The sequence below is a fragment of the Lepeophtheirus salmonis genome, chromosome 7 (genome assembly GCF_016086655.4).
Source record: "Lepeophtheirus salmonis chromosome 7, UVic_Lsal_1.4, whole genome shotgun sequence".
Classification (NCBI taxonomy): Eukaryota; Metazoa; Arthropoda; class Copepoda; order Siphonostomatoida; family Caligidae; genus Lepeophtheirus; species Lepeophtheirus salmonis.
This window is the reverse complement of record NC_052137.2, coordinates 33708036-33780124: the sequence shown is the minus strand read 5'-3', so window position 1 is coordinate 33780124 and position 72089 is coordinate 33708036. Positions and strand designations below refer to the sequence as shown.

Sequence of the window (72089 nt, the reverse complement as noted above, 5' to 3'; positions counted from 1 at the left end):
CGTTGCTTTGTTTAATCGCACCATTAGTTGGAAAATAAGTTACTTCAAGATAGTCTTCAAAACCACAAATAAAGTGTATTGGATCAATTAAAAAGCATAATGCATCTTAAAAAATGTATTTATCTAGTATATCGTTACGTTTACAATCAATTTGTTAATGCGAAGTAAATAAATGTTAACCCGACATTACCACCTTCAATCTTTATTACTGGGCAATATGAAATTACTTTGTCTTTATATTATTGTTTTTTTTAGGTATTTAAAGGTAACATCTTTTTTTAAATACTGTAATCTATAATTCCTGAAAATTTCATTCGATTTTCTTCATGCTTAAGAAAGTTGTGTTGCTTTATTGAAATATCATATTTTATTAGATAACAGATTTTTGTGTAGGTTATATCATAAACAGTACGGGGAAAAAGCATAAAATTTCGATGCTAGAAGTAGGTATTTGTTGAATTAAAATGTTACTTTTTTTATTTTGTTTTTATTCATTTTTATTTTTACTTTGCGGATTTATTGGTAGAAAATAAGGATAATTATATTACAAAAAACTATAAAAAGATCAATTATTCAAAACAAATGAGCTCCAAAAAAAATATTAGGAATAGGATATACAATCTCAGCCTTTAGTCTTATAAGGCTCTTAATCCATGATCGTGGTTATTTATCATAAAAACAATAATAAAATACTTCACTGGAAGTGTGCTGGAGGGGCTGTAGCCCCACTCCCAAAAAAAAGGGTATTTTGTCTTTTTACTAGAAAATATAATATTTTAATTTTACTTTAATTTTTCAAATTTTTTTTTTTAATTTAATTTTCTGTAAATAGTTATGAAATTTTCAAATTTTTCTCAAAAATTAAATTTTAAAAACATTTTATATTAAAAATATAATTTTTGAAATTTTTGTTCAAAAAATTTAATTTCTTTGTGAACAGCTGTGAATTTGTGAAATTTTTTACAAAAATTTATTTTGTAGTAAATACTTGGGGTTTTTTTATATTTTTCCCCAAAAATTTAATATTTAAAATTTTTTTCCAAAATTATTAATTTTTCAAATTTTTTTTCCAAAAACTTTAATTTTCCAAGAACCAAGCTCCCCCAACCCTGCAGACACCCCTGTCTACACTTTTATTCCAAACCCACGTCATGGACTACTTCAAGTTCAATTCAGTGTGTCTATGGCAATTATAAATTTTGAAAATATGTAGGATGATTAATTTCAAGAATGTGGCAAGAAAAAAAAGCAATTTTAATACACTTAGGATCATAACATTCAAAAATATTATGAAACTTCAGTGTGTCACATAAATATTGAACATCAAAAGAAACTTAAAATTTCTATGATATGTTTGTTATATTTGCAAGTGTTATTCTGCAACATCTCTGCAAAAAGTAAAGACAACTAACGACAACATTCATGCAGATTATAAGATAGATTTAAACCTAACGTAGTTCAGACACGTGTAGTTTTGCGATGATAATATGGAATAGTTTATAGCATGTATTATTTTGCAAAAAAAAAATCAAAGTTTGCCAACAAAATGTGTAATGTATAAATATATATGTAATCCGGGTCAATCTATTTTAAATCGACCAAAATAAATAAAATACGTCACCTTACCCTCTCAGATTTCCCTGATTCTTGGCACAAATGCTCAAATTCATGAGTAGATTAAGTGTGCCGAATTTCAGCTATAATTCTGAGTCGTTTCTGGGACATGGATACTCGTTTAAGACGTTGTAGGACGCTACATTTTCTTGTACATCTTTTTATCCAAAGGAGCTAACCACTTGAAATTTAGCACTTAACTATTTTGAAGTATAAGAATTCCAATAATGAAGTCAAAAGTAGAATATTTACATTTCTTATGACCTCAATTTGGATTTTTTTTAAATATGAAATACACTAGGAAGTACTTGATCAACAAGAAAAAATGTTCTAAAAGTTTATTTTAATAATAAAAATTTGTTTAATAATTTGTTTACCAAAAACAATAAAAATCAATCGCTAAAAATTTCTAGAATGATTGAAATATAGAAGATTATCATTTTTATAGCAGAATCACGTGATATTTTATCCTCCAAAACCATAACATCATAGGCAGCTGATTTTTAAATAAATTATAAATAATTTTACCCTATGTCTGTTGCAAGCCCCTTTCTTTACTTAATGTAAACTTTTTTCTTTTTTTTTTTTTGGGGGCTTGGATTTTATATTTAAATAATATTTTAAGTCTATTTTTGCGTAAAAATTTTTAATCCTGGTGAAATTTATAGTGGTTGCAAAAGTCCCTTCCCTACCCCCTGGTGGGCGCCCCAGTTAAGGGAAAGTGTTTTACTGAAACAGCTATCAATGTAATAGGCTGATTTTTCCCCTTCGGATTTTAACATAATAGCTAAGATTAAACACAACGGTTGCATTAAACTTATCCATGTCAGAATATACATTATTTGTCTTCCTAACTAAGTCAAGTAGCCACGTAAAAATCTTTGTCGCCTCTGTATTTTTCTTTTGCTGGTTATGTAGTAGAGAAAAATACATTATTGGTCATGAGACAGAAAATTATCTGATCGTGATAAAAGTAATAACTTATAGGGGCTGTATAGTGTATGGTGAAATAATTTCAAAAATTTAATTTCAATTATTAACTTTTATGGAAAAAATTTCAAAAATCCATACCCATTCTGAAAATATAAAATTTTTTTGTAAAAACATTCAAAAATTCTCGGCTATTCACAAAAAATTATTTTTTTGGACAACAATTTCAAATATTAAATTTTTCGGATTAAAATTTCAAAAATGCACGCTATTGACAAAATATTAAATTTTTGGAAAAAAATTTAAAAAACCTAAATTTTAAATATAAAATTTTCCGAAAAAAAAATTTAAATATTAAATTTCTTGAGAAAAATTTCTAAAAATTCAATAGCCGTTAACAGAAAATTAATATATATTTTTTTTTAATTGAAAAATGTAATTTAAAAATTTCAAATATTAAAAATTCCTTCATTTGCGGGTGGGGGGTGCTACACCCGCTCCAGCCCACCCCCTACAGACGCCCCTTTAGGTATAATATGTAGTTAACTTACAAACAACCTCAAATTGAATCTCCATTTATCTCACTTAAACAAAGAGGACACAGTAATGCAAAATAATAATTACATACATATGTACAATGTACATAATAGAAGAAAGGTTACTCACACTTGGTGTGTAGGTTGAGTCTAATGACGCTGCCCCTACATAATTATAGGACTGCATGAAAACTCTGTAATCAATCATTTATGAAGGCACGTTACTTTAGTCAGTGTCTATCATTCTAGACACCAATCCACATTTTAAAAAACTATAAACCTGAATATTTACTTTAATACTGTTTTTAAAATGATTTTAAATCTGCATTTTTGAGATTTCCCTCGAAAAAATAGAGGTTCATGTTATTTAAGTTAAACTAATAAAATTGTTGCATATAGAACATAATTCATATCCTTCCATAACTTGAATACATTTAGTGTATCACGCAACCTCTCTTCCGAAGAAAATAGTACAGTAAAGCCCAAAATCAGGCCGTTGTTCAGTTCTTCATCCCAACTAAGGAACTATTATTCTATATTTGTTAAGAATTGTTCACATCTAATTCAATTCAATTCGATCAATCAACGCTCTGAGCCCTGCACGTCGTTATCTTTATTGTATTACTCAACCTTTTATCCAAAATAAAACCATTGATTTCAAGTCTTTTTTGTTTCTTTTTGGACATATGGTTGCGTGATACACTAAAGGTAACGGCGTGAGCTATGTTAAAAACATAGATGGCGCTTCAAATATTTATGGTTTTTTAATTGTTCATTGTATAATAATACTTATAGACCTTATTAATAATAAATAAGTATAGACCATGTATAGTTAGGTATATTAATTTAAATATGTCCATAGTTTAATGAGGGTATTTTTAAACAGATTATTTTATGAAGTATATAAATATTTATTCCAATTTCTAAATTTAAATATAATTTTATTTATATTTTCATTATTATTAATGATAGATTTGCAAGATTATTCTGACTATAAATCAATCCAAGGATCAAATTATTTATTCTTAAATTGAATAAGATTTTTAAGAATCTTCCGAACTTTGGTCCCTTGAGTTCTCTCACTTTCACATTTTCCCAAATGATAAAATTTTATGCTTGCATTTGAATAATATATGGCTTGATTCAAGAGATCAAAGACATGATCATTAATAGATTGAAATTGAAAATGGTCAAATTAATTAAGAAAATTAAAAAAAATATTCAGAAAATACTTACATATACTAATTTTTCTCAAAAAAGTGTGGGATGTATTTGTATTCTTAAACTAATTATCTTCTATTCCTTTTTATAAAATATTTTGATTAGCCCAACAGAGGCTCCGTTATTCCTACTTAAAGATTGCAAAAATTTACGGTCAAAATAAAATAAAATAAACATATTGTGTCCCAGATTTAATTTTATTTTGGCATATGTGGTGCGTCAACATACAAGGAATATTGAACAAAAATCAGGATAACGAAAAAATTCTAAATTATTTTTTACTTTATTTGACGATAATTTTTGATAACGTAATTATACTATCTTCTCGAGTGGATACTAGGATTTATTAATGAAGAGAGTTTTTGAGCCGTTAATCCTCAATGAAACACCTAATTTGGAAATTTTTATTGAAGGAACTCATCCTCTTTATATCATTTGAGGTTCGTAGTCGATGTTAAAGAGTGAAAAGCTCCTTTGACTATTGTATACTTCGACTCACAACTTGAAATACAAATAATAATACAAAAGTCTAAGACTGTTCTTGCCTCTTTGCCCAATGCCTTCTAATATTTCCAATGAATCCCTTCACTTCAAATTTTGCTTTAGCCTCTGACAAATATAATTGTATTATCATTCAGAGGAATATCAAATAGAGTTAGAATTTAAGCCATAATTTGCTCTTTGGAGTATGAGGAGGACAGTGATTCCTTAATTATAATCATATAATAAGTGTTTTTGAGCAACTGAGAGGATGTTTCTGCATTCCTAATTTCCTTGATGTCATCAATATTTGATTATTTTGTATTCATTATATTACATTTTTATTATCGATGGAAGGTTTTTTTTTTTTTTGCACTCCTGTATGATATACATAATACATAACTCTCAAAATTAAAGACGGAATGAAGTAAAAATACTAGATGAAGAGAGGAAAAATTGGATGGGACGTACAGAAGTTGACTTTTGAGTCCATTTTATTTTAAGAAATTTTAAGAATCGAATGACAATACTTTGGATCTTGTTGAGTAATACTTCTTCTTTGTCATCCCTTTCAATTTATGCGGTTTTTATTATAAACTCTATTATATATATATATTACTAGTGAGCCATCGATCTTTGCTAAATCAAAGAGAAAAATTAATATGGAATATAATTTATGATTATTGAGCATTGGATTTCCTTATGTATGTAAAATCTTGAAAGTGATTCGATAAATCTGTACAATAGGATAAATTATTTGGATATTTCGGTTTGTGTATATAACTTTCATCTCAATGTGTTATACTCATTACACAGGTTTGAATTTTTGAACATAAAATAACTTTTTTTGAAATAAAGAACATCAGGAACAGTGATTCAACTATTTATTAATGTTTTTACAAATGAACTTTTTACACAACACTTCTAAATTTTTGTTAATGCAAAATATACACCATCTACATTTTCGGTCTTTTTTATTTAAATATCGTTTATATTAGGAACACTCAATACAATTGAAGCACCATTCTTTAACTCTTAATGATGATGAGGTAGGAAGAGGACTTGAGGAAGGAAGCTGATTAAATATAGGAGGGGGCTCGACGTAAGAAACGTATTCAAGTTTGAAGGAGAGTATGGTGTTGAAAACGAATTCGAGACTTGAAAGGTAGACGAGACTTGAGATAGACGAGATTGATATAGGTAGTAGACTCGAACAGTGCTCCATAAGTTCTTATATAAATTTTTTCCTCTTTTTCTCACAATTGATCAGAGGAGCTACATTTTTTTCTAGATATTATTTCCTTTCTTCTTTTAAAAAAGCACCTTCAAATAAATAATCTTCAGGAATCAAAATTGTTAATTCCTTGGATGAAATCCTATTCTTTAATAGCCTTAACGATTTTATTTCTTTACTATTGGATCCCTCATTCATTCTTACAATTCCAGGATGATCAGAGGAGAACATAAATACGTGATATGCTTTTATTCCTTTAGTCTTACTAAAGTATTAATTGAACCATTTAATAATCTTTTTTCAGACAATTTTGAACCATTTAACTCCATCTTACTTTTTAAATTTCTAAAAGGTTTAGAAATCATTCCAAAGATTAGCAGAAAATTTGGAAAAACTCTCTACTAGAAAATGAACATAGATTTTATCCACTTTTCCCAGGATTACAATGTATGCTAAGACCCATAGTAATGAAATTCTTATTCTGACCTCTGAAAAGCAGAAAAAAAAAAAATAGTTGACAAATACAAATATTATGGATAGAAATCTCCCACCTACTGTTGTCGCATTGAATTTCAGGTCGAGGGACAAAAATATAATGCATTATTTCATGGTATAAAAGGGATGCAATACATTTAGAACCTTTCTTGCAATTTTCCTGTAATAAGTATAAAGAAAGTAAGAATTTTTTAAAATTACAATATATAAATTTACTTGTTCCGCTTCATCAAACATGTATGGTATATGTGAGATGTCCCTGCTCCTTCATGTTCAACAGCATATCAATTGTTTTTTGAAGTAAATCTTTAAATAGATGAACATGGAATGGACTTAGCCTCCGAAAATTCCATTGTCAGCAATTGAACTTCATTTTTATTATATTTAGCATAACTGACTCGTGTGCTGTAGTCTTTTCTTTCCATTTGAATACAATCCAAATGTTTTTTATGGAACTGTCAATTTTTAATGTCCAATCGTCTAAAGGATTTTTTTTATGATGGACTCCCTATACAAGGAAGCTAATGTTTCCAAATGATCTTAACATATATGGAAAACGTCACTCCACCTTCCCATAGTTCCTATTTGAGGACATGCTTTCTTCCACTACATTATAAATGTATTTTTTCAACAATATCTTTCATAACCAAAGTCCAGACATGATTGAACATATTTCTGGCATAAGATGTATTTAGTACAATGACTTGAAAACCAACAGCTTTGAAGTCTGAATAAGAAGGTAATTTCGAGGGACAAAAACGCTATGCTCATCGTCAGGTTTTCAAGAAATATCTTGATACCTTCCCATGAATCTCATATTGTAAGGGTTGTTTGATGGATTCTCAATAGATCTGTGTCCTCAAAGTAAGACCATTTTCCAGATATTAAGTATGTAAACGACCAAGCGTACTTTTGTAAATTGTCGCCATTTTCAAGGAATAATCCCTACGAGAAAGAAAACCACTTAGAGAATGGATCTCTCTTTCAACAGGATTCTTCAAGCCCTATTTTACAATTGCATCCTATTTTGCAAAAGCTACGAACCATCCCGTTCTCTTCCTCATCCACACAACGAAGTGTCACGTCATGATGCAAAGGTCGAATATCGACATAGGAGGCAGAGAAAATGTTGTCGAACATGATTTATAGCCTTTTGGAAAATTAATAACAATGGCGCATAATCATATAATTAATAGTGTATAACACAGTTATATTTATTAAGAACATTCCAAGAGATAATATTGTTCATCGTCGAGTAAAGATAAAGCGGATCAACTCGTTTTATTTTAATAACAGCTCCGTTATAAAATATATTAACAAATATCGGAGGCTATGAATATGACCAATTATATTCAAAAGGTCATAACATGGCCCAATTAGTGTCGCATTATTTACATTAATTAATGGAAGACTTTAAATTATAGCTGATATTCTTGAGTATCTCATCAGATCCCTCAAATTTGAACATAAATCCTATAATGGAAAACAAATATGTCTATAAACTATTTGGCCGTTAATATTTATTAAGTAAATAAATAAAAGTGTAATGTCTCATAACTTGATTTTTACTCAAGCGTCAACTATTGTGTGGACAGATGACGAAGTTGAGCTACTACTCCGTGTTACGTTGGAGTACAAATCATCCACTTAGTACTGCACTCTTATCTAATTATAATTATATTGACGGTATGACAATGTCGTCATTGACCATTTCTGACGTGACTATTTAAAAAAAAATAAGAGCGTTTTACGATTTTTCAACTCTAGTACCAGTTTTTCCAAAAATATCGTTTTCAATATGATAAAACGCCGTCTTTGTCTGGATTAAAGCAGTGTGGATACACGCCCAAAACGGAAAAATATTTTGCGTTTTCATCAAGAAACGTTTCCGTGTGGACGTCCCCTTATTGGAATTGTAAAAGAAACAAAACTACCAATATTTTTTTTGTACTTGCAAAAAACCAAAAAGTTATGAAGAATAATGTTGTCGAAAAAAGAACACTCGTTGACTGTTTTATTTATGCAGATATTGCAAAAATTATGTAATAAAATGTTCCGGAAATTGAAAATATTACTGAATGCCTTCAACATTTTTTTTCGCCAAAAGCATCGTCTTGTGTCATTTATTTTTTTTAAACTGATAATTGACGTTTGATGAAAAAAGGAAAAAAAAAGAGAGAAACAAATTGTTCAGATAATCGCAGATATTTCAGTTAAAAATCAATTTTTATTTGGCAATTTATATGCAAAAGAATCTCCGGTCAAATGTCTACAAACTAAATTCCATTTACTAATCCCATAATCCATTGGAAGTTCATTTTTTTTGCACTTGAAATAAATGAAATTGCAATATTCACCGATTTCTTTTTAGCCCAGCCCTTTTTTGATTTTGATTAAATTTAGATGACGTTGTTGTTATTTTGAAACGCCAATCACTGATTGATAAATAACTCAAACTCCTATCTAGTCTCATTGAGCTTCAAAAAACGGTTTTTGGGTTTAGGGTATAACATAAGCCCCCTTATATGACCTCCACAAAAATCGACACCCCAGTCTTAGCCTGTTCGAGCTCAAAAGAGGGACCCATGAAAAATTTCAGTCTCCTAGGTTCAACGGTGTGGGAACGTATAAAGGGACATCTATACTCACACACACACAACCTCTCTTTTATATATATATATATACAGTCACAGATGATTACTTCAACCAAGGAAGGCTAACCTTCCTTGATTTCAGCTATCAGTCTTAAAATTTGTTGTAGTGCCACCGATTATATTGTCGGTGAAAGTATTTACTCATATTTTTAAAAGTTAATTTATAAAATTATAAGTGTTTTCTTTAATCTTTTGAACTCCAATATTCAATAGTTTTTTCGACTGTATCGTCATGTGCATAGATAGGGAGTCTAAATTAATCATTTATTTTCATTCAGTTGCAAAAATAACAAAACAATATACCTGCAAATATGACAATTTTTATTTTTATATTGCATAGAGCACATCGTATCTTAACTTTTCAACAATAACTCAAGACCTCATTGGTTCTGTGTACTCTTAGTAACATTCAATATAACAATTTCTAATAAAATGTATATTACCAAGCTTACTGGCGGTCGAAATGCGTGACTCTATTTCACCTCTCTTTTGTTACTTTTAAGTTATAATAACTTATACATATATTTTAACTGCATGAGTAAGCAAAAATTGTTTAGTGCAATAGCCAACTGGAATAGCCAACTTTATATGGTTTTTCCACATTTAGGGAAAAATTAAATGATTATCCAATCATTCTTTAAATTATCTGATATAAATAGTTTAAGAAGCCTTTTATTAATTCTTCTTCACCACCCCATTCATTTTTACAGGTTTAGCTATTTTTTTGAGGATGTACGGCCACACATATATTCAATTAGGGAGAAATAACCGGCAGGAGGGTTTTTGTGATAGACAAGGGATTTTGATGTTATTAATGCAAAATAATTAATTTATGTTTTGAAGAGGACATGAATGGTTTCATGAATAGGGAGGAAATAATGAAACTTTTTAAGTATAAACTAGTTACAAGAGGTTTTTGTAATGGCCAAAAAGGAGAGTACAGAGGAGAGAGAGAAAGAGGAGATAGAGAGAAAGAGAGGAAGGAGGTATTATTTGAGGCAAAGAGGAAAGAAGAAGTAGTGGGACATAGAAAAACAGATGAAAATATATACGGAGAGAGAGAGAGAGAGGACTATAGTCGTAGAGAAGGGAGGGAGGGTGAGGTAAAGCTTTAAAACAATGCATTGAAACGCGCCTATTAGCTTGATGAGATACATGGTTGTTTAGTGATCTTTTTCCACACTAGATGTCGTTTATGTTTATACCATAGACTAAGTCACATAATTATTTTAGTTAGTGAGCAATAATTTTCAGTTCTCACTTAAAAATCACTAGGATAATGGATGAATTTATTGGGACCCCTCCAAAATACACCGATAGATTAATTAATAGCGTTAATAAATAAGGAATCAATGGAAAAAACAAATTTAAATTACTACATCTTTATCTTTTAATGACGTATTACAATTTACATTTACTCAAAGAAATGCACCCAATGACGTCACCATAATCAAAAGGATTTACTAAATAAATCTGCTATATTTATTCGGCCCACAATTTTCTTGTAGCCTAACCTTGTTTATAACATTCTTTGTGATTTTCGATTATAGCCTAAGCAACTTTTTTTACTCCTTTCGCAGAGTTTACCTTGTACATTGAGTTACATGTGGAAATGCATAGAGCCTCCGTAGTTAGTTATGACATCTGAAGTAATATTCAACGCTCCTAGCGGGGAAGAAAGTGTGAACACGACGAGTGCTTTAGTGAAATATTGATCACGTGGTGCTTGGTTTGGCTACTTTATTTTTCTGCTCAGCTTGAGGAAAGACAAAGAAGAAAAGAAAGAAAGAAAGAAAGTCGGGTTCCTCATCTCATTTCTTCTCTTTTCTTCTCATTTCTTCTGTTTTCTATTGGATTCTTTTCTTTTTCATTTGTTTCTAAACTGAAGTGAGGGATTACTTAGTTGCTACTGATTAAGAGTCATTTTGGAATTAAGGCCAACTTCGTTTCGTGGATCTGGATGAGAGTTCTCTAATAGGATTTATTTAGTAAGGATGTGGAGCGAGTGAAGTTTGATGAGAGGTAGTTTGTGTTTTTAGATGTCAAGTGGCTGTGGCGAAAATTTGATGGTCGTTCCCCCATCCAAGAAGCGTAAAAGAGGAAATTCTTCGTGTTATTCGTCTTGTGATCAAACTCAAAATATGTTGGAAGTGGATTGTGAAATCGATGAGTCTTTGTACTCGCGTCAGTTGTACGTCTTGGGGCATGATGCCATGCGGAAAATGGCTTCAAGCGATGTGTTGCTCGTAGGCTGCGGCGGGTTGGGAGTGGAGATTGTGAAGAATGTGATCCTGGGAGGCGTGAAGAGCGTGTCCCTCTACGACCCCGCCTCTATTGGCAAGAGCGAGCAGTCCTGCAACTTCAGTGCGACCGACGCGTATGTGGGCACACGCCGCGACAAGGCATGCCTGTCCGGATTGAGGGAATTGAACGCCTATGTGAATGTGGTGGCCCTGGAGTCCATTGAGGACTTGTCGCCCTTTAGTGTCATTGTGGTCACAGAGGCGACCCTGAGCCAACAAATGGAGCTAGCCAAGAAAGCACGCTCCTTGGGCATCAAATTGATTGTCGCAGACACCAGAGGCTTGTTCTCTCAAATCTTTTGCGATTTTGGGCCCCAATTCATGGTCTCTGATAGCAATGGGGAAGCCGCACTGAGTGTGATGATTTCCTCCATTGCGGAGGACGGCACTGTCACTTGCCAGGATGAGACACGGCACGGCTTCGAGGATGGAGATACAGTCACCTTCTCGGAGGTACAAGGTCTGGAGGGCATCAATGATTTTGGAAATGTACAAATCAAAGTAACGGGTCCATATACCTTCACAGTGCCCACAGATACGCTAAAAACTTTCAGTGGAAATTACAAAAGCGGCGGTATTGCGACACAAGTCAAGGTACCCGTCAAAGTGTCTTTCAAGACCTTAGAAGAGGCCATGGAAAATCCTGAGGAATTGATGCTATTAACGGATTTCGGAAAGATGGATTCTCCCATTAGAATTCATAATTGCTTCAAAACGATGCATGAGTTTGTTCGAGTCAACAATAGACTCCCCAAACCTTGGCATGGAGAAGATGCTGACAAATTTGTCAAAATAGCTCAAAGCCTATTGCCCAAGTTTAATGCTGATGATGATGAAGAATACTTTCGACAATTTTCAAAGGTTTGTTCAGGAAATTTATGCCCCATGGCTGCTGCCCTTGGGGGAATTGTGGCTCAGGAAGTCATGAAAGCCTGTTCTGGTAAATTTATGCCCATCCGTCAGTACCTCTACTTTGATGCCCTTGAATGTTTACCTGAGGATACGTCTAATTTAACTTATGAAAATTGTGCTCCTCAGGGAAATAGATACGATGGACAAGTAGCTGTTTTTGGCAAGGAGTTTCAGGAAAAAATGCTTGCCCAGAAGTACTTTGTCGTTGGAGCAGGTGCTATTGGCTGTGAATTACTAAAGAATTTTGCAATGGTTGGTTTGGGTTGTTCCCCTGAAGGCAAGATATTTGTTACCGACATGGATCACATTGAAAGGTCAAATCTGAATCGTCAGTTTTTGTTTAGGCCTTGGGATGTTCAGAAACCTAAGAGTCTTGTGGCAGCCGCAGCAGTCAAAGCTATGAATCCTGATGTTAACATCGTTGCTCATGAAAATCGTGTTGGTCAAGATACAGACCATGTTTATAATGACGATTTTTTTGAGAATTTGGATGGTGTTGCGAATGCATTGGATAACGTTGAAGCACGAGTTTATATTGACAGACGTTGCGTCTATTATAGACTTCCTCTCTTAGAGAGTGGCACCCTTGGATCAAAAGGAAATACTCAAGTGGTGGTACCGGATTTAACCGAGTCTTATTCTTCATCTCAGGATCCTCCTGAGAAAACCATACCCATGTGCACATTGACTCATTTCCCCAACAAGATTGAGCATACTCTTCAATGGGCAAGGGATCTTTTTGAAGGAACCTTTGCTCAAGGTCCACTTAATGGCAAACAATTTTTAAGTGAACCTGATAGTTTTATATCATCAACAATGAAGCTTCCCGGTGTCCAACCTTTCAAAACGTTTGAAATGCTTAAGAAGTTGCTGGTAGATGAACGACCCAGATCATTCAAGGATTGTGTTCTTTGGGCAAGACTATTGTGGCAAGATCTTTTCTTCAATCAGATTGCTCAACTTCTTCATAGCTTTCCTCCAGATCGTGTTAACAACTCTGGCTTACCCTTTTGGTCTGGACCAAAGAGGTGTCCAAAGCCACTTAAATTTGATACTGAGGATGACTTACATATAAGCTTTTTACTTAATGCGGCCAATCTATACGCTGACGTTTATAGTATTCCCCAGTGTCGTGACGCATCTGCAGTACGTGCTGCTGTTGAGGGATTTGAGGTTCCCATATTTGTACCTAAGTCAAATGTTGAAATACCTGAAAATGACTCTCAAGCGCAGGAACTAGCAAACTCCAAAGTTGTTTCCGACATGGATGATTTGGGTAAGCTCGTGGACTCAATCCCAAAGAAGATTGACAGTTTAACTGTTCGTAGCTTAGATTTTGAGAAGGATGATGATACAAATTTCCACATGGATTTTATAGTTGCGGCTTCGAATCTTCGTGCTGATAATTATTCAATAGGACGTGCAGATAAACACATTTCCAAATTAATTGCTGGACGGATTATCCCTGCAATTGCCACGACTACATCTCTTGTAGCTGGGCTAATTAGCCTCGAGCTATATAAATTGGTTCAAGGGCATAAAAAGGTAGAGCAATTCAAGAATGGATTTGTCAACCTTGCCTTACCTTTTGTTACATTCTCTGAGCCCATCAGAGCGCCTATTTCTAAGTATTATGATAATGAATGGACCCTTTGGGATCGATTTGTGATTGATAATTCTGATGGCGAGGAAATGACTTTGAAGCAGTTCGTGGAGTTCTTTAAAAATAAACATGGATTAGAAATTTCAATGATCACACAGGGAGTTAGTATGCTATATTCATTTTTCATGTCTGGAACTTCTCGGGAAGAACGTTTAAAGATGCCTATGTCCAAAGTGGTCTCGGTTGTGTCTAAGAAGTGTATACCTCCTCACGTCAAAGCACTCGTTTTCGAAATTATATGTAATGACAGGGATGGGGAAGATGTCGAAATACCTTTTGTACAGTATAACTTGCCTAAGAAGATTAACTGATGGAATTTTTTTGGTTTTGTTGATTGGAGATATGGTAACGAATTGATCGTTAGGATTAACGGATTTTTAAAATATTTCTTCAGTACTTCTTATTTAATTTGTAAATTACATTAATATATGATACCATGTTTGTGATATTTGAGTCTTATTCACTATTCCGGCTGTATCTTGCAATTTTATGTAGATCAGATAAATTCTTAAACTTCATTCTACCTCATTCAAATATTGATTATTCGTTAGTTATAGGTTTTTTTAACCTTCACTATCATTAATGTTAAAAGTATCATATTTATTTCGTCATTTTACACAAACTGACATTAACATTTTCCAAATTAATTATTAATGACCCAATGTAGTAATTATCTAAATTTTCTTGCTTTGTGATGCAACTAATCGACTTTTTTCTTGATTCAATTGTTATCAGCTTATACACGTATGAATCTTTCATAACTGATACTCCTTTGGAATAAGTATCAAATTTGTGACTAACATCATTAGTATATCTAGTAATAATCTATTATACTTTCCAACAATTATACGCAATGGTCACGTTTTATGGGAAAGCACATAATCCAAAATCCAATATTCACTTTAATTCATAGAAATCCATTGAATGTTAGTCATCTGGGGTTGATAATTTCAATCAAAGGAATTCTATATAAAGTAAGACATGAATGGCAAGTTGGTATACTGCAAGATGCGATCATTTTATCCGAAACCTTGAGGAGCAACTGTTTTCTTTTTATTATGATAATGATGTGATTTAAATCTTACTCCAACCGAAGATATAAATTTATTAGTGAAAACAAACTTCCTTTTTAATAAACAACAGAGGGGAGAGAGTCCAAAATCTTTGACATTGAGTGTCTGGTCTTGGTTCAAAATAATTATTTTAAAGAACATAATAATTTATTTGTTGACTATAGTATAAGGCTTTTCTTGAATCCAGTATTATTTAGTTTTATTATAGTAAGTCAAAATTATTGTCAACAATCAACTTTTAATTGTTATGTTGCTGATTGTTAATATATTACTACTTATTCTGACTACAATAGAAGTTTTTACATAAAAAAGATACCATGAGGAGTGAAAAGCTGAAAGGATCTGACTCAAGTTTCTAGGACTTTGAGTTCAAGCCTTATAAGAACCTAGATTTGGTTGTAAATAGGAGGTGGGATTGTTGATTATACCTAATACCTTTACAAAAAGTTTTAACTTTATACTTAGTGATAAATATAAGGGAGGGGAGCATAATATTAAGGGGCTTAGTTTTTAGGAAATTTGGCTATTATGTGTTTAGGGAGGTTACACAAAAGTATATTAAAAGAATTAATATTTTATTCCTCCTTATTCAATAAAAGCCTACTGGTTTTACTGGCTAATTCTTACCCTTTAATAATAGTCTTCTTTTTTTTCTATTCAGAAGTTACTATTATTGCCTTGTTGAGGCTTGCTAAACAATTTGGGGGCGAATTATTTGCAGCAGATACGTCTAAGGGGGGCTACTGGCTTTTTTATCCTTAGGAGGGTTTCTTTCTAGATAGCCTTAGTTGATAGGGGGCGGATTTTTACTAAAGCAGGCGGGGGAGGTTATAATATTGTACTCCTGAGACAAAGAGTAATAATAGTTGGGGTTATACTGGTGACCCGAGTCCTAGTCCTCATCTCTGCCTGATTAAATATATTTATAAGGAGACACCATCTTAGGGGATCAAAGTTGTTATTTTTACTACATAAAATGAACAAACTTCCAAGAAATCTTGATTAAACTCCATCAAATGGCTTAGGAATAAATAAAAACTTAATACTTGAATTGAATTCTACTTCCTTCCTATGATAAACATTGATATTTGAAGATAATCAAATTAATATGTACTGAAAATCCATAAAAATGAGTAGATTTGTAAAATTAATTTTTTGTTTGGATCAATTAGGGATGGGAAAAGTAGGGTAATTAGGTAAAAATATCTTATTATTTCCATTGTCTACTACACGAAAATAAGATTATCTAACTAAGTAATCACATATTTTTAATTCATTTTATAATCAGATATATAATAAAACTATGCAAAAGGGGGATAAAAATTTTATGGACAGGAAGATTTAAGTCCTTCTATTTCTTGGTCGTATTTTAACATCCAATAGTTTACTATTTTCCTTAATATTAATGAAAAAAAGGTTTTCATTGTTTTAAAACATGTTTGTTTAGACTCCAAAATGGACGGCATCCAAATTGTGACGTTATCTTATATACGCACTATAGCCTCTATCGGCAAATATAATAAAAATCATTGGATGCCCTCTTTTTCGTTTTATCTTCTTCTTTTTTCCTATACGTTGCTTACAATTTTACGTTCGTCTCAGTCTTCTCTTGTTAAAGTATTGTGATTCGTATTGTATAATTCGCTGTAGACTATAGTAATCACTCCATCCTCGAAAATGTCAATATACCCATCATTAGAGGACATGGTCGTCGACCATATGATGACAGTAAGCAACATTATATTTTTGTTATATATTAGAGACATTTACTCATTTAGTTCCTCCTTTGTTTAGGCTCAGTCGGCTAACGCCCCTGTATGGCAAAATCCGGCCATGAACAATCAAAGTGCCCCGGCTTCCTCCTCTGCAGGAACAATTTTGTATCCAGGACTAGGCCCATATATGGGTCTTGAACTTACTGAAGGAGAAATTCGGTACAATATGCCTCACTATCTGCCCTATAGCGGTGTTGCCGGCCCTGCATCTGTGAGTCATTTCTTCATATTTTTGTAATCATGTACACTACATTTTTTTAGTATAAACTATTTTATAATGGGAAATCCTGGTGTTCCGGTTTCTTACTTAATTTTCATAGAGAGCTCTTTCATCTCTAAAGGCTGGAACAGATCGGTTGATTTATTTTTTGAAAAGGTTTTACTTTTTTTAATGTTCTAATAGTTGTTTCATTAGTTATTATTTTTACCCTTTGAATTTTGAAGAATTAATAATTATTTGTCTTGTTCTATCGTTTCGATTACGCAAATCCATTGAATATATTGAAAGTGGAAGATGATTTAATTTTTAAAATATGAATATTTAATTTATTATCCAATTAATTGATGGAATTTCCAATCAAATATTCTTTTTTTCAAATGAAGAAAATATATTTTAATAACTTCACATTCTCTGAAGTTCGATAACTTACAATTTAAATTATCTTTAATTACACTTTGTTCTTGATGTTGAATTGTTTATTTCATAGTAATGCATATAATAACGTAAATGATGTGACAATTGTCTCTTTTTATATAACATTTATCATCATTTGACTGTACTAAGGAACTTTATTACAGCTACTTGGATATGTTTTCATTATTTTAACTAATTATTTTGTATCAAAATCCTTCAAGAATTATTAAAAAGTCTATTTTTGTTATTCTTTTGAACATATTTAAATATTCATCTATTATGACTGAGTGATTAGAACGTTCATATTGTGTTTTTTATTATTTAATTAAATCAGTAAATTTATGTTAACTTATCAATTTCTTGAACAATTGTATGTAAATTATTGTATCATACTTCAAAGATACTTGCTCACTATTTAAGAAAATTCTTATATCCGATTGTAACAAGCTTAATTACGAAGAATTATCTATTTTCCTTAATAATTTAATAAATTACAAAATAAGGAGAAGTCACTTCATTGCGATATTTGCATTGTAGGTAATAAAATTCTTAAAAATCAGTTAAATAATAAATATTACACATATTTAACTATGAAATATCCTAATTTTCTATTGTATAGCATAAATTAAATCAACAATTGTCGGTAATTGAACTATATCTTTATAAATAATCAATTCATGTTTATATAAACTGTATTTTAAAAATTACTTATATATTATATCACTTTAGTCTCGACTTTGCCATCGATATTTTAGACTCTTTAACTTAATTCGGACTTGAACCTTTCGACCGGCAAACACTTTCTTGATAACAAAATATAGGAAAACATTTTTTTGTTCATAATTTTTATAGCTAATTGGATAGGTTATTTTTAAATCTTAGAAATGAAGAACCGTTTTTTATTGACACGAGGACTATTGACTCTGACTTGATACTTTTCTTTATTGGCTTTAGATACTACCAGACTAGTAATTTTTGATATACATAAATGTATTAAAAGAACATTTGTCTAATGTTAGGGTATATATATATATTTTTTAAATCAGCATGATTGAGGATTCAGGTTATATGTGAATCAGCGGATGTATAACTTAAATTCTTTAAGTGATAAAACTACAATAGTAATCTAATTAATCAAAATATAACTTGCAATATTGTAAAATAATTTTTTCCCATATTTTCAAATGAGGCTATAAATAAGTATTCAATTGTGCCTATTACGTAATTCAAATCCTTGCTTAAAAGAAAACTTGTTTTTACGAAAAGAGACTTAAATATATTTCTATAAACGTAGAAGTGGAGTACTATAGATAAGCTTGGGCCTCTAATTCAGTGGTACGACTTTCAAAGTGTAAATTTTAATGCCCTTTGTTAGGAGAATTTTGGATCTTGTTTTGTTTTTAGAAATGACATTTCGAATCTTTTTTGAAAAAATAATAACAGTTTGGTGGGACAACAAATTGTTGGTGCCTCATAAAATATTCATTGGCAGGGTCTCCATTTCATGAATTATGGGATTAAAAAATGAAATAAAATAATAAATATACTTGTCTAGATTTGGATAAACTTTTTGGGTTGCTATTTATATGGTGCATACAACCATTTATATTTTCGAAAGAAGAGCATTTACCTTGTACAAATTAAGGGCTTTGCTCTATTTCTAGCCAATAAATCTATTTACACTCTGACTTCATCAAGAATGGTAACCGGTAAAAAATATATACATTGAAATTGATAACTTTTTATAAATATATTTTAAATATGAGGCAAACAGGAATATTTTCTACCTAATATGCACATCTATAGTCTGCGCAGACAGCCTCCAATCTCTTCTGGAAGTCCTCGTAGACAGCTTTGATATAGCCCTCGATTATTATGACTCATTGTTCATAGACTGTGTTCTTTAAGGCATCAATGCCTGGTTGGCGAAGTCTACAGGTTTTTTTTCTTAATTGGAAGCCAGAAGGCATAATCGAAAGTTTGTAGTCTGGTTTGTAGACTTAGGATGAGTTTGAAATTTGTTCTTGAGGGGTGGTGGGAGGGTTGGTAGGTGGACTTAGTATTTATTTAAATACTAAGTATATGAAATATAAATGTTCAGATAATACATCTTGAGTATCAGAGCCCCTCCTGCAAACTCCGTCTATGTCTGTAGGAGATCTTCATCAACTTGCTTCCTATAATTCAAAAATTTTTATGACACGTTGAAGATGGGTACATCTATTTTTTTTGGTGTAAGGAGGGGTCTCTCCAACCTTTTGAGGGATGTTTCACCTATTTTTCGATAGTTCTAGACATTGTCATCTTGATATCATTCAAGTAATCTCAATGGGCCTGCATACTCTTCAGTGGGGGTGGCATTGACACAACATTGGGGTCCAATTTAGGCTTGCTGCGAGAGCAAGTATGTATATCCATGCTATCCTTGCATTCCATCCTCCTTTTGGCATCCTAAAAATTCGCCCTGTTTGTTCCTACCCCCCTCGCGATCTCTGAAAGAGTAGTTCCCGTGTGGAGAAATGTTTCAATACGGATTCTTTTGTCGCGTTCTTTCGACATCATAGATCTGACCACTTCAAAATAGAATTCTGCTTCTATCAACTTAAAGTAAGTTTCAAGATAAAAATCACGTAAACCTTACCAACATAATTTTTACAAGTGTCATTTTTTCTGTTACGCCCGGTATTTAAATATTCATATAAATATGTACAAAGTTTTACTTCATCAAGATGTATAATGAGCGCATTGCAGTTCAGTTAACGATCTAATATGAAAGGTTGAGAGTCTTAGCAACCATTGGGTCCGGATTTTGCAGCGAAAATGTCTACAACGACCGTTGAAGCGACGCAGAGAACGACTATTGTTGAGTTAGCTCGAGCAAGAAACCACGTCAGGGGTGTGATGGACTGACGGAGTACACCTGGACGACAATCTACGATGTTCTAAAGCCCTTAAACGAGTCAAGCGGCGTCACCAGGATGTCCCAATATCTCTGAGGATACCAGAAGAGGGCCCCAACATTCCTGGCTGGCCTGAAGAGGTCAATTTAGGCTCCGGTGGCTGAATCTAATAAAATATTATTTATATGCTGATGTTGTTAAATAAAGGCCGTAGACCTCAACAATGTTACATTCCCTATTGGTCTTGATGAAGTCAAAACTTTGTCCGGACTGATCTGTTTGATCCAGTATACATTAAACTTTCAGCGTTCACTTTAGCTTCATCCTCACCCCCAGGGGGGTGGGTGGATGAAATGAAGGAATTTTTGTCTTCAACAAAAAAAACCCGATCAATTTGGAATAAAAAATGTAAATTTTTGAAATTTTCAAAAAAATACAAAGTAATAAATATAATAATGTGGACGGCCCTGATGGGTGTATATTACTCACATAGAGGTTGCTGCTGTGGAAATTCCTCTCAGCATGGACCAATTTTTTATTTTGTGCAACGTATTAAACAACAAGTTACAGACTGTCACACCATCTTTGCAGAGAATATATTTTTGTACCCGGTAAATCCCTTAAAAATGGGCTTTCTTTGACATTGAAATTTTGTTTGATAATTTCGCATGGAACACAAATATTGAAAATTGCTTATAATTTTACCGGTAATAGTTATATTTTCGATCGGATTACGGATTTTTTTTCTTACTTCAAAGTTGACTCAAATCTTTAAAAATACTCAGAAAGTTTCATTCGAAAATTATTAAATCCAGATTTGATATACCAAAAAGTAATTATAAATTCGTAATTAACATGTCTAGTACTACAAGAATTACTTATGCAGTCAAAAAGTGTTTGTCTTTGTTTGCTTAATTTGACATAATAAAATAGAAAAATAAATTAAGTTTTGTGATTGAAGTATCAAGTACAACTGGAACTGTGGTTCCTTATCAAAAGTGGAAAGGGTTAATTTTTGTAAACGCAATCCGTCTATTGAAAATAAGAGGAGTTACCTCATCTATTGTGCGTATACACGTCCAAGTATATATATAGTTATATACGATGTACATATATATATATAAATGATATCAGGAGAAACACACAAATATCATTAAAATATATACACTAAGACGTGTACAGGCACAATAGATGTGGTAACCCCACTTTTAGGTATTATATTTTTAGTGGTTTTTTTTTTTAATTATAAAGAAGCTAGAAATACTGATTTTGTCAGTTTATTTATTGGATACCAACTCCGTTTTCAGCACTCATACATAGATATGTTTGAGTGGGACCTGGTGAACATTTTGGAATTTTTACTTATGGTTAATAAAGATGAATATTAACAGACAAAACACATGTTTATAGCGTAATAGATAAAGTGTTCTTCACTACACCTCTACCGCAGATTTAGGGCCACAATATTTTTGTGGTAGATTTGATAAGCCTTGAACTCCATTTGCCACCTCACATTAAAGTCGAGTAAGCCAAGACCGTAGCTTTGTAGAGATACTAATAGTCCTTTGACCAGCAATTTATAATATATGTCATTCAAGTGTAAACGGATATACCGGATGTAGAAAAAGGAATGAGACCTTCTAAAAATACAGTTTTGAATAGGTGGTGTTGATTAAATCATAAAGTTTCGATTATTTTTGAAAAGCTTAGATTCTAAGCCTTTGATTGATGTAAATGTTGTATAAACAAAAGTTATGTAATGTCGAGATGGAGGCAAGAAGAGCCATCATAGGCAATTTAATTTGAACCAGGAGGATGACTTCAGACATCATGAAGGCCTTAAACATGATTAAAGCCACAGTCTGCCGGCTCTGAAATCGTTTGGCTTATGGGGACAACCTTAATGACAAACCCAAGAGTGGGAGACCCACCAAAGTGAAACCTAAAGACACCATGGAGGCTTTTAAGGTCGACCCAGAGTACACCAAGAGGAAGAAAGTGCATGGATCTACTGTCGGCAAGGCCATGCAAAAGGCTGGAGGAAGGTCACTTAGAAGAACTGAGATGCCACTCCTGTCCCATCGTCAAAAAGAGCTCTGTCTTCAGAGATGTCAACAACTCTTGAATGAAGCACTCTGAAGCACAACCGCAACCGGGTAATTTTTTCTCTGATGAGAATAACTTTACCGTTGACTCCGTCTACAAAAAGAAAAAGGATTAGGTGGTATGCTTTGACAAGGCTGAAAACAGCATCAGGACAGTCACCAAGACCATCCGACCTCTGTGATTATGTTGAGGGTTGTGTCATCTACTGGATAAAAAATGCCTCCAATTTGTCTAGATACCGGTTACTTGCAGCCGACTACTTGATGGTGTTGAAGGAAAATGTGGTCCCATAGATCACTAAGATACTGAAGAAGTCCAACAAGGCCATGTACGTATTTCACCAGGACGGGGCTCTGGCCCATACTGCCAATATTTTACATGCGTGGATGGATAGTAACATGAACGTCTGGTCCAAAAAACTTTGGAACCCCCTCAGAGCCCAGGTCTGAATCTACTAGATTTATCTATTTGGTGGCAAATTGAGAAGAAGGCCTGCAATATTGATGCCCTGAAGATCTCCGTTAACAAGTATTGGAGGATCACGAAAAGGTAGTACGTTGGCAATGTGTGCAAGAGGTTCCAAAGGCGGTTAGAGGCTGTCATTGAGGCTGATGGTGCCCAGATTTATGAATAATGTCCATTATAATAGTAAAAAATATTATAAAATAAAATTTTCCATGTACACCATAATCCTGATCAATTATGACTATTTTAATGACTACTTAGAGTCAGGTCTCAGTACTTTTTCTACACCTGGTACTTATGTGCGGCTCTCCTCCATACTGCTGAATGATATAAAATGACTCATCTGACCTCTTTGTAACCTTGGTGATTCATGGAGCAATTGCATAGTATAATATTAGCAATCAGTTGGCTGCTGTAGCTCTGTCTGCGTCCTTAAACCTAGATTTATCATTAAATATATATTGCTTAACTTCCTAATAAAGAAATTTGAGACATATATCATTCTCTAAGGGAGTAGTTCTTAACCTTTATACCTCAATAAAGCTATCCTCCACATATTTTTTTAGCTCAGAAATTTAATTACCATATTTATTTAAAAAAAAAAATTTTTATTATTTTATATAATACTAGTAGATGGTACCCATGTTACAGGGGTCAATAGAGAGGAATGGAAACAAAGAATGAAGGTAAAAGAAAAGAAACAGAGTGTAAAGAGAAGGGTGAGAGATGGAGAGAAGGGAATGGAGTTTTTATTTCGGTCAAAAACAGCCTTTTAATGAACTCGGAGGGCCAAAAAATAAGCTTTTGAGCATTCTTTTTTATTTATACGTCTACTTGCTAAATTTCAGCCTGATTTGTTCGACCGTTTTGGATTCCATGTGTGATAACACCAAAAACAGACTTATAAATATGTACAAGATATAAAGTGATTCCTTATGGATGTTAAAAAAAAGATCTAAATCCATTGTAAAGAAACACTGATCTCAGTGCTTTGAACATAATATAAATGTTAGTCATTCCACCTTTGACCACTCATAGAAGTCTGGTTTATCATGATCGGCATGATGCAAAGTGGTAATGTATTATTGTCTAGATAACTTATTTTTTTGTTTGTATTAAATCCTATTAGACCTAAGTAACCATATTTTAAAAAGCCCTTCAAGTAGTGATATAATAATTATTATCGAACAAATAGTATATGTATGTAATGGGACAGCTATGTCACAGTTCGAACTGTGGCTGCTCTGCACTGACGGTTCCCGATATGGTACAGTACATATTTACAATTGATTCTCTATTGGTTCTTTTAAAAAATAAAGAAATAGTTTTTGTAGTGTTCTTAACATTTAATAATTAATATACCAAGGCTATTTTCTATTTTTCTTCTACGACAAATATTTCAAAAAATTAATTTACCAACAGTAAAACCCATAAAGTTAGCTATCATAATCCCTAGTTTAATGGCTCACACTACTCAAGTCGAAAAGATAAATATTTTTTTATAAAGAATAACGTACCATACTACAGAATTATGCGTACTGTACAGAATCACTGCACCGTTCCAGTCCTAGTACATTTGTATGTATTCGGATCAAATAAAATTTATAAAGAATTTGAAGTGCAACGCGTCAGCTGAATGAAAAGAGTAAGCAACGGATTGTATTAAAAAAAGTAGATATTTTGGAGGATATTTTCTTATGTTTATTAATACTTTTTAATCAGATATTCACCTGAATTTCAGCTATTTAATGTACTACAAAAAAAGACCTATTCATCTGAACTGCATTGATGTTCTAGTTATATATACAAGGTGCACGTGCATGCGCAGGTTTATTGTTTTAGCAGAAAGCCGGAAGTGTTGAACAACATTATATAAATATGGAATCGATCAATAAAGAATTTATTCCACAGTTTCCTTGTTCCGATCCGCGCCGAACCGGACAATGTTAAGATTGTTAACTTCTTAAACCTGGACAGGTCCTTAGTCTGGAGAGTCAGGAAGGAACAGGAAGAGTTTGGAGGTGATTATGAATCAACAGCAACATGTACTGATCAGAAGATGGGATCACATTTTTTTTTCTGACCTTGTTGGACTTTGTGATTGGCATCCAAGCTCACCAGACCTCAACCCCATGGGTTTCTTTGTGTGGGGCACAGTTGAGCGACACACCATCTAATCCTCCTGCAACAAAAATCGAGATGATGCCCAGGAATCAGAAGGAATTCCAAAATCATGGAAAAGATACTTTCATCAAAACTTCCTCCGGTTTCTGAAGTTGAGTCGAGGCTGTTATTGACGCCAAAGGCGATTATATTAAATCATAATATTTTTTACATGCAGTTTTTATTAAAATCGGATGATTAGTTTAGGAGAAACCCCATTAAAAAAAATTGTGTTGGTTGCTAAATAGAGATTGCACCCTTTTTATGTTATTTGATTCGGATACATTAAGGTTTTAACATTATTATATTCGATATAATAATATACACTCTATTGTGACTCTTTATTTGATTTATAATTAATCACCGATTCATATTTCGTAGCTGCCTTAAAGTCACCTTGTAACTCTTCAACTATTTCTTGTACTGGGTGGTCCATTGAAATATGAACACTTACTAATTCAATAATTAATCAGGTTGTGTCTTTGGGAATTAATTCATATTTCGATATGTTAAAGCATAAACAATTATTTACAAAACAAAACAAACCTGAGTTTACATACAAGTCGAGAAAAGGACACTTGAATGCAAACAACGAATTTCCATTCCCTTACTCAAAGCAGTTGGACGTCTTCAGGACCACTGTCTACGTCATCAGCAAGTCCGAAATGTTGGAAAAGAAGAAAGGCCAAACTGGGCATGGAGGAGTATTTTAAGAAAACAGCCCATGCAAATCCCCTCAAGTCCATGGGGTCTATGCTAGAGATATCTGGATTCCACACTTGACTATCCAGCGAACTATCAAGAAAGTGAGTAGAAAGTGGCTTGTGAGGGTGGAGAGGCCACTTTTGACACCACCAATGAAAGAAACCCATCTCTTTCATTGCAAGACTCTTTGAATTAGTATTTTTAGTTCTATTTTTGCACTTTTGGCCCCCCTACAGCCCTGATGCCAAGCCCTTCGACTACACCTTTTGGGTGCACGTCATGGGAAAGGCCTGCAGTGTCCCTCATTCAACACTGAGGCCCTCAAAGCTACTGTTATCCAGCACTGATAGAAGACTTACTCAGCAGTAGGTGCAAATTATGTCTTATTGAAGTTGAAAATTCAGTGTTCAGATTTTAATGAACCACTTGGTAAGTTTAATTTTGTGGATATTAAGGAATGATATTTTCATCAAAATAATTTCTATTTAATGGCGTCATCTTGGTGGAATGAGAGAGGACTTACAAATGATAAAATGCACTTTTAATGTGAATCAAAATTATTTGACTGAAACCTGATGAATTTATGTGGGTATAAATAATCTATTCTTCTTTGATGCTGGTGTTAATAAATATTACCTATTTGAAGGCTAATATGTAAGTTTATCAGGGTTAATGACCAAAGTACTCATGTTGAAATAAATTGAGAAAAAAGTCATAATAGTATACATCAGTATAAGTAGAACAATCATTTTTCAATAAGGAATAAAATAAATCCTAATGAGTTTGATATATTTCAAAACGATACAAGTGTTACAATATGTCTTTAAAAAAATGCAGGCTAAATATGATTTGATGATGAAAGTTTTTACACTCGGCCTACTATACATTTTAAAATATGTTGCAGTAAAAGATATTATAAAGATTTTATTATAATATACCTCCTATTACAATCCTTTTTGCTCAATTTGTGTGTAGGGGGAAAAGTTTCAAAAATTACATTTAATATATTAAAGTTTTTGGAAAAAGAATCCAAAACTCCACAACTATTCACAAAAAAAAAAAAAAAAAAAAAAAAAAAAAAAAAAAATTGGGAAAAAATTTCAAAAATCTTCACCTGTTTGCAAAAAACTAAATTTAAAAAAAAATTACAAATACCATATGAAATTCCATATGCTGTCCATATAAAATTAAATTTTTTTTTAATTCACAGCTATTCTCAAAAAATTATGTATATATTTATATTTAAAAAATATTTTAAGAAGAAAAAATGTATTTTCTAAAAAAATACATCTAAAAATATTTCATTTTCTATAAATAATTCGTAACTAAATTCAGATTTAATAAAATAAAGAAAATAGCCTTTGTCTACGGGGATAGGGAGTCGAGTACCCGGTCCACAGACTTTTGTTTTATAATGTTAAATATGTTGTCTAAAAGACAACGAGTGTTTTAATTTTTTTTAATGTGTTAATTTTCTGTCTATATTAATGTAGAAACATCTATGATGGAAGTAAGTCATTTTGGAGTGTAGACTGTGGATACTTTATCTAAGAAATAACTATTGAATCGAGAGTTCACGTCATATTAAAAAAATAGAGTAATTGTGTAGAATTGTATAAAAACAGTCTTCAAAAATGAATGAGATGAAGGCATTTAGGTAACTCTTATTAAAAAAATGGAAAGTAGTTTATGTAAAAAATTTATTTGACTTTAGATGAGGTCTAGCAACGGGCTGAAGTACTCCCTGGCTCATTACGTCATATTATTTTTTTTTCTCAAGCTGTTATTATTAATTTTTTATTATTGAGGACATTTTAATTTGAAATTTGCTGTGCTCTTGTGATTCGGCATGAAGATTATGCACATATGATTATTTTTCGATGTATCATTAGTAATAAATTACTGTTTTAAATTAATCGGCTCAGTGATAGTAAAGCTTTATAATATTCCGTTATATTGTCTCTTCATATACATATTATTATCCAGTACTGTGCTATACATTATATTCTAAAAAATCCTCACCAACGGAGTATACACAGCAAAGCCTTTCACAATAATCCGAATGATAAGTAAATATAGTAATGATCTTGACAGTCCTATACACTGGTGATTCCTCCAACAGCACCCAAATGGCCCTCACCGCCACGCCTAGGAACAAGAGGGATCCTTAATCTACTCCTGTGATGTCTCAATAAGAAGCAGCATCAGGAGCAAGGTCAGCAGTTGATTTAAAAAGGCTAAGGCCAAAAGTAGGAATAGAAGTGGTATTTCTCTCTGTGCAGCAACAATTGCTCGATCCAAAAATAACTAAAAGGCAAAGAGAGGGTGCTAGGAGGGAAGCTAACCGGATCTGGAATTCAGCTGAGAGGAATGAAAGGTTGAAAAATAATTATGGGTATAACACAGCAGTCAAAGAGATAGAGAAAGACCAACACAGAGGAATGAAAGGTTGAAAAGATTATTGAGAACAAAGCAGCCTCAAAAGTTGAGTTGAGTGCAAGAACTAGACAGGCAAGGCAACAGAAAGGAGCAAAGTGGATAGCAGGGATGATGATGATTTTTTTTTTTTTTTTTTTTGGTATAAGTGTTTATTGGTAAAATGAACAACCAATACCAGAAGTGTGGTGCTTTGAAGTTTCAGGTGGTCAGTACGTGACGCACAAGGCTTCTGTTGTGAGGTTGGAAAAGTGAATCTCGGTCACCAAAACCGCCCCTGGAGCCCTTGAAGAGTCTCCTGCAAGGCAAAAGTTCGGAGTCAAACCACTTCCTGAAGAACATCAGACTATACAAATGTGCTTTAAACATGACAAGCTTTCAGACCACTGAGAGGAGGGAAGTGGGATGGATGTCGACATTCAGAGTGGAAGGGCATGTGTACCATGTCATTGGGTCACTAGGTCACTATTATTAGCTTATTTTCGTCTGAAATTTAACCCAGCCAACGGCAGGTAGCTTCTACTAAAGGAATCTAGGGAAAGAGTGTTTAAGGAAAGATATATTATCGGGTTATCGTTGTGACGTAGTCCCACTTATTCTTCTCTTTTCACTAGGGAGGAGACGGCCTGTTCAAACTTGCTGCGTGTCTGCAGGAACATGAAGCAGCTTCTAATTTTAAGCTTATCAGAATTGAGAACTACTAAATCCTACCTTCCTTGCCTTGAGTGTCCACTCTTTGCCTAAAGTCCTGTCAGGGGTTCTCAACAGGTTTTGGGTGTTAACCAAAATGGGATGAAGAGAGTCACACTTATCAAACATTATCATTTGTTTTTTTGCCGAAGCCTATTAACTCCGGGAAATGCTGGGTACTATCAATAATAAATAATTTTCTAGGTATACTACGACTGCACATCATGTACTTTTTATCCTGTGTACCTATATATAATTTTATTTGAGTTGTTCCTATCGAAAATCTATAATGAAGTTATAAACCATTATATTTGTAGCTAATCTTGATACATACAACATCGTTTATTTTTTAATATTTATATAATGGGCTCTTGAATAATTTTGTATTTCATTCGAGTCTTCCTCTCTTCTAATTGATATTGTTTACAACTTATGGAAAAAAAAATTATATAAATGTCCAGCTTCAATGGCGTGAGATATAATTTAGCAGCATTTCTATAATTTGAAGGCATTTCTAAGATTCATTTTGTACATATTTCTTTAATGTTCTTAATTACCATATTACGTTCTTGGTGGATACATTAGCCACATATATCTTATTTGATCATCTCAAAAAATCTAGCTGTCATATTTATTAATAATTTCAACATTTTGAGGATTTCAAAAAAATGGAGTATACATTTCTAGATATTACCATTAGAGTGGCCTATTTTTACAGGGTTCTCTTATTTTTTATATTTTTTTTTGTAGCATAAAAAGTTCCTTGTGCCTTGTGATCAAATACTGACGTTTCAGCCTTCAAAGGTATATACGCCATTGGTGAACTTTTAAAGGAACATTTTGTTTTTATAACATGAATAAAGATGATTTCTTAGTTTTTTACTCTGGAAATATGAGGAGATTATTAACGGATATATTACATAGGATCATCATGTTTTGTAAATCGTCTTCCTCGAGGCCTTAGTCTGCTTTCCGATGGCCTTTTGGAACAATCCCACGCAAATGAGCGCTGCTATCTCAATCCTCTTCTCGTACTGTGTGCTCATGGTGGCGACTAGGACAATGTTTTCCTTAGCAATCGACGGCTAATTATGATGTGTTCTACAATATTGTTCATAGAAAAATTGCATTATAGAGAGGAGTAAATAATAAGGGTTGGCCTGGTATAACAAGTGGGATTTGGGGTGATTTATTATTACCTTTCTCTCGCGGCTGCTTGCAGCTGATCTAATAAAATGTCATGAGAGCTATTCAAACTTCTTCAAATGGACTCCACTATATACTGCATTTATACTCTTCATATTCATACATACATACCTGAGTATGTTTTCTATCAAAGAAGGCCTTGATAATCTGAAAAAGATTCCCCTTTTTTTCTTTTCTGATAAACCATGAATTTTTTATCGCATCATTTTTTTGATGTTTATACTGTTTCTAATCTCAGAGTATAAACACACATTCGTATACATTTGTAGATGAAGATTCCTATAATTTTGGGGGAAATTGACAATGATAAATACATACTAAATTACCTGTGCGTTACCTTTGTTTAAAGGGTGGATAAAACACTTATAGTGTAGAAGCAGGAGTTATGTGGAAAGAGATACTAAGTAGTAGTCGTATTATAACACTTTATTCGCAAGGGAAAAAAGAGAGAGAGAGAGAGAGAGGAAATAAGTTATGAAAATCTTTGTAATTTTTCACGTCATACTTTTGATTTATCTCATCAAATCTTGGTGCATTTCTATATCAAAAATAAACTTCATATACCAAACCTAAAAAGGATTCCTCTTTGACATGTTGAATATTTTTATGAAGCTTTCTTGCTTATTAATAATTTATGGGTAAATTTACCTAAAAAAAAGTTTGAGAGAGTGATTGAAAGATCTAGAATATACAAGGCTGTGCAGTAAAACGTAGACTGCTAATTTTATAATTAATATAAGAAGGTTAAGTGATTATTTTTTGACATTTTGATTCTCCCACCCTTTGTGCATAAACAAACTATACTAAACATTTCGTCATCATGAGTGAGGAAGAAGAAAAAAGGTAGTGCATCTTAAATCTCCTATATGCTGAATTTGACGTGGCGAGGATCATGGACATTATGAATTGATTGATTTTCAAGGTGACCAAAATGAAGAATGACAGAGAAGACCTCTCCCGAAAATCAGAAGGGAGGGAATTATTCAAAGAGGGATCCGGCGTTCCTGTTCAGCATGGAGAAGAAGATCAAAGATGACACCACCAAATCGATGAATCGCCTCACCAAAGACTTCTCCCTGGCCATCAGAGGAGCCGTGGAGAGCGACTTGGGGCTGTGTGCATACTAGAGGAACCCACTTCATCTCCCGAGAGAGGTAATGAAGGGTCGAGTGTCCACGTTTTACTGCCCAACCCAAGTAAAAGCTCAGATTGCAATTAGTTTGGTTTGAAAGTATCATAAGTTGCAATTGCCTTTTTTTTTTTAATTTGGATAATAATTAATGTCTTGGATTGGTCAAGGAGCTTCCCCTCTCTTTTTATGGTCATTAGTTAGAGTTTTATGTTATATACTCGCTAGTTAATCAGACCAAATTACAATTATAGAAGAGTAAATATAAAAGTTCTAGACTATGTTTCTAAGATATTTTTTTATAAATTACTTATTCCATACAAATGCTGTTGTTAGCCAATACTTCTGATAAACAAGAGTGATAAGAGTTGCATTTTCTGTGGATGTATTTTTCTGGAAGATCCACCCACGCTTCTTTGATGTCATAGGTAAGATATACAAAAATTTCTATAGGAATAAACCTTAACCTTTGAATTTAGATTAGGGGCTGAGATCTGGTGTAGAAAGAGGTCAAATCGATTTTTTCCCAAAATGGAATTCTTTGTTTCAGGCCCCCTTCCTGAGATTTTGGACGAGGATGAAATGGAGATCCATCTAGGTGGAAAACGATTTTCTTGTTATTTGATTTTCGATATCGATCGTTTATGGTTCCGATAAATTCTTATTCCGACCTTTCTGACCTTAGACTTGTCATCATAGCTGCAAAAGCTTCTGGATCTTATATTCAATAAGGCTTATCGAACCACCTAGTCTCCGGTGAATTTACAACGGTGCCTTTCCTTCATTGTTAGAGCTTCAACCGCCTTCCTTAATGAATGCATGATGACTGAATCTGGGATCTTTCAGTTCACCTTGAGTTTAAGCCAATCAGATTGCATATTGATAGATGAAGCCCTGAAGAATTTCGTACCAATTATGGAAGCTTTAAAACGTATGAATAACCCAGTATGCCCGTTCAGAAAAGCAATTTATCCTTCAAAAGGGTTGGACCTTTTCAATTTTCTATTTGCAGCAAGTTTCATTGCATGAGCCCATTGATTCCGAGGAGTCCTAGTGCTCAATAATCAAATTTATCAAAAATGAATTTTCTAAAAAAAAAAATAGAGTAGTAGAAATGTTATTTAAAAAAATCAGCATCAACAACGAGTAAAAATATAACTTTAATCTGGTTCCTATTTTATTAAGGTCGGAACTTGGGGTAGACTGCTCATAAAATTCGAGACAAGTATCTGACTAATTTTGATTTCGGATCTGGATCCGAAATTTCTGGTCTCCGAAATTTATTCGAGTATTTAGATCTACAGATCTTAACTGACCCGGATCCGAAAAAATGTAGATCTGTCGTATATTAAAGCCCTCTTGCAATTTGTTGTATACCCGTCGTTATTGTTATTTTGAATTGAAGACCCAACTGATTAAATCTCTCATAATGGTGGTCTGTCTTTACATAAATGTCTCTTGTTATTCCTAATTGGGGACTCTTTTCCCCTCGTCTGTAAATGGCGCTTGATGGGGAAAGTGTTGGTAAATGAAGAGAGAGAAGAAATGTTATTATTCTCCCATTGTTGAGTGAGTATATCTATAAAGAAAACTACACAAAAATATTTCAGTTCCTTTTCAAGTGTATGGAAGTTGACATGGAGAGTAGAGGAAAGAAAAATTATTTGCAATTAACATTGTAAATCATGAGTACTAAAAGTTATTTTTGCCGAGATAGACAAAATAAGTAAAATTAAAGCCTTCACATAAAGTAGGAAAAAATATGTCAAAACTTCTTAAAAAGCCCCTCTCAGCCTATATTGTTGAGAATCCATGCATGCCCTTTATTTATCTTGCTCGGTCCAAAATGTCGGATTGTTCACATCCCAACTATGGCTCCTCATCTACTTCACCCTCCGTCTCGTCTTCCTCTTCACCTAACTTACTCTTCAACAAAGACTCTGAAGATGAAGAAGTTGACTATGAAATCCAAAATATTAGAAGGACCTGGGTATGATATTATTTACTTTAAATGTTCTTAATGATGCTTGTTCATCATGAGCCCCATGCGTCATATTTAAGTGTGCACTTGTTCACAGCTAGAGTTTTTATAGGAGTTTTTACAAAAGTGAGGCTGGGGTATCTTTTAATGATCCTTTGTAATTGTTTGTATTTAAAAATATTGGCGGTATCTTCAAAGACGACAAAAATTAAGGCAAAATAATTATGGTACTATAAATGTTCGCACCCAACTGAGATCAGCCAGACAGCCGTGTATGCTATTAAAAAGCTATGGGAAATCCAAAGAACAGTCGCCCTGAAAGTTCGGGAAAGGTCGGAGACGAACTGTAAGAACAAAGACCATGGCTGTCAAAAACCACCTTATCAGAAATTCAGTGATGATGATTCGTGGTATGCCCAAGGAGATGAATGTGAGCGAAGTTACGCTCCGAAAGATAATTAAAGATGACTTGTGAGCAAAATAAAGAGCAAGGAGGGGAGAAACATCTCAATACGACGGCCATAAAGGAGGAGAGGTTGTCTAGAGTCAATCTTGGATTTGTCCATCTAGGCAATGGTTGATGAAGCTAGCTCCAACAAACCACACGGGTATGTGATAACTTTGGAGTGCGACATCAAGGCGGCATAGGCTGACTTGTAAGAAGGCTACATCTTTCAGCTTCTGGAAAAGAGTGAATGCTGTCATTGAGTATGAAGGAGGCCATATTTAAAAAAAGATCTCGAGTTCAGATAAAAAATAAACATAATTTTTTTTTCTCACTGTCTTCGCTAACAAGTTTTTAATAAATTTGAAAAAAAAATCTTTAGTTTAAACTTTAGTATGATGCTTTAGTATAACTATCTCTTTATTGATAGTTGTGTCAATGTACCCTTTCTTAATTGATAACATTTCATACTAATAGTATTAACGTTATTTTTGTTCGATCCAGAATATATTTTTTTACGTTTTTACATGATAGAGGGTCCAATTTTTAGGCTTAATGTTTTTTTAATGAAGTATGGTATTGTCTACTGTAGGGTATCAACGTTCTCTACAAAATTTATGTTATCCCAAGCCATTATTGGCTGTGTGCTAACACATGAAAGATGAAAAAAGCAGCTTTATCAGGGAGGTTGGCAGGTTTATATACACTTGTCCTCAAAATTATTCATACCCTTCTTAATTTTTGTGATAGAACTAATACATTTTTCTCAAGTTTTTTTATGAATTATAAATGACGCAGAAGTGAATGAATGGCAACTATGTATATAAAATTTAAGAAACTTTTGATTTCTTTAGTATTTTATTGATGGATAACTAAAAAATACTATCTTCATAATTATTCATATCCTTTCCCCCATATGTTTTAATATCAATAGCATAGCCTTTGTTTTTTATGACTGCCTCTAGACGATTTTTGTACCATTACAAAAGTTTCCTACATGTGCCCAGTGGAATATTGGTCCACTCTTCCTTGGCAAAGGCCTCAAGCTGGGTTAGGTTGGTCAGTTTCCTAGACATCATTCTCGTTTTCAAGTCTCACCACAAGTTCTCGGTACGATTCAAGTCTGGACTTTGACTCCCGTCATTCTAGAATGATGATATTATTATCTTTGAACCATTTTTCACTACCTTATCATTGTGTTTTGGATAATTATCCTGCTGGTACGTCCAGTTTTGACATAGTTGGAGTTTCTTAGGAGACTCCTTCAAGTTTTCATCAAGGATCTTGATGTAAACCTCCTTTTTCATGATTCCCTAAATGTTAACGAGGTTTCCTGTGCCACAGGAAGAGAAACATCCCCATAGCATTATGCTAGCACCACCATGCTTCATGGTGGGGACAGTGTTCTTCGGCTTGCATGCTTCTCCTTTCTTCCACCAGACACACTAAACATCCATATCGCCAGCAGCTCTAATTTCGTTGCATCAGACCACAAGATAGTTGACCAAAAGCTATGATCTTGCTTCAGATAACCTCTAGCAAAGGCCAGGTCTTTCCTGGCAGCGGTGTCTTTCATGGCCTACGTCCATGGATACCTCCTCTGTGCAAGACTCGTTCGATTGTGGACTATGACACCTTCGTCCCTACCTGGTCAAGCGTTTCCATTAAAGTCTTAGTTGTTGTCCATGGGTTCTTGTTGACCTCTCGGCATAAACTTACGCTTCCAGCCACGCCCGTTGACGTTTTTAATAGAGTTGAATCTCTTGTGCTTCTTAATTATGCTCTGGACGGTCACCACAGGGACATCATACTGCTTTGAAATGGCCTTGTAACTTTTTCCAAAACTGTAGGCATTCACAAGACGTTGATGGAGGTCCTCACTGAGCTCCTTCATTTTGACCATGATGACCAAAAATTGAGTGTGACGAGATGACTATTATTACATCATTTTTACTCCTCTGGAAGGATGCTATTTCTTATTTGGTTTAACATTTGCTAATATGAAGAGGTATTAATTCTATTAATTTATCTTGAACGAACTTAAAGATAAAGACTTAACACGTTTGATACATTTTCATTGACATAAATGTTACGGGTATGGATAATTTTGAACATTTCATTTTTTGGTTATCCATTTAAAAAAAATACCCATGAAATCAAAAGTTCCTTGAATAGTGTATTGATGTTATTCTTTTACTTGTCGGTACATATAATTCATCTGGAATTATCTTGAAAATAATCCAAAAAATTAAAATTTGTTCAAAAAAAAAAATTATAAAATCCATAGACCTTTTTCAGGTACGTCGTATCCTGTAACCAAATTCGCAGATATGTGTCAAATATTGTAATGCTTTTGTTACATAGGTAGTCGGTACCATACATCAGATTGAAAATTCTAGCAAGCCCGATTACATGATGGTCTAACCATGTGTTTCTATTAACCTTGATCAATAATTAATCTTGTGTCAGTCATTATTTTAGTCGAGTCTAGTCTTACAGATGGTCCCATCAGTCTTTCGGACTGTCAATACTTGAACTATTAAAAAAAAAAAAAAAAAGTAAGTTAAGTGACGTCATCAAGGACCGAACTTTTATCAGTTTTTATCAGTCTGATCTTTTTTACCACTCAACGGTCCAAAAGACTGATACATCTGTCTTTCAGTCCTACGGTCCTAGCTATCTTTTTATTTTCTTCACTCCTAGCTAGGACAGAATAATTCAAGAACTAAAAAAAGTAATAAATTATAGCTAGAATCTATAGTAATACGTTAGGGCTAACTACGTCATTTCAGCAGTTGTAGTTTCTACTAAAGACCGATAAGGACTAGTGCTGGAACTGACAAATTTTATTAGGACCGGACTGATACGACTGCAATCTTTTTAGTGTTTTTTTCCTACCAATCCAACATTAGCGTCTACTAATAATGAGAAAAGGGAACTCATTTTCAATATTTGAACAATACAAAATTGACCAAAATACATATTAAATAATTATATATTTGGTCATTTTAATATTTTTTTTATTGAATATGTGTAATACATACAATTTATAGTCTGTACGTTTTTCTTTATAAGTTTGAATATAGTATACTGCATTTTTGCAAATATTATCATGTATTATTACATAGTAATGGTGTAAAGGACTTTCAACATAAATATGTTAACATCCATGTAGTATTTGTAGTCCGCATCACCTCCCGAATCATAATGGCATAATTATAATTTTCTTTCAATTTTCAATTGAAACGAGTGCATCACTTTTTATGGAGTTGTTAAAAGTTTCTTAATGGCTAAGAATAATTCTAATTTCATCACCTGCTGCTTCATCAAAATAATTTTAATTTCAATTCTTTCGAGAAAAAGACTCTTATAAATACATATACATATTATGGCCTCAAGTTATTGAATTATAAAGGGATATATTGTTACATCATTTCTTGTGTCAATGAATATCTTATAAATAGTATGAATATGTGTTTATATTGAAGTATTTTGATTAAATTAACTTCTTAGGTGTTAGGGCAAGGGATTTTTAAAATTGAATAGGGATGGATTCTAAACGAACAAGCTTAATTTGTTGTATGTATAAAGTGGGGATCGAAAACTTGCAGTAGAATGACTATATTACGAAGAACGTGATTTTTATGAGACAAAAAATACACGTAGGGATACACCGATACCATCTTTATGAACGATACCGATTCCTTCTTTATGTAATGTATAAATGAATTACATAAACAAATAAGAAAAAGATTTACTTTTTTTAATGTTAAACTTTTTATTAATTCGGGCTTGACGAGAAAAGACAGCAATATATCAATCATAATTAGTTGTAAATAATTTGAAATTAAAATGATTTAATGAATAAAAAAGTTAGTTCCTCTCCCTGCTCATGAGTTTTATAGGTCTATTGTCATTGAGCGTAGTATATGTTAAAATAAAAGTTAAAGGCAAGTTCAGGAAATTAACGAGTATTTTTTTTTAGAAGCTTGAAAAGACTCATTTAGTAAAATTCAGGTAGCGGCACATCACTAATAAAAATGTAAGCAGAAAGGTGAGAAATGGCCACATTGGTCTGCACCGGCCATAACATCTCTAACATTGTGAAGAGGTCAGAAAGTTAAACATCATACAGTGTACAGGATCAGAAAGCTTTGGAGGATGGAAAAAGCCTCTAGGGATATCCGTAGAAGTGGTATATCCATAAAAAAACACATGAAAAGCATTAATTTATGGCCCAAAGACTTTTGGTCTCCCCAATCCCCTGATCTGAATCCTTTGGAATTTTCAATATGCCGGCATATTGAGTTCAAAGCCTGAGTCCACAAAAGCAATCTCACCAACCTCAAATCCTCTGTGGTGGAGTCCCATTAGATTAAATTAATGGGCAATGATGCTTTTTTGAATCAGGGATTCTGAACCTTTGGGGAAATATTGGTAAAAAAACCTTTTTATAAATAATATACATACACGCTTGTAAAAATATGATTTTTTTTTTGTTGAAATTGTTTGCAAAACTTTTGAAATCTAATTAATATTCCTTGATGTCTATATTTATTGATTTTGAAAGTTGAAAGAAAATTTATAGGACTGTATTTGAGGAAATCGATATTTGATTTCCAATTTTCTATTTTTTTTATTGGCTCAATAAAAAGCTGCAATTAGTTGATGACAACTCAGGATTTGAGAAAGGTTTATAAAATTATATGTGTTATCTAGTTCGGGATTATTAGTAAATGATCTTAAAGTTTTAATAAACAATATTTAGAACTGTACATTTAATTCAGGTCTTTTTTCGTATTTTCTATGTTAAATGTGTTACTTTTGATAAAAAAATTGTCAAAAAATTCATGAAGTCAAATGGACTTTTTGAAAGCAGTTAAGTTTTGGGTAGAACAAAACTTAATTTGTCAAATATATTTATTATTAAGGTTATCCACGCTCAAAAGTTGATCCTTCATATTCAATTAAAAAGATAATAACTATACAAACGCTGTACACTTAACACGTACATATAGCGCGCACCGATCTAATGACTCCATTTTTATAACAGTACAATTTGAAGTAGAGGAAATAATTAAAAAATTTATTATTGTTCTAATATAAAATTTAAATTGATTTGTGTATAAATATAAAAAAAATTCTCATTTCTAAAACTTTCTTTTCTCTCCATTTTGGGAAAATGACAATTTTTGTTTTCTTTGTTATAGCTCCGACCAAAACTGTTTTTTAAATTATATTTGATATCCATTGATGATATTTTGTATCAAACCATTACAGGAAGGGTAATTTATTCGCCATTTTACAATTCACTGTCCATGAATTATTCATTTTCACGCTATTACTTATGACGAATAAAATATCAATTTCCTCAAAAAATGTCAGATAAATCTTCTTTAAACTCTTCTAATCGTTAACTTTATACATAAGTGAATATTACAGAGCTTTCAAAAATTTTAAGAACGATTTCAACAAAAAAATCATGCTTTAACAAGTGTTATATATATATGTTCTGTAGAAATTGCGATCTCAGTACAAGTTTCAACTTATTCGTCTTAAAATGCATTACTTAATTACAGCATGGGTCCTTCTAATTAGTAACAATTAATTGATACAATCATTTTGTTTTGATCTATTAAAATAACATGGTTATGATGTATTTATGAGTAATATAATTGTGGGAATTTGAACTTGATAATATGCCAAAATAAATATATATATTTTTTAGTTATTTGTATTGAAATAGTCAAAATTACAGCATTGATCATCCATGGAATATTCAATTATTGCGTTATCCTCATCCAAAGTACTCTAAATCCTTCATTTAAAATTACACTGGGGAACACTCATTTTATGCAAATGAATTCAAGCCGTGAAAGGAACTGATCTTTGAGCTTCTCAATTTGAATTCTGAAATATATGGGATTATAGTAATTTTGGACTATTACCATTCAGAGTCATTTTTTATCCTTAAAACAGTCCCTAAATTACAAGTAGGATTAATAAAACTGATGTTATGATGCATATTTTTTAAATAGGTCTTTTTTTTTTAAATTGTACATTGAATATTTTTTCTATATTATAAGCTATGCTATTCTTCATGACTATGTATTATGAATAAGTTATAAGGGTCTAAAGAAGAGTGTCATTTTTCATCATTTTTAGACTAAAAAAGGAAATATCTCGAGTTCAAAACAAAATCCAGAATTAATAAAAACATTTTTTAATCTTAAAAAACGCTTATGTACATAAGTTTTATTAATCCTACTTATAATTTGGTAATTGTTTTAAGAAGTAAAAACGACTTTGAAGAATAATACTCCCGAATTGAAGGAATTAATAAATGAAGGAAGTCTATTTTTTATTAATTGGGTTGACAAAATGTTTTCATAAACTACTTATATTAAATGGCAACAAGGCATGCAGACGGCATTTTAATTTATACAAAGCATAATTTTCGTAGAAAATCATGGAACAGACATAATCTCGAATATGCAAAACGTCAAACGTACGAAATGTCGAAACGCTATTCAAAATTAAACTAATAATAAAATGCTTTTCCCTTGTGTTTTTCTATAATATTGAGTCCAAAATTAGTAGTTTCTTCTTTAAAAAATTATAATAAACCTAAAACTTTGATTGGTACATCTGATGTGACTAATTCGTCACCTCCATTTGACTCATAGTATTTTTTATTCTAACCAAGTTTACAAGGATTGAACTTAATAAATGTACTCCCATAAACATTTATAACCATCCTGACAATATTAAAATAACGTAGCTTACTTGGTATTTCGTCCATACTGGGAAATATATCACTTGTCATGGAGCTAAAAGCGTTTTAAGGTTTTTGTTGTACTGAACGTTGAGACGGGCTTTATTCGACTGAACGCGTTCTAAAAGTAAACAGATCATGTGACGCTATAGACACACTCGTTCTCTTGGCTACAAGGCTGTAATTACTCTCGGTAAAGTCCTTTATTTTTTATGTCACTAATTCGTCATACTCGGACGTAAAGGGTTAATTGACAGCAGAGTATCAGATCTATAAACACATTTTCATTTACTTGCCTTGCGTGTTTGCCTTTACAGAAGAAAAACTTTAAAATATGGCATATCTCCTCGTTGCCGGTGTGTCCATCTTTGACGACCGCTAAAGCAATACTAACTCTTGCCAACCACAAATCTTTGTAAGAAGTTTTTTAGTGCAAAATCTTATCTTTCTAACGTCATCTAGTGTAAAGCCATTATTGGACTTATACAACGTGAGATACACATTCATAAAGCCATACATTGAAAATAATGGACTTCTTTTTACTGCTCTTTGTATATGTATATTTCTTTAACTATCTAATGGGTGAAAGAAGACGTTGGCATTAGAATTTGAGGCATAGGATGTGTATGTATACTGATAGTATAATTTGTATTACCCCCCTCCCACTTTTTGAAATGTATGGTTATGTTTTTATGGAATAGTCAATTACAAGATGTACAATGGAGATTTTATCACAAGTTGTGCACAATATGTATGATATTTTATCAAATATTTGCATGAACAATGAAAGAGTGTTTGCAATTATATTTTTTAAGAAATTGCAATGATCTTTTAGATCATAAATAATACGGGAAATTCTCTATTATTATTTTTTCATTTAGTGTTTGTTGGAAGGTAACTAAGTGTTGTTGCTTTTTACATATTTCATTTACAAGGCTTCATTTTTTTTTATTAATGATGTATTATTATATATAATGTGTATATAGGATTAATTTGATTATACCTTTCAGAACTCTGGGTCGTCCAATGGATCCGCCATTCAGTTGCCTATGCCTTCCATGACTAGGGGTTATGGATCTGGCGGGAGTAATTCTGGACTCGTAGCACCTTTATCCTCAAATTCTGTTCCACAGCTTTCACATGGAGTTAGACAGGTAATAATTTATTAATATATATTCTTATTTATGCACGTCCTGATTACTGCGAAGGCTTCTTCCTCCTTCTTAACAGTCAATAAATTACCCTCTTTCATTCGAAAATAAATTTTAGTATGTGCAGGATTTGAAATACATGAGGTGTTGTGGTTCCTTAGTTTTCTGGAAATAGCAGTCAATGATGAAAAAATCATTCTCAGCCATCTCTCTACCACCTAAGTATGAATGTGCCTGTGCATCACGGGAAAAATTAAGACTTTATAGATCCATTGAGGATGTGTACCAAGATCGATCTATGATTTCACGAATGGTATATCCATTCACTATTCGTTTAGTAAGAGCAATTGAAGTTTCTTAATATCTACTTTTTCGGTAACTTTCCCTATAAATTAATTTAATTTTAAATTACAAATACTTATTTTCTTCAAAAACTTATAAAAAACAAATTATTAATTTATTAGATCATTGGTGATCACTGTGAGGCAGTCCCGTGATCAGACCTATATCCAAGGAGAGGTACTCCATTTTCCATAGGGGACTATGGCATTTATATTTATTCATTCTAATAACATTTTTTTTTTATTGAAGTCCAAAATTTGATAATAATATTTCTTTGATTACTTTTTACAAAATTCAATTAATTTCATATTTTTGTTAATATCAGACCTCTCTGTAGTCACAGGACTGGTGGGCCTTTTAAAAATAATCGATGATTAAGCACAAGAATCTTGGACGGGGTAGCAATTCTGAATTTTTAGTAAAATTTAAATTGTGTTAAAGTTTATTATATTCGTTAGGGGATATGGTGCTAGGAGTCGTATCCCCACGTAGTTATGCCATTATTGAGGGGTGTTATTTCCCCTGCGTTGAATACATTTTAGGAGGTTGCAAATTGATGAACAACAATTCTAAAAATATGCAAAGATCTAAATTGTCAAGCAAGGGTAAATTATGTATTTTTTTAAAGAACCAAAAATCGTTAAACTGTTGGTTAGTTTTATTAATAGTGATGAAAGCCGGGAGTACGTTTTAGCTCACTACTTTTTTTTTTTTTTTTTTTTTTTTTTTTTTTGAGTTTCTTAAATTGAAGAGGGAATTTTCTTTTCCTAAGCTGTTGGGATTATTATTTAATTCCCTAGGAGTGAATTTCCTTTTCTATTGCATACAAGCTTGATATATACGAAACCGGATTAAACATTTGCGTCTGCTCATAAAAGATAGAGAATGATCCTGATGATTTGTTGCGGAGTTATAATTGTAAGTCCTTGTTGGACTCAGAGTAGAATTGAGGATTGACATGAGAATAATTCTCGCCAATGTCCTTTTTTATTTCCTTCTCCCTTACCCCAAGGTTAATAGAAATAATATGTTAGACCATCATGTAATCAGGCTTGCTAGAACTTTCAATCCTATGTACTGTACCGACTGCTGGGCAAGATAGGCAGATTTTGACAAAACACGGCACCACTCATAGTCTATGACGTCACTATTGCTAGAATTTTCAATTTAATTTATCGTACCGACTGCTGGGTAAGAAAAACAGATCCTGACAACACACGCAACATGACGTCGATATTAAAAGCGTGGTGGAAGTCAAACATCATTAGTACACGCGTTATGGTATAACCTTGTATTTCTATTAACCTTGTCTGACCCCTCCTCAACACTACTCTTAGCGGATCCAATGAAACTTCATGACCACTATGCTCCTCTCCTCTCAAACATTTTTCAAATTATCAGGCTTACCATTTTGATTTTTAATTTCTTGTTGTAACATGCCCGAAATGCTTTCAATTAGCATCACTGTTTAATATACCATATATATTTTATCCTAGGCTCCGGTCTTTGCAAACTTTATTTTTATTAGTTTCTTTAGCTAAGCCCTTTCTTTATAAAACAAAAATAGTATTTATAATTGCTTTATTTTTAAAAGATTTAACTTATTTTAAAGCAACACATTTACTTTTTGGCAGTACTATTAAATTTTTTTTTTTTCAAGGGGCACTTCTACATATTTGTTTACGAACACATTATTTATACATGTTTATTCCTTTATTCTTAATAAAGCATGCGTTCCTTCGCGCCATTCCCTCTTTATAATTGTTGGCAAAAGGCTCCGTACCATTATTTCTTCTAACATAATATCTTAATTAATTCTAGGAATGCGCCAAATAATACATGTTACAATGCAAACAAGACATGTTTTTATGTATGCACCGGGTGTTGCATGGGAATTAAACACTTTTCAATTATAATTTCCGTAGCATACATTTCTAGTACAAATAGGCAGAGCGCACGGATACCGGAATACATTTCCAAGATAATTATTAGAGTTGAGCAGTTTGTCATGGAAAAACTACCTTTAAAAATAAAAAAGGAAAAACGGTTATTGCGTGTGCTCTTTTTTCTCTTTTCTTCATGATTTAATAGGTAGCCCTGGTGTTCACTTTTTTCTTGGATGTAAGCATTCTCCCTAGTGTTGGATCGGTCTAGAAAAACTAATAAGACATCAGTCCCGTCCTAATAATATTTGTCAGTCTTTTATAGAAACTTCAATAACTGAAATGTCGTGATGATTACTAACTACGCCATTTAAGTTGCGGAAGTTTCATCATAATTCATAACCTCTTTCAGAGGCACAAGATACCTCAAGTTAAAAATAAGAATTGCGTGTCTAGAAGGTATTATTGTACGTTCTAACTATCATTCATTATTTTTTAGGTACTTAAATTATTCAATCCTAGCTAGGAGTGAAGAAAATAAAAAGATAGCTATGACGGTAGGACTGAAAGACCAATGTATCAGTCCTTAAGACCGTTGAATGTTAAAAAAACTGATCGATAAAAAAAAAAGAAGATTGATAAGGAAATCAGTCCTAAGACCGATCCAGCACTAATTCTGGCCTATATTTCTTATAAATTGTCTTTTTTTTTAAATGCAATTTAAATTAAATATATATCAATTTAAATATAATTATAATATTTTCCCTAGACTAACGCTATTTTTGAAGAGGATTTTTCTCTTTATACCAATAATTCATTTTCTCCCCCCTCCCCCCAAAAAAAAATATCATATAACAGGCAGCTGATATTAACAAGGGTCTTAATTCAGGTGCACCATATATTTTGCTTTCGTCTTCTCCTTGCACAAACTACTCAACCTCAGACTAATTATATAATGTTGATATCATCAGGGGAGTCCGCAGGTGTTTCTTTTGTTGGGGGAGGGGTGGCATTGCTTTTAGGCATTTGACAGAACGTTTATAATTTTTTTTTTAAAGACGAAACTTTATTGAAAATTTTAGAGCTAAATTTTTGAAAGGGATACAATTTGAACGAATAACATTTTTTGTTTTTATTCAATGTTTATAACCTTAACCTATTTTGAGCAGTCGTGTGTGAAAATTGTTTTTCAATGTTATATGTTTCAAAGGAGTACAAATGGGGAATGGTGGGCTATAATTGAGGGATATAATTCTATGCTATAATGTTTATTTATGATATTTATTTTCGCGTCCCCTCTTAATTTTTTAACTATTTCATGATGTTGTGAATAATATAAACCCATGAAAGAATAAACCAATAAAAACCTTTCTTTAAAAAAAACAAAAAACCTTCAATTGGGACCTTTTCATTATTTTGGGGAAGACAGGCCTTTTTTATTTTAATCACTATACCAATTCTGCGAAAGTGGTTGGCAAATGTCTCCAATGGTTTTGTGCGTCACAAAGAGTTACATCTTTCTTTTTTTAAATTTTTTTAAATTATCCATGGCGGCGATAATGACCTTCAGGCGGCGTCTAAAGGCTGCACATCCGTTGTGGATAGTCTCCTTGATCATGCCCTCCCAGGAGTGTTGAGTTGGTTCTTATTTAGGACCACGTTTCCATCTAGTCCAGTCTACTTTCGGTCCTTAACACGTCCTTACCTTTATTTTAAATGGCAACATTTCATCCGAAAGAAAAGAAACAGAAAAAAGGATCAGAATCAATTGGTAGTTAGCTAATTGCGTCCAACTACAGAACTATTGTTTAACGATTGTTGAAAATGGTACACAATTTAAAAGAAGCTAATTATAATTCAACCAAATAATGGTCAGAACACTGATTATGAGAAAATAAGCAAAAACATCGACAGCTGACAACAAAATGCACGCCATATTTTTGCGTTAGCGAGGTAACGCCGTGGTAAAGGAGGTAAAATTGATCCATCGTGACGTCATTGATTATGTTTTCCTTTTTTTAAATTATTCCTTAGTATAATAGACTAAGTGTTAAGTCAAAATATAACTGAATTATAATGACAACATGGATATTTTTTGCAAGATATGTGCAATGCTCTTAGTAGATATATCATATATCTTATTTGGTTTAATAAACCATCGATATTTTTAGGAAAAAATCAAAAATTCGGTCCCAAGGACCGACACAACACTACCTCCCAGTTCTCATTGACGGAATCCTTCAGGGCGGCGATGTTCGAGTGGGGCATGGTGTCAACTTTTTCCTAACCCCCACTGCCAGTTTTGCGTCTGAGGGCTTCATCATTCTCACTGCTGGCAAGCCGCTGCTTGACAAGGTAGACTATGTTCCCGGACACGTTGAACTGGTTAAAAAATCTCTATGGGAGCTATTTCCACACATATAAGTGTAGAAATCTTGATCCGAAACAAACATCAGCTGGGTAGTTTCGGACACAATTTCAAGCTTTGAATTTGTTTCACTCGTATAATACTATAAACCTGTAAGCGAAGGCTCAAGCACTCCAACTACAAATGTGGTAGAAGAACTGAGAAATTACTTCAATGTCATGAAATTAGTTGAAAAAGCCATTTGTCATATTTTTATGGGAAAAAAACACATTCACTAGATTCAAATAGTCGAATGTATAACTTACCTCAAAAAATAGGCCTGAGATAGTCTTGATATTGGAATTAAATAATTTCATAAAACACTGGTTTTCCGAATTTCACAGACCTGATTTTTTTATATAGGTATATATTGAACTACTTTAATTTGATACTTTTTTTTTTCATTCAAAATATGACAAATACCCTTTTGAACTTCTGTTATGTCGTTGATGTTATATCTTAGTTGTTACCCCCATTTGTAGCGTGTGCCTTTGAGCTTTCCCTTACAGATTTTTAATAAAAAATGGTTCGCACAATCTTTAGCTCTAAGAGTTAACAGGAAATTCCTAATTTCCATGTAACACTCCGTACAAATACACGCATGTATGTAGACATCAATTCCCTGATGTATTTATGCACATAGATATCATTTTATTCCTTTCCTGTAATTGTAAAGGGTCGTGATGCGATAAAGGCATTGAAAAACTTTTTATTTCATCTTTTTTCATTACTTTATCAAAATTTAATTGAAGGACTTTACCCCATTGACATAAACCATTCATAAAAACAACATTGATGAAAACTGTAATGAAAGGATAAAAGATATGCACAACCACAAATTTCTGGAAATTTTCTAACTTTTTTTATTATTTTATTTTTTCCCAAAAAATCACTTACAATGAGTGAAACATTTTATTAGGAAGAAAAGTGAAAAATATTTATGTAAAAAAGTATATTAAAATGTCATACGTAATTCCAATGTTTTTTCGTTTTTTTTTTGTAAAATAGATTTTACTGCAATTATTCTGCAATTCGCTTAATTGTATTAAAAAGTTATTATTTCATTGTTAGGGATACCTACCTCTATAATAGGTAGAGTGGGGGAGATAAAATTTATCGCTCAGGGAAATATTGAATTCAATTTGTGAAATTTTTTTCTTTTTTCGGATTTTTTAAAATACTTTTTTTTTTTTTAGATACTGAGAGGTATGGTACAGAAGCTTTATCATTGAATATAACATCCACTGGTCTAAATGACGTCCTCGATTCTGGCCTTAAAGCTGGTGCATGCCTTCTTAATATTCTGTTCAGGGTAGTCTGTCCACTCCTTGTCGATGATAGCTTTGAGGGAGTCCACATTGGAGTGAGGGGTTTCATAGGTCTTCCTCTCGCTGGAACGCCACCAAAAAGGGCGTTGAGGCCTGGGGAACTGGAGATATTTTCTTTCACTCATCGAATATCTTCTGCTTTAACTTTTTACTGAGGAAGTGCTTTGGTCTTCGGACATAGGAATTGAGGCCCAAATCTTCATTGATAGCCACCCTGATGGTCTTGTGGTAACCCCTGAGGTCTTTGGCTAGCCTCTTCATACTGGTCGCTGGGTCGGCGTCTACCTTGGATTTTATGATGTTGATAAAGGCCTCATCTCTCTTCTTGTTGTAAACACGACATCCTGGAGACCTCTCCGTACCCAAACCGGTGTTTCTAGCTTGTTGGATACGATGGACTGTCTTGATACTGACGCAATCACCTGAGTAATGTCATTTTGGCTTAATTGGGAATCAAGGAGATCGTGTACTCTTTGGCGTTTAGCCTGTTTCTCGTTCATTTTTTGTCGTAGTGAGATGATAATACACTAAATAAAAGCTCTTTAAACGGAGATCAATTTTTACAAAACAAACTTCTTAACCAGATGAGTCGTTTGTGCACAAGATTTAAAAAAAGAAGCCATTCATTTTTATTCCCCACTTCCATAGGTCTTGTACGAGTAGTAACTTGTACAAGTTACAATTTATTAGTCTTAAAATGCATTATTTAATTAAACCATTGGTTATTCTAATACCAACTAATAATTATTGATACTATAATTTCATTTTGATCTATTCAAATTACATGGTTATAATGCATTTATGAACCTGGTATTTTAGCTTTATAATGGGCCCCAGAAATGCTTATATTGTAGAGATTTCTATTGAAATAGTAAAAAATTAAACCATTAAAATAGGAATCATCCATAATATATTCAAAAATTGCATGATTCTCATCCCAAATATAAAAAATCCTTCATTTTCAATTATTTATCGCATTTTTTTTTTTTTTTTTTTGCAGTTTGTACAAAATATATATATTAATAAAGACGTTATAAATATAAACTGTCGAAAGATACATAGCTATATTATTTCTTACATTTTTAAATCTTCAAAGATGATACCAAAATTTTAAATTATGTCAAAGGTGATGATCATGCGTTTGGTATGTTTTGCTATTTAAATGATAAATTACGACAATTTAAATATAATCCTCTTTTTATTGACAGCCTTCCAGTTATTTTTCATATGACAAATATATATATATGTCTTAGCGAAGCAATTCCTTTTTTTTCTCTTTAATAAAAGTGTTCTTTTATCATATTCATATAATAACAAAACCATTTTTCTATTCTTTAGATAATATTATGCAAGGACGGGAGTGGAAAGGTTGGACTGAGGGTAAAATCCATTGATAAAGGGATCTTTGTTTGTCTTGTCACTAAATCTAGTCCTGCTGCGCTTGGTGGAATTCGCTTTGGTGATCAAATTCTTCAAATCAATGGAGATAATGTTGCTGGATACTCTGCCGAAAAAGTTCACGACATCTTCAAAAAAGCTGGGGTCAACAATATTGTGCTCGCTGTGAGAGATAGGTGCTCATAGTTTTCCTAATAAAGGGTATTATGACCAAATAATAATAACATTATCATATTTTTGTTAGACCCTTCGAACGTTGTTTAACTCTGCACAAGGATTCTACTGGTCATTTGGGCTTCCAGTTCAAAGACGGAAAGATTAATTCTATTGTTGTAAACTCTTCTGCAGCGAGAAATGGACTTTTAATTGAGCATAACTTACTTGAAGTAAACATGTCTTTATTTTTTTTATTTTGCATGCGTACAAGTTTATATTTCATGCTAGGTGGATGGCCAAAATGTTGTTGGAATGAAAGACAAAGAAATCCGAAAAATTATTGACGAGGGAAGTCCAACACTGAGTGTTACAGTGATCCCATCATATATATTTCGCCACATGATGAAAAAGTATTTGCTCTAATGAAACAACCATTTGTACGAGAACTAAAATTATTATCTATTGCAGTATGTCTGACTCAATCGTCCAAAAGCTGATGGATCATTCCACTCAAGAGATCTAACTGCGCTGTCTGGATTCTGTCAAGTCTTAATTCTTTTTTAAGTCTATCCATTATTATTATTTTTTTTTTTATTTGTTTATTCAAATTTGATGGTATAAGTCAATATATTTTATAAATACTCTTAAGACACGTGGCCAAATACTAATATGTATATTTTTAAATTTATAATAATATAATTAAGAATGACCTACTTCTTTATTTCGGAATGGGCTAACTGTTAATTTTTTTAGATTTGTCTGTGAATAAAAAATCAAGGGTACAAAACACGTTTACCCCCAAAATGACAGATTGTTAACTTGCGTTCCATTTTGTGTGAGATGTTAATCACAGTTTTATTTTTTAATTTCAATATAAAATAGCAAGAAGAAATAACATAAAAATCTAAAGCTTTATAATAAGGATTTGAGCAATTTTGAACTATATATCATTTATATTTAAACAATATTACTAAATGCATAATTAGGAAATAAAAAACGTTGATATTCTCGAATCCTAGATCCTGAGTGACATTTAAACCAGAGTAGATCAGGTTAGTTGGTTAAAAATATATATAGGCCTATGAAGTTACTCAAGAAGCAAATTTCAAAATAAGAGCAACACACCGGGGATTTGAATTAAGTTCAACTATAACATGCCTGAAGGCAATGCTAAGTGGAAAGTTTTAAATTAATATTATTAAATAGAAGAAGAGTAAAAGTATGATGATCAGAGCGTTGCCTTAATTTGCTGTGAAAATACAAGCATAGATTAAGTAATAGGCATTCAAATTTATTTCGAAATAATGTAAACAGTATTTAAATCAAAGGTATGCCCAATTTGAGTTAGTGCCTCTTGATAAAATAAATAATCCATTATATGACTTAAATTTAATAAGTAGATCTCGCATAAACCTATGCAGAACTGATAGATTGATTGATATTTAAGATCCTTCTAATACAATGTCGAAGTGGGTGAAATAAGTTATAAATATAGATATATATAGGATCACTAAGTCATTGTACCAAATGTGGGATTATGCCTACATATAGATGGTCCATATTCATCGTACTGCGCCTTAGTGTGGCACACTTCGAAAAATTCAGGCTGAAAGATATCAAGAGGGAATTTTGTAACGGCATATGAATACAAAATAAGAAATTAAAACTTACCAAGGTAGCGAGCATGCTCCCTCCAAACCAAACTGCGTACCTTTGCATATGATGTGATAAAACTTTTACATTAATAGGAGTTGGCTGAAAGTAGAATACAAAATGAAAATATTTTGAATTAAATAAACTAGTTATATATATAATATTTCCTTACATTTACACTGCTGAATTGTTCCGTGTATTTAAGTCTAGCATCAACGGATTTTCTTAAATCCCTTTCAAGTCTTCGACCAAAATCTTTGAACATGGTAGACCCACCGGATAGTATAATATTTCCGTACAGACAACGGCGAACATCAATAGGACAGTTTTGAATGCATGAATCAACAGCTTCGGAAATTGGCATCATGAAGTCGGGATTCGCAAACTGTACGTGAAAATTGATTTATTTACAAATTTACTAGTAACTAGTCATAAATAAAATGTACCTCTGGGTGGAAGAATATTTCAGGTCCAAGAAATCTTTCATAACCAACATCAACGTGAAATGGTTTTTTAGTCACAGAATTGATACCCTTGTAAGTCTTTATAAACTTCTCCAAGTTCGTATCATATTTGTTGAATTCTTTAGCAATATCAGAACAAACATAACAATACCTGCCGAACACAAACGATAAATATATTTTCAAATAAATAGTTAAGAGTATTTATTAATTACCTCTCTTTTATTGCCTTTGCCGTTTCAAGAGATTGTTCAGGAGGAATACCAATTTCTCGTTCCCTTAAAAGAGTTTGAATGAAATTCGTGATACTTCTTCCAGCTATAGGAATGTGCTTAATACATGATCCGATCACATAACCATCCGCAACAGGAATAATATGAGTCACACCATCACCAGAGTCAATAACAAGACCTGTTGTACTACTTGGTTTGGAACTAAATGAAGAACTAAGGGCCAAAACTGCTTGAACAGCAATATAAAGTCCGGGAATATTAAAAGATTCAAACATGATTTCGGCAGTGTATTCTCTATTCTCCGGTGTATTTAAAGGAGGTTCCGTGAGCAAAAAGTGATGATCCTCTGGCTCAGCACGAAGGTACTTAAAAATACATTGTTCCATGAATTTTTCCATCAGATCCCAATCCTCTACCACACCATGACGAACAGGGTACTATAATAACATAAAATTAATTAATTATTAGTTGCCTTCATAAGAGATGCAAACATGAAGGCACAATTTTCAATAGAAAACACCCATAGTTTGACAATGATTGTACTACAAGGCATCGAATTCTAGATAAATGAAAGTCGTTCGACTAATTTTTTTTCATTTTTTCCCCACTTGCGTCATAGATCCTTCTTATATATACTTTATATATACAGTTCTTTGTGCATAATTTGTATTTTGTATCATTTTTGCTTGGTAATTCTTTGAAAATAAATATATTTAATGATATCCGTGGCTTTATATTTAATTATTTTTTGTCAAAAAAAATAATTGTTAAGATTAAAATTTATAAGACAAAAAAATGTAAGGTAGACCAATTTTTGTTAAAATTTCTAGTTAGATATTTAAAAAATATCTAAAGACAATGTGTTTGGGTCTTATTTTACTATGATATATTATTGAATATCCAGGATTCAGGACCAAATTGTCGTAAATTTTTTTTTTTTAAATATACGTGTTATTGCATATATATAATCCTAGAAGTCTAATATTTAATCTGAATACTTAAAAGCAAAGAAATTCAGACTGATGTAATGAATTTCTCAAATACATTTTATGAACAAAATTTGCAAAAAAAGTCATTATTTATAATTAAAGAATAGAGTTTCTAATCTTCATTCAGTTAAGTAAATATTTGAATTACAACGATTTGGCTCTTACCTCACGATATAAATTTAAGAAAAATGACTCATAAAAATGCCGTCTTTAAACAAGGGATGTATCATATGAAATATGAGTATGAATTATACACCACCTAATGAGCATTAAGCATCAATTCAAGATATATTATATTATTAGTACATGGAGAGACAGTCTGGATTAGCAATAGCCAGGGGGAAAGTATTAGAAGCATAAATGGACGGCCAATAGAACTCCATTTGAGAGAATGGCAAGAGTTTGGGAAGGTCGACTCACTTTAACAGCGTAGCCCGTAGCGTTCAAGGCTTCATCCCCGATATAGAAATCCAAATCTTCTACGCCAGTGGCTAATCTTCTAGTGGCCTCATCGCCCACTTTGGCCGTTTCTTTAACGGCTATGGCTGATGGAAAAACGAATTGTGGTTCCTTATTTCCCGCAAAGCCTATTTTGGAGTATCTATGATAAGGAAAGGAAAAAAAATGAATACAACATAAATTGGAAGGGTGTCAAAGTGAGGAGTGAGTTAAACTTACCCGGTACCGATGTCTACTATGCAAGGAGGAAGAACCCCTGTCATCTTTGCACTTCAATTCGATCGGGAGACACTCAGGAACTTGAAACAATGTATTGTTTATTGCATTCCCTCTACGAATCAATGAAATTGACCGGAGTTAATAAGAATAAAGTTAGAAGAAGTGGGAGGTAATAAAATAAGTCAAGAGATAGAAAAACAGCTTGCAGGAGCAGCTTACCCTTCCTTGATAATAGGCACAGGTACACACAGGCAAACACACAAACAGGCGCTGAAAGAACATTCATACCCAAGGAGAAACACAGACACATTAAGAGAAAGAGAGAGGGAGAGAAGGAAAGATGAACGAAAAGACATCTGGCGGATATCAAATCAACTTAATAATCCATTCCAAAGGAGTCAAATAGAGTTGAATATTTGCATAATTGCACTGACATATGCAATTGTGATTGTTATTCGATTCAAAATTAACATCATATATTGGATTGATTACACATAACAATTCGAATACATTTTTTAAACCCTATTTATGATATGTTTTGTAGCGCCCTCTGTAAACAATATCGCCGGCCTCCTGCAAATTCAAATTTGCTCATATCATATATCAATATGGATACAAGTATTAGTATCTATGAGTTATTCTTATGTTGTAAGGTTACTTTTAATATTAGCCAATTAAGAAATGACGCTAGGTACTATCACCTTCAAGCCATTTTGCCTCAAGGATAGTTTGCCTTAATATATAAATAAATAAGTGAGGTTTACACGTCATTATTTTTCATAATGTTCCTTTGATTTTTTTATCAAAATAGGTAAGGTTAATTACTATAATTAGGATTAATTGTTGTTTTCTCTTGGAACGATGATGGAATGATCCCCAAGAATTTTAACAATTGTATACTATTGAAATTTCCCTTTGGAGAGAGTTAAGATACATTTTACAAAAAATCATTTTTTTTTAAATTGTCATAAGTTTTCACAATTTAAAAGATAATTCAACAGCCGGGCTACATGACATAGTTACCTAAAACAAATAATTCCTTAGTATTTTTGATGTAGTGCAATAATTAATAGCCATTTATTGGTGTTTTTGAAATTAACCAAAAGTAGGATACTTGATACACCAGGAGGAGACATTATACAGGGTAAGATGAGAATTATTTAATATTTATGGTACAAGGTAGGATTAGACATGTAAAAACTGTCATTTGTTATATTCAAGCATTTATTTTACTTTTTATTACAGTTTGTCAGCATAAAATAATACTTATAATTACATATATAAGATAAACAAATAAAATATTTACAGAAATAAAGCATAGTTAATAATGAAATTAAAAAATATTTTTTTACTATTTACTGTAATTGATAATTAAAGTATATCATGAAATAACAAAAAAAAAAAAAAAAAAAGAACATAATTAAACCTAATATATTTATATATATATAGTACGTGTATATATAATAAAAGTGGGATGTAACAAGTCTCCTTCATTGTCTTGGAATCAGAATAAATGATGTGAACTGAATATTGAAACAAATAATATATTACAAACATGTTAATTAATTGAACAACATACTAGACCATGACATTTAATAAAATCAAAGTAAAATCTCATGTTTTATAATAGAAATATATTTCAACAAACACTTATCTAAAATGTTTACTTTTTGTGTCAAAAATTTCAATGTCGAAGTTCTCTATAACTGTTAGCATTACACACAACCCGGGTTATATGTCGATTTAATAAACAATGGAAGACATTCAATTTTATGAGAACAGGGTAGTTAGATAACTTTACATTTTAAAGTTATTGGCAATGTTACATGTCTCCTCCTTAACAAGTATCCCCTTTCCCCTAAGTAATGTATTTGAAACAGAGACAAAATAGGTAATATCTAGATTAATCAGGGATTCCATTCAGAATTGTAGACTGTAAGGCTCACACATTGAACGGAAAAACGAACGGTGTTCACCCTTTCCGTTCATTTTTTGATCGAATGAACAACGATCGAAAAAATTACAATATGAACGATGAACGGCGTTCATTTTGACGTTCATTTTTTTATTGTTCAGAAGTGGTAGCTTTTTGACTATTTTGTCCGAAGATTACTAAATATTTTTATCTTGATTATGGGTATAATTATAAGCATTATCTTTGAGGGTGGCCAAAATATAGTTTAATTAGTCTATTTTTTTTTTTAAATGGACGTTAATAGATTTATTTATTTAATATCTTGTGAACTTTTATCCAATTTGTCCTTGCGAAGTACATAAATTTTAACCCAACATTAGCACCTGCAATCTTTATTAGTGAACAATATGAAAGTACATTGTCTTAATTTTTAACCTCTCCTTTTTTATCAATATCTATCATTAATTGTCTGGAGAGCGTGGGAAGATATTTATATACTCGAATTTCATATTATACAATTCAATTGCAGGCATTTAAAAATATCATCTTTTGCACAATACTGTATTCTGTTATTCAAGAAAATTTCATTTAATTCTCTTGATGTTTAAGAAAGTTGTGATGTTTCATGGAAATATTATATTTTATTAGATCACAGATTTGGGTGTAGGAAATTCGAGTATACACATATTTTCCCACGCTCTCCAGACAATAAATGAGAATTATTGAAAAAAGGTGAGGTTAAAAATTTAGACAAAGTACTTTCGTATTGTGCAGTAGTAAAGATTGAAGGTGCTAATATTGGGTGGAAATTGATGTACGTTTCATGAACATTTAGTTATCCTTAGTTACTTATTTGAGGGCCTCTGGCAAAGACATTTGACAAATCAAAAAAAGGTGAATGGATGACGACGTTAGACGCTTCTCCTTACTCTTGCTTCTTGTATTTAAATTTCATTTATATGGTATTGTGATCAACCATGCAATCGAACAGGGCCAATCCGAATCAATTTGGCGCCCTATGCAAAATATTAGCCAATAATATGTATATTCAATATTATACTGTTATACAAAGCTTAATATATTAATTGCCTTAGACATTTATTATATTCTGAGAAAATATAAATACCTCTAATAATATAAAAAGTAATTAAATAATGTAACCTCCATAGCCAATGGAAAATATAAAATTGAACTATGTACAAAAAGAAAACTGTAGACAAGTTTTAAAAAATAAAAATATTACAACTGCACAAATATATGTTAGTGTATATCGTTGATATACACTTATAGTTTTTATACTAAGAAATCCAGTCATTAACTGGTCGGAGTAGTGCATTCAGGTCAGGTTGTAGCCGAAATTATGGACAAATGATTTGGGACTAATTTTATCCTCTCACACGGCAAGCACCTCCTCCCCTCCACCCCAAAGTTTGCATTAATTTCTCTAACATAACCCACTTGTCTGGAGAGGTTAACACTATGGACAAACAAAGGCCACTGTGGGTATATTAGAGATGAATTCACAGGAAGAATTTACAACCTTTTGAAAAAATCAGCAAAACAGTTAAAAACAATCAGAGGCCTCTCCAAAAAATGCAGTCTGAAAATTAAAAAAATGAAATCCGAGTGGACCCCACAATTAAAGACCACCCAAGCTCTAGTTTTATGGGTGCAGCTTGGCCCAACCATAATGTTGGAAAAATTGAGCCCGGCCCGAAAGTTGGGTTAGGTTCGGGGTCACTTTTTTTTCTTCAGACGCATTATGGCACCCCTGAATGAATAGCACACTTAGGATTTATATAGTCTATACCACGGATCAAACTTTCCAGTGAATAAGGTAACTCAGAAAAAAATATGCCAGTTCAGCTATTTTTTAAAGGAGGGAGGGTGTTGAAAATAAATTGGAGGTTGTCTTGAATAAAAGTACTGCCTCTATTTTTAGGCTATTAAAAAGCAAAATCAATTTGAAGAAATTGGACACCATTTTATTAAAATTATGAGTATCATTTTAGGAGACCTGGGATTGCCTGCTTCTTTTAGTAAGCTACGCCCTTGAGGCTCATTTTTATGTATTACGAAACAAAAAGGGCTTTACAGATTAATGAGTATTTTTTTAGGTTGGATTTTAAATACTAGATTAATATTAAATAAATAAATAAAAATTCAAAAATGAACGGGGAAAAAATGAAACGAATGAACAGCGAACGGAAGGTTTTTACAAAATGAACGATAGGGCGGAAAATAGGGTGAACGGGTACAAGCTTACTATTGTAGAGGATTCTTAGATTCCACACTAAAAATCCTAAGAATCAACACTGAAATCTCAAGAAACTAATTATAGTTTACGGAATATACCGGGCCGTGCAGAATTATTTACCGATTTTTTTCAGAACATATCGCGGACAATAATGACATTTCGAATGACTTGAGAAACAATTATTCATACATTTTTAGAATAATAAAATAGTTTGGGATCAAATTTAATCAATGTAGCCACCATTTGACTCAATGACACTGGTCAGGCGACGTCTGAAGCTGCCACATACTTGCTGGATGTAATCGGCGTCCATGGAGGCCGAGGCGTTGTTGACAGCAGCCTTTAAGGCATTTATGTTCTTGTGTTGTTTTTTGCAGGCCTTGTTCTCCACGTGCGCCTAGATAGAGAAGTCTAGTGGGTTCAGATCTGGGATCTGAGGGGGCCAGTAGTCCTTGGGCCAAAAGTTCATGTTGTCCTTGAGCCACTCCTGAGCTTTCTTGGAAGCGTGGGCGGGTGCTCCATCTTGTTGAAAAACCTAAGGAGAGTTGCCGACTATGGATTTGATCCACAGAAGGACCTTGGCTTCATGGCCTTCCCGTTGGAGGCCACGAGACCCAACATCATCACCGAAGCAGGGTGCTTTGTTGTTGCCACATAGCGTTGCTTATCTTGCACATCTCCAAAGCTCACAACATGGTCATTTTGCCTGTTGAAAACAGGATCGACCGTAAAAGTTTTCTCATCTGAAAAAATGATAATGCGTCCAGATGAGCTCTTGATATCATTCAAGATTTTCTGGCACGCTCAAGTCTGACTTCTCGCTGACGTTCAGTTAGCAGAGGGCGTTCAGTACGCCTCAGGGACTTTCCTCCAGCCCTTTTCAATGCCCTTGAAACAGTTGATCTCGACGTTCCCATCTTTCTGGCCATGTCGGCAATGGACCTGTTGGGAGTCCTCTTGAACACTGCCTTTACTTGCCTTGTTGAGACAGTGGGCATCCTGCCAGCCCCAGGGGAATGCTTGAGATCCCCCCCCCAGCCTCCAAGCGCTTGGAAACGTTGTAAATTGTCTTCAACGAGGCCCCAACCTGTTCCTTAATGTTGTTATGAGGCACTCCTGCTCGGAGGAGGGCTGCAATTTCGATCCTCTTTGTTTCCTGATTGGACATGGTCTCACGTGTGGAAGTTGTTACGCTCTCACAGGAAGGATTTTTGTTTATTTTAACAGTAAAAATAAGAAACAATCATATTGGTTGCGACAAAACCTCTTAAAAAGTATATTTACATCATTGGTAAATAATTTTGCACGCCCCGGTAATATGAATACAATTTGACACTCACGTTTAATCAATTATATATTATTCTTCTTCATCAACGCCTACAATACTATTTGATGATAAGTGTAGATAATCATTTATTGTATGCTTTAAACCTATATTGTTGATGAACATTCCCCTGTTCAAGTTTCGTTATTAAGGCTTTAAGAGAATGCCAATTTTCTTTTCCATGATATATTGTTTAGCAAATATATAGTCTTTAAGCATTTAAACTTTTAATCTATTTGTTAATTTAATTTTGACTTGATTTTCTAGATTAAAAATTATTTCGACACAAGCCGATGAATGAGGTAGAATAGCCAAGTTTAGCATAAAAAAGATAACAATCTGTATTTTCTGTTTGTTTTAAACATCCATGATGTTTTCAAGCGAATACCAATACTTATAAATACAGTCTGTTTTTATTCTCAGTTAATTTACTGACAGAGGAAAGTACCTCCATTTGTCCTCAGGTTCGTTAGTTCTCTTTTAAGAAGGGTGGGGAACTTCACTCCCAATGATGTCATAGATAGGGTTGCCAACCGTTCATTGAAAAATGGAATCATCAGGTGTATTTATTAAAAAAATAAAATGAAACAGGACGCACTTTGTCCCATAATTCTGTGAATTTTAAAAAATGGTGAGTAAAATGCAACAGGGAAATGAATTTGAGGCGCAAATATCGTTAGATTTTTTCTACAGATGTTTTATTGATGCATTATTTCAGGATGGATGTCCTACTTTCTATCTATTCTTTGATATTAATTTCTTCAGTTTTATGTAGGCAGGACAGGTCTGGATGTTGACAACGCGTCCCTGAAAAACAGTATTTAGCAAAAGAAAAAAAAAACACCCATCCTAACCCTGTCAATGAAGTGCCCCTTATTTATTTTTCATAGAGTTGGCAACCCTTGTTATAGTTGAGGGTAATTGCCAAATGTTGCTTCCTTTTTTTGGATCCCAAGTCTGCAATTTATATTGTTTTTTGTTTTCATTTAATGAAAATTTCTTCATTTTTTGTGTCGTAAGTAGTGTTGGATATTGGTCCTATGGCTGATTTAGTATTACGTCTTTCCCCTCCCTAATTCAGCCTTTTTTTTATAGGTCCGATCTTTTTTACCATTGTAGGGTCCTAAGGACCGATACATCAGCCTTTCAGTCCCACGGTTCCAGCTATCTTTTTATTTTTTTCACTCCTGGCTAGGATGGAGAATTCTAGGAACGAAGAAGATAATAAACGACAGCTACAACGTGTAATAATACGTTTTAGTCACTCACCTCCTACTTATAACTTCAGGTATTTTGTCTCTTTAAAAGTGGTTATGAATTATTTATGATGATGAAACTTCAGCGACTCAAATGACGTAGTTAGTAGTAACTGCGTCCTTTCAGCTCTTGTAGTTTCCATATAAGACCGATTAGGACCATTCCTAGGACTGACAAAATTTAATTTGTACAATACTGATAGGACAGCAGTCTTTTTAGTTGTTTAACCGATCCAACATTAATCGCAGTTCTATTAGTACTTTTGAGCAATATTGCTTGAATTTGCATTAAGTAGACTCATAAGTTAGTGTTTTCATTATTTAAGCTGAAGCTCTACCACCTAAATAAATGTCCTCTATATTATGTAGGTTTCTGGTATTACTGGGATTTATTCACAAAATTTGTAAAACGTCACTTTTGATGAAGAAGCTTGTTTTTACAGGCAAGATATTGTTGTGTTGGTCCTAGATGACGCCAATCAACTTTCTTTTAAAATCAGCAGAGCATTAGTCCGCAAAAAAATCCTGAAAACGCTCCCGCTCCGCTACTAATTTTGTGAGCGCGCTCTTGCTTGTTTTTTAAAGCAATGAGTGCGCTCCCGCTCAATAAAAAATGAGCGGGGCTCATTTTTTCACTCGTATTTGAACTTGACAACTCAATATTTTCCTTTTAAACCTGTTTTAATTCATAGATAAGGGTAAAAAAGACATTTTAATAACAAAATCATGTATCTAGCTTCAATGTTAAGGAAGTTATTACCAAATTATCATCGAAATTTTACGCCATTTTTTCGTAGTGTTAATGTTATAACCAAGGGTGGCTATATATTGGGATAGCCACCAATTTTTTACCTATTCAAGTGTAGTGCCAAAAACGAAAAACATTAATAAAGTCAATAGTGCTGAGATATCATCAAAAATTTATGTATAACCAAATATGATATATTTGAGCAGTATTTTTTTATATATTCCCTTAAATTGAGGCCTTTTAATACAACGTAAGGTATAATTCTGCTTTATCAATGATAAAAAAAATGAATAACGAATATTAATCTTAATCAAAATGGTAGGATAAATTAGCAGCTCTTCTTCGTTGATTTGATGTTGATTCTTTTTTCCGCTTCAGACTGGAACAAATTTCATCATTTCTTGACCTTACAAAGTTCCTGATATTGACATTGAAAAACCTTGCATGAAATCTTGCTCAATAAATCCTTTACTAGTAACGCAATTCACATTTTTTATCTAGAAGTGAGAATGCACTTTCATCCCCATTAATTCTCATCTTTAATTACAACTCAATATTCAGTTGTGTCTCAGAATTTTTTCGATAGTGTGAAGAAAATTTACACAGATGAAGTCCTAAGCCAAGCGACACAAGTGACGGTGGAGTACTTCAATGAATTGAAGAAATTCGTAGACTTTGTGCATTCCCATATGCAGACTGTCTTCGCAGGGCAAGGAAAGGACTACGGGATTGACGAGAATTATAATAAAGACGTTGCATGATTTAAAAAGTGAATAGTTTATCCAGATGCGAAATAAATCGAAATCATGGATGACACTAAACGAGTATAGGAAGACGCAGAATTTTTTTTTTTGTGTGCTTTACATTAGTCGTCTTAACATTCTCTTCTTCTTTTCTATAACTTAAAATACATACTCCCTTGAATAAAAAAAAATCGAATAATAATTTATTTTTAAGAGCATTAAAATATATTAAATTTTAGATTTTCATTTTGGGATAATTTCAGATCGTTGGATTGATCTGGGATGTAAATCAGGTCATCCAGGTTATGAAAAATTGAGGACATATTAAATTAATATAATTTTCCATCGGATCTCAAGGAGGAATAAATAGATAAAGACCGTTGAAAAAGTTTGGACGAATTTGAGTTATCCTTTAAACACCGAGAAACCTCAAATGCTCAATTATTTAAAACATGTATTAGAGGACGGTGGCCTCCCTGCATCATCATAAATGTTGTACATATATATTAGTTTTATGTGTAAGCAATTTCTATGCAGAATAATTCGGGTTGGAATAACCATATCCTTCAAAAGTTAATTATAAAATCAGAAAGCAATCAGTTTTTATTTGTTACTCCCATTACTCAGCAAATGGAGTTGAAGACTTAATCAATATGATATCAAAGTATTTGTATATATTTAAATAAACAAATATTTATTTATAATTGATCTGATTTCTAGAAAAGTTTTCAAAATATCCCAATTTCGAAAAACTTATATGATTTACTTAGTTTTATGTTTTTTTAGGACGACTATTATATTTGGATATTTATGATGTTCCATCCCTTGTTAGTACATGGTATAAAAGGTATGCACGTGACGTCACAGGCACTACCTTTAAATAAAATACTTTATAAGGGCAAATTTCAGAGCATAGAGTTTGGATTTAAACAATGCAATCTACTGAAAAGAATGGTTTCTAACTAAGGCAAATTTCTAATTTAATATACTGAAATTTTAATTTTTAATTATTTGTATTACATATGTATCTTAAATAGTATATTGATAAAATCGGAGAAATATTTATTGAATTAAAAAAGCAAACACTGTTGATTTGTTGTAGAGCTATATGTGTAAATCCTTGTTGGACTCGGAGTAGAATTGAGGATCGTCATCGTAGTAATCCCAGTCTATATCATTACTAGATAGTGAGTTGTACTCTTTTTCTTCATCTCATAGTTGCTCGCAGCTAATTTAATTAAGCAAATGACAGTTAAACTGCTATTCTGTCAAAAATTCTTTAAATTTGAGAGAGTAGCCACTTTAATTTGCAGTTCTTTTGTTTTTTTTTAACGTACTAGCATTTTATAATATTTCAATTTTGGATTATTGCAACATCCATTTTAGTTACTAGCTATTTATCCTTGCGGGACCAAAATGTCTCTGATGGTATTTTCCTCTAACTTTTTGATATTTTTTACTCGAAGTATAAACAAAACATTTTTATATCTAGGTTTCGGGATATTTTTGGGGTCCCTATTGTCCTGAAGGGTAAAAAAACCAACAAATAATTTTACAAAAAAAAGTATTTTTCATTCTTATAATTATTTCCTAAAATATAAACATTTTCTATATTTAAATAAAAATAAATAAATTTTCTATTATAATCATCAATAAATTTCTATTCTTTTTGAACATGAAAATCAGCAAAACAATTGCTCATTTTTGTTCAGAAACAATACATCAAAATACTTTACATGTACTACATTGAATATGAGTTTTATTCTATATATTTTTATTTCTACATTTCCCTCTTGTTGATATAATTGTTGGTAGGTGAAATGGAATGGGTTGAGGAATGATTTCTTGGTGTCATGCATGACTTGATTGTAAGCCTCGTATTGAACTTCTGTATTTACCTAGATAAATCCGGACAAAATTTAATTGATAATAACACTGGTATCCTTGCACAGATTTCACATCAGAGTGTCTCAATTAAGAGGTTGCAGTTCTCTGTCTAATATTCTTCCGATTTTTTATTAAAATAAACACTGAGAGTCGAGTCATGGAGCAAACCAAAAGATCCACTATCACCGAACTCGTTCGTGCAGACCATGGAGTAGTAGATATAACCAAGCTCACGGGATACTCCAAGAGCACTGTCCAAGAGATAAAAAAAAAACAAAAAAACTTCAAATCATAACGACTCGCCAATAATTTTCGATCCAACCTTATAAAATGAAAGAGTCTATGAAATTAATGAAACAGATTATGACTTATCACAAATTTAAAAAATACATATTTAATTTTAATTTAATTTATTATTGTCGAAATTTATTTTGTCTTTATTGAAAGATTCCTAACTACAGAAGTACTAGAAGAATTATAGTGAAGTAAATGGTTTCCAAGTGTTTCAATAGAGTCTAGACATACTGTTCATCAAATTAAAAAATATATTGTTATGAAAGCAATTAGCAGTAGACATAAAGTAGAAGAGTTTTGCAATACAAAACCAGGATTAATTAATAGATGAATTAGATTTTTGGTTTAGATTAGATATGGTACACATTTAATACTATTTACTACTAGGTATGTTAAAATATACCAAATAAATATTTTGGAAGTCAATAATTACCTTTAGTTGATGTATCTTTTTCTCCTAATTTGAGTGATGCCTATTTTTCTTATATTTATTCGACAGTGACAGAGTAATTTGAATTTTTCAACATAAATTCCGACTTCCTCCTAGTATTTACAATTTAAGATCCTTTGAAGAATTGCAAATTGATTGAATAGAGCGCGCCCTAGTTGCAATTCTTGTAAGTGAAATAGTCTCTATATGCAATAGTGATGGACATTCAGGCTCTTTTTACAGAACCGGCTATTTCAGCTCGGCTCACTAAGAAGAGCTAACAAGCGGCTCTTCAATTATTTTTGTTGCTTTAATAGATAAATTACGATTACAGAGGCGTCCTCACAAAAGTGTCTGCAAGGGGTAAACTGGAGGGGCTGTAAACCCCCCAGTATAAAAAAATATTTACATTTTTTTTTTCAAAAAGTTTAATATTTACAATTTCATTTTTGAACTTTTTTTCCAAAAAATTTAAGTTTTTGTAAATTGCTGTAGATTTTGGAAAAAATTTAATATTTGAAATTTAATTTTTGATTTTTTTAAAAATTCCTCCCCCCTAAAAAAAATCATGTGGACGTGCCTCTGCTGCATAATTTACCCAAATGACCATTTTTTTAGAATATAAATCCATAAAAAAAATTACCTTCTATTTTTCCTTCAAATTTTTTGATCCTGACCAAAAATTCTGTATAGTAAAAATAAATTTGGAGGCTGGCTACAGACCCTTCGGACCCTCTGAGCCGGTTACCGATTTGTGGAGAGTCGGCTCCTTACATTCAAATTCACATCACATTCACATTAAAGAGCCTGCTCATAGTGAAGGACACATCACTAATATGCAACGTGTAAGTACATAAATATAAGACTTTTAGTAGTTTTAATAATGTGTAAAATATATCAAATTTCTAAAATGTGCTTCAGCTGACTAATAATATGTGAAACTATTTATCTAACAGATGATCAACAACAAATATCTACATATGAAATAAAACCTAAGTGAATAATTTTCTCCTTTAACCATTTCATTTGTAAACAGGATGCAACAAAAGATATGAAATCGTACTCTTAGATCTTTCATCTTTTTTTTAAAAACATACATTGGAAGCATTGAATCAATAATAATTACTTTATCAGTGACACAGGTTGTTGTTCTAACATTCATTAGGGTTAGAGGTATACCTTGAATTGGAGATAGGACGAGTCATAGACCCGAATATGAAGTACCCAGGTTCTGTATAGGTAAACTTGTATTTTTAGAAAAGTTCAGGTACTCAAACTCAAGGGTATCCATACGATTATATATAGTTATATATATATGAATATATTTTTGATTTTTGGAATTTTTTTGAAAACGATTTTTTCCTTTAAATAATTTGAAAAATTAAATTTTTTTCGAAAGCAATATGGAAAATAAATTTATTGCAAAAAAAAATTCAATTAATAAATTTCAAATATTAAATTTTTCTAATAAAAATTTCAAAAATCCACAGCTGAACACAAAAAAATTATATTTTTTGGGAAAAAATGTAATTAAAATGTTGTTTCTTGTTCTTAAGACCACTTTTAAGTATTTTTAAACCTGTACTTACTTTTCAGGGAAAATGACACGTCGAAAGATCGTTATAGCGTAGGAGGAAAGGTTGCTTCGAAACCAATGGTTTTATAACATGTGTCAGACTGTTCCATTATTGTTGTAGAAAATACTCATATTGATTTTAAAGGGATATTTTTTATTTTCTTGTTTAACATAAGGGGCTTAATATTTGATTTTCTATATAATTTTAGAAGATGGCCACCATCAGCTCCAATACGTACTCCAGACGGCAAAGGAAGCCCTGACATACCCTGATGAGGTAGTCCTTGGACATTGCGGATTAAAAAAAAAATTCCAAAAAATTTCAAATATTTGTGAATAACTGTAAATTTTTGAAACTTTTTTCAAAAAAATTTAATTTGTTTGTGAATAAATAAGGTTTGAATTGGACACTTCTCCTGTGCATTTAAAAAAATTCCAAAAATTCAATTTTTTGTGAATAACTGTAGATTTTTGAAATTTTTTCCAAAAAATTAATATTTGAAATTTAATTTTCGAAATTTTTTCCAAATATTAATTTTTCTGTGTATAACTGGGGATTTGTGATAAATTCTTAGACAAAATTTAAAATTTGAGTTAAATCTACATAGATTCTGCCAATATACTTTCCAATCAACTTACCTTTGCCTAATACTGTCAAATAAATAGAATATTGATCAGGTTTAAGTAGGACACGGATACACGAAAAGAACAATTTTAGAAAATATGTGTTATTTTACTAATATATTGTTGGATTTCTAGGGAGAATTTTTGATATAATTCAAAATTATCCCTTTTAATATATAATAATTAGTTAATTAATTTTAAACATGTTAACTGAGTTTCACGGTAGTTTGATATAACTCACATATTTTGAGATTCTAAAATAATACATCCTATGTGGCGTATTTAGAATTTTTCATTCTCTGAATACAAAATTTTTATTTATGTAATTAAAGCATTTCTATGAGCTTCCAAGTAAAACTTTTTATTATTTTCAAAATCTTACGATCCCAAATATTGTATTCAAATGCAGTTCCTACTATCCAAGTATTTTTTCCCCATTATACATAGAAAATAATAGCTTGAAAGGTCTAAAAATAAAGTTGGATTCGATTTTTAATCGAGCTCGAAAAATATTCAACATTACTAATAACAATGTTTTTTTGTAAATTACTCAAAATCGTTCAAAATATTGGTTTGAAAAACTGTACATAGTTTGAACTCGAAACACGGAAGCTCGAAATATTTATATGAGTTTTGAGTAATCAAGTATCTAGTTATTTATTTTTGATATCAAAGAATATCTAATTATTCCAGCGAAATACAAATTTAAAAACTACTTTTCAAAATAAATAATACTGATGGCGCCAAATTTAAAAATATTTCTAAAGTAATTATTCATTGCAAAGAAAAGAATGGCGACATAGCCTATAAATTATAACAGTTATACAAGCTATATATATATATACAGGTGTGTGCTCTAAAACTGTACACTCCTTTAAATTTTACGCCATGCATATATTTGTGATTTTATTGAGTTGAAACCGGTTTATACTTCGAGGCAAGGGTCTTGACTAGTTATAAACAAAACTCCAGCAAAATCTAAATAGTAACAGTGAAACAACAGCCTATAATATGGAGAGACGTCGCGTCGCAATTTTGTACTTTCCGCACGGGGAAGAACTCCCACTGAAATTGCCAAGGTTCTAAACTGCAGCCGCACCACCGTTTACAGCGTGGTAGCCAAAGGGACTCCTGAGACGACCACAAGATCTAAGTCAAGGCCTCAAAGGTCGGACAAAATGATTCCTGCCTTTAAAAAGTCCGAATGAAATGTGATCTCATCTTCTTGGAGGACCACGAGAGGCTTAACTCCGAGACGTACTGCCAATACTTGAAGGACAAAGTGTTCCCTTGCGCCAGGGCAACTTACAGGGACAGGTGGTGGTGGCGGCAGTACGGTGCCAGCTGCCACACTAGCAACTTTACCCAAGAGTTCCGTCAGATCGAGACTGCAGCCTTCTTCGATCGGAATTCTTGGCCGCCTCACTCGCCTGATTGTTCGCCGCTTGACTTTGCAGTGTTTGAGCGTTTAAAGGGGATGCTGTCGGGAGTCCAATACAAGTCCAAGGACCAGGTGAAGTCTGCCCTCAAGAATGCCTGAGCCAACCTCGACCAGAGCTTAATCGCCAAGTCATGCAGCAAGTTCCGGTCCAGGCTGGAGTTGGTAGTGGAGAACATGGGCGGCCATATTGAATAGACATGTGTCTAAGACTCTCATCTTTCATGTTAAATAAATTAATTCGTCGAACACTTCAAAAATTATAGAATTATTTAACTATTTTAAAAATTTCAGAGTGTTCAGTTTTAGACATGTATAGTAGTTCCGGTTCTTGTACTGCTAGAACCAAATCCGACTAAGTCGAACCGAGACTGCAATATAATTCTTATCGGTCTCAGTTCTTGTACTTATTTTTGTTTGATGTATTTTTTAGTATATTTATAACCTTTTAATATTCTATCTAAATAGTTTTATGTAAATGATACACGCCGTAACCTTTATTTTAACACACAACCTTTTCTTCAGAAGGAAACTGAAAAAAAAACCCGAAATCATCTGGTAGTTAGCCAAAGAAGTGTTTCCCAAACTTTACTATGCCAAAGCTCCCTACACTAATAAATTTTTAACTGAGGCCCCCTTTATACAAAATATGTGTACTATGTATGTGTAGACTGAAAGCAATCCTCAATTCTCCATCTTCCAGCACCTTCCACCCTATTCTCTCCTCAGGGACACCACTTTGAAAACCATTGTCTGAAATAACCTTCCCTGTTGGATCTTGGGACACACTGCACTCTGCTTAGAAGGTAGCTGCAGCCCTGTTTGCATCAAATATCATTTCCTGGGCCCGAATTTTCTTGCGACGTCCCTTGTTTTAAGTGCCTGTTAACAAACTGAGTCTGTATAAAAAATAACCGAGACTGAAGACTGAAACCGATAGCTATAAAACTGAACCAAAACCGAGATCAGAACCAATAGAACACATGAACCTGAACCAGGGACAACCTTGATTAACTCGAATCCAACTCTAACTAAAAATAATATTTTCCTCTAATAACAGACCACTCCAATATTTCACTTTTATTATATATTATTAATTATCTTTCCTTTTTGGATGGAAAACCTTGCCTAAATTAAATGAATGATGATTGTTCATCCTTTTGGCAGGCTCAAGGTATATGCAACTACTACATCAACCAAGCAATGGTACTAAAAATATGTGCTATTGACATTTGCAATTTCTTACATGACTGATTTTGCTTTGATAAATGCTTTGTTACCAGGGATCAAAAGTATTTCTATCTTATAAAAAGATATGTCTACATTGATGTACTAGGCATATAGTATGTTGTATGTACAATGACACAAAGTACACATGGTATCATTTGATTCAAGGAAAATAAATCTAATTTACCTCATTTCGTAGGTTCTTATGATCACGTTTTGATCTAGTTAGGGCTGTTATTCTGTTAAGTAGGAAATGATGAAGTTATTGCATACTATTTAATTTAATTTGTTGATCACTTTTATTTGCAAAAATCTTATAAATTAACAGAAAATGTTGCACAAGAGCGTTTTCTCATAACGTCAGCATGTTTGATGTTTGCAATTTTTCATTCATATAAAGGAGAATAATGAACGATTGGATCATGTCAAAATGGGATCAACAAATAAAATAAATTTACTGCCTATCAACAATTGATCCCTTTATTGTATATCGGACTCTAAAAGGTATTACAAATTTGTTATTATATCGTCATACAATCTTATTTCTATATTGCAGATAAAAATTAACTATTAAAATAGAAATAATTTTTTTCGCTAATTATCTTACTTTTCTCGTCCATAATCGATTGATTTTTTTAAAATTTTTTAATTTGGCCATTTTTAGTACATTATTACTTTGATTTAGTTTAAATATTAGTGTTTATCATTTGTATCAAGTAGTATTCAATGCAGGTTTTATCTCTTTTTTTTATTCATAAAGTCATTTGATAAAGTTTAATGAAGATTTCTTAGAAATTTGTCTAAATTTCTATAGTAAAAATATCAAACTTGAACTCTTTAAGATAGCGTCTTCTTCAATTATGATACAATTTTTTACTGATGTCACAGAAAGTGCCGGGTCATTTTAGAGATATAATGATTTAACAAAATTGAAAAAAAAAAACACTAAATTTTTGAGTATGATCGAAAAACAAGATCAAATTTTTATAATGATTTTTATTATCTCAGTAATATACACTGGTATAAAATTTTGCACAATAAACAATATTTGTTTTAAAATAATGTTGGTTTTTGTACTTAGATTGGTCGTTTTTATAATGTAACCCGAAAAACTATATTAATTAATTTGCTATTTTCCTTGAGAAGAAACCAGGATTTTATCCTCATATACTTTGGCTATCTATATTATTAAAATGATTTACATTCGTGATGATAAACCAACATGAAAAAGATATATTTATTATTATTCAATCAAGGGTTAAAGTTGTGTTCTTGCATTATGAAGAACTGAAAGGATGTAATTAGTAACTATGTCACTTCAGCTGTTTTAATTACCATAAATATCTATAAGGACAGGTTCTAGGAATGCACATTATTACCTTTATTTTATCACGCAACCTTTCGCCCTAAAATAAACTGAAAAAAGGGCCGAAATCTGATATGATAGCAGAAAATCCTTTTCAATGTCGTGTTTCCTTTCCATATACAATTTTTTTAAGTTTGCAAATTAAAAAGGATCAATCTGAAGATAATGACATATTGCTTTATTGAGTTTAGTATATTGGTTCAAAGAACAGAATGAAGTAATTTATAGGAACTGAAATCTTGATTTCTTTGACGTAAGGGGAAAAAATATTTCTAATTATTCAAAAGTATAAATTATGAGTTGATATTTCAGGATTAAATTAAGTAAATAATATCAAATTATTTATTCAAGTCCTTTAAAATATACAATATGTGTTTTCTCTCCATTTGAAGCATACACGAGCAAATTAGATAAATTTTCAACTCTTGAAGTAGTTACTTAAAGTTATTTATGTAAGAAACTAGGGGTTTTTATGTTTATTAAAAAATTTGTGAAAATAAAATGTGTACTTTATTGACTCTGTTGACGGGAATTTGTAAACGCTTAAATTCAAATGATATATAGAATATAATATATTACTGAATCATTGCAATTCTTGGAATTTTTGTTTACGTGGCATATTAAAAAAACCTACAATGTATTTATAAAATATCTATCATCATTACGAACTATTGATATTTTTTAATTTAATAAAAACAAATTTATTTATTCAAATTTTTTTAAATATTATTTTCTAGATAGGCATTTTATACTTCCTAATCTATATGAAGGTTAATAGAAATACGAAGTTAGACCATAACTCAATCGGGCTTGCTAGAATTTTCAATCTGATGTTTTGTACCGACTGCTGGGTGAGACAGGTAGATTTTGACAAAACATTCATCCACACATAGTCTATGACGTCACTATTATATAATTTTCAATTTAATATATCGTACCTACTGCTAGGAAAGAAAAACAGATTTTGACAAAACACGGAACCACTCATTTACTATGACGTCAATATTAAAAGCGTGGTGGAAGTCAAACACCAGTCGCCCATGCGTTATGGTATAACCATGTACTTCTATTAACCTTGATCGAGTTGAGGTGTTAATGGGTTAATGTTACTAGTGGTAGAACACGGCATTGTCTTGAGTTTTTAGGCGTCGACGAACAGACAAACTTTTCTTGGATAATAAAGAAGATAATTCCTTATTAAATCTGCAATGATACACTCAGTTTTTCACAAAGGCACTCACACGTAGTTACTCAATGCTTAGATGTTCTTTCTTCGAAAAGAATATTAGGGAATAACTAGCACGCTATCTTAAAGATAACCAATGAAAAATAGATTATTTATGTTAAAATTTTAAACTAAAACGATTAACTATAAACTATAATTCCATAATAGGTAAATTTTTATTATAAAACCTCCTTGCATACAACATTTTTTTTGTGTCTGTTCATTTGATGTAAATATAATCAAACCTACACTTTCTTTTGACACCCTATGATTTTTTTATTGTCATTGCCATTGCTAACTTGCCATGTTCCTTCTTTAAACATAAATATAATGAAGATTGAAGATACATACTAAGATTAATTCGCTCATCCTCTTCCTAATTCCCTTTTTTAATTCGTATTTAATATACATTTCTTCCTTTTTCTGTTACTAAGTGAGACATACATAAATTATATAGGATAATGATAGCTTGAGAAAATAATAATAATATTTTATAGATGAGGAGGAGTAATTTAGTTTCTAGAGCACGCCGTTGCTGAGCTTTAGCTACACACGCTCGTTACGAAACCTAATCT

General features: G+C 32.4%; 3 protein-coding genes across 3 annotated transcripts; 2 read left to right on the top strand and 1 right to left on the bottom strand.

The window, feature by feature from the left end:
• Window positions 1–10634: 10634 nt before the first annotated feature.
• Window positions 10635–14488, top strand: Uba1 (ubiquitin-like activating enzyme 1). Its single transcript, XM_040717161.2, has one exon. The coding sequence runs from the start codon at window positions 11204–11206 to the stop codon at window positions 14351–14353; it is 3150 nt and encodes a 1049-aa protein (XP_040573095.1). The 5' UTR covers window positions 10635–11203; the 3' UTR covers window positions 14354–14488.
• Window positions 14489–16667: 2179 nt separating this feature from the next.
• On the top strand, window positions 16668–49911 carry LOC121121189 (syntenin-1). The gene is made up of 7 exons (XM_040716058.2): window positions 16668–16843; window positions 16910–17101; window positions 41536–41679; window positions 48975–49210; window positions 49279–49420; window positions 49479–49600; window positions 49659–49911. The coding sequence occupies exons 1-7, from the start codon at window positions 16793–16795 to the stop codon at window positions 49711–49713; spliced, it is 942 nt and encodes a 313-aa protein (XP_040571992.1). The 5' UTR covers window positions 16668–16792; the 3' UTR covers window positions 49714–49911.
• A 103-nt stretch (window positions 49912–50014) lies between these two features.
• Arp3 (Actin-related protein 3) lies at window positions 50015–53506 on the bottom strand. Its single transcript, XM_040716057.2, has 7 exons — window positions 53205–53506; window positions 52947–53127; window positions 51520–51974; window positions 51290–51458; window positions 51016–51228; window positions 50862–50945; window positions 50015–50796 (listed from the first exon to the last, which is right to left on the bottom strand). The coding sequence occupies exons 1-7, from the start codon at window positions 53246–53248 to the stop codon at window positions 50701–50703; spliced, it is 1242 nt and encodes a 413-aa protein (XP_040571991.1). The 5' UTR covers window positions 53249–53506; the 3' UTR covers window positions 50015–50700.
• Between the last annotated feature and the right edge of the window lie 18583 nt (window positions 53507–72089).

What these genes read in the sequence shown, in the direction of transcription:
- Uba1 (XM_040717161.2), top strand. Translation starts at nt 11,204, where the DNA reads ATGTCAAGTGGCTGTGGCGAAAATTTGATGGTCGTTCCCCCATCCAAG.
- LOC121121189 (XM_040716058.2), top strand. Translation starts at nt 16,793, where the DNA reads ATGTCAATATACCCATCATTAGAGGACATGGTCGTCGACCATATGATG. An exon ending in GTGCTCGCTGTGAGAGATAG is followed by an intron (nt 49,211 to 49,278) that starts GTGCTCATAGTT and finishes TATTTTTGTTAG; the next exon opens with ACCCTTCGAACGTTGTTTAA. An exon ending in TTTCGCCACATGATGAAAAA is followed by an intron (nt 49,601 to 49,658) that starts GTATTTGCTCTA and finishes TATCTATTGCAG; the next exon opens with TATGTCTGACTCAATCGTCC.
- Arp3 (XM_040716057.2), bottom strand. Translation starts at nt 53,248, where the DNA reads ATGACAGGGGTTCTTCCTCCTTGCATAGTAGACATCGGTACCGG. An exon ending in GCAAAGGCAATAAAAGAGAG is followed by an intron (nt 51,459 to 51,519) that starts GTAATTAATAAA and finishes TGTGTTCGGCAG; the next exon opens with GTATTGTTATGTTTGTTCTG. An exon ending in AACAATTCAGCAGTGTAAAT is followed by an intron (nt 50,946 to 51,015) that starts GTAAGGAAATAT and finishes TTCTACTTTCAG; the next exon opens with CCAACTCCTATTAATGTAAA.